We start from the raw sequence: 62,813 nt of genomic DNA, 5'->3' as shown, positions 1-62,813 counted from the left end.
TTGTGCTCCCCCTCACAAAGACAATCAATATCAACCTTTAACACATTTCTCCCCCTCATGATGAACATGTTTAATATGTTCATCATGTAATAGTGATTGATTGCCCAAAAGGTGAATGAAAAGGTACAATTATGAAGTAGCGTCTCAATTAAACATGTTCTGAACGGGTTGTACACTGAAATGTGTACAAGCCAAATCACAACCACCTACTTGAATCCAGAAGTTGGGACCCATGTGAGGGTGGGTCCAACTGGATATTTGAAGAGAGAAGTAGGAGATTATGCATAGTCAAGCACTTTTTGCACACGAGGGTGAATGATTCGTGGTGCAAACTTAAATAACTCAGAGAGAGAGTACTTGATGAGAGTGCTTTTAGGTTTTGGGTTGGGTTTACTATGAGAAAACCAGCCATATCAATCTTTATAGCGAATGATTCCAGTGGTGGAATCCTTGTATCTCTGGCAATGGCTATTTATATGCTTGAGGGGAGATCCGGTCTTGCAAGGTGTGTAATATGGGTTCATTTGTTTGAAAGTAGAATGGGGTTTAGTTGGAATGGTTTTTGTTTTGATGAGATGAGGTTCTTTTGAGTAGTTAGGAGTTGTATGAGCTGGTTTGGAAGATGGTTGTGGGTGTTTAGTGTTTTGGTGAGATGTTTTGGTATTATAAGAATTTGTTTTGGTTTAGTGTTAGGTGTTTTGGTTTTTTCTTGGTATTGTTTGATAATTTTGGGTGTGTGTGGTTTGATTGGGTATTTGAAGGAGTGGATTTTATTTTAGTTGGAGATGAAGTGGTTTGGTTTAGAAGATGTGATTCTAGAGCACAAGTTGAAGTATGATTCATTGGATATGACTTTGTTGCAAGTTGAGTTTCCAATGGTAAGGAATGAGCTTGAAGTTGTTGGATTAACTTCAAACTTGTTTGCTCATTATTCCTCGAAGAAATGGATTTGTTTTGCAATTCACGATTGAGCTTCGAAAATTGTTGTTGCAGAACAAGTTCTTTAACTTGGGTTTCGAGTTTGGTTTCAATGAGCTCTTTGTGAGAAATATCCAACTCATTGGTTAAATTGAGAATCTTTAACTGCAAATGATCATTGTCTTTTCGAAGACTTTCCATGTTTGACAAAATGAGATCATTAGCAGATTTGAGCTCTTTGTTCTCAGATTTGATTTGGTCAACTTCAGATTGAAGACTTTTCATTGCAGACAAATGGAGATTATTAACAGATTTGAGCTCTTTGTTCTCAGATTTGAGTTGGTCACGTGTAGATTTACGACTTTTATCATATGTGTGAAGAAGGTTTCTCATTTTCTTGGTCATCTCTAAGAGTTATTCTCCCTGTTGAGAGTTTACAAGATCACAATTTGAACTGTCTTTTTGAAAACATGAACACCTTTGATTTTTATGTAGTGAATATGACTCCATGTTTGGTTTAAACTCGAACTCTTCGGTTGACATTTTGAAAATGAAACTTGATGACAACTTAGTGAAAGAACAACCACACAACAAATCTCAAAAAGAAATCGATTTTTCACAATAGTTGTACTAATACCGGTTTTCGTGTTGGAAGAACAAAAACCGGTTTTCAACTAAAGGGAAGAGCAGAATTTCGGCTTAACAAATGTTCAATAGAGGAACAAATACCGGTTTTGGTGGAAACCAGGTATTAAAGCATACAAACACATCCACACAGCAATCCTTTACAAATACCGGTAATCAGTGAAATATTCACTAATACCGGTTTTCGTTGAAAACCTTGAAAATTATAACGGGTTAGAAAATTTGGAGAAAAGGAGAACAAATACCGGTTTTGGGGTAAACCAGGTATTATAATAGCCAAAACAAGAAATTATGAACTAATACTGGTTCCTCCCAAAAGTAATGTTTAATTTCCGAAAAGAACTTCTTCCTTTGTTGAGAACTCCATCCCTTGGGCAAAATTCCTGCACATAAATAATTAGCAATATCGGCATACCAAGGTGCCTCTTCGTCCTCAACCTGCATCAAAAACTCATCGGGGAAAGAATCGTTAATCTCATGCCCCTTCAACTCCTCAAGGTGAGGGTTTTCGAGCCTACTTAAATGGTCGGCGGCAACATTTTCAGCCCCACTTTTGTCTTTGATTTCGATATCAAATTCTTGCAAAAGCAAGACCCAACGAAGCAAGCGGGGTTTGGCATCTTGCTTGTTGAACAAATACTTCAAGGCCGAATGATCGGTGAACACAACGGTCTTATTCAAAACCAAGTAAGGTCTAAACTTATCAAAGGCATAAACCACCGCCAATAATTCCTTCTCGGTTACGGTGTAGTGTTGTTGGGCGGGGTTTAGGGTCTTGCTAGCAAAGTAGATTGGACGAAAATGCTTCTCATCCCTTTGGCCAAGAACGGCCCCCAAAGCATAATCACTAGCATCGCACATAAGTTCAAAGGGTAAAGACCAATTCGGTGAAGTCATTATTGGAGCATTTGTCAATTTGTCTTTCAAAAGAGAAAAAGCGTTTAGACATTCATCATTAAACTCAAAATCAACATCTTTTTCCAACAATCTAGTCATAGGCCTTGTGATTTTCAAAAAATCTTTGATAAACCGCCGGTAAAACCCGGCATGACCTAGAAAACTTCTTACCGACTTCACATTGGTGGGTGGAGGCAATTTAGTCATGACATCAATTTTGGCTTTGTCAACCTCAAGTCCCGCCCTTGACACCTTGTGACCCAAAACTATACCCTCTTTGACCATAAAATGACATTTTTCCCAATTAAGCACCAAGTGTGCTTTTTCACACCTATCAAGCATTTTATCTAAATTGGCCAAACAACTATCAAAGGACTCACCAAATACCGAAAAATCATCCATGAAGACCTCCATGGAAGTTTCTATCATATCTTGAAAAATGGCCAACATGCATCTTTGAAAAGTACCCGGTGCATTGCATAAACCAAAAGGCATGCGACTATAGGCATAGGTCCCAAAAGGACAAGTAAAAATGGTTTTCTCTTGATCATTCGGATCAATTGGGATTTGAAAATAACCAGAAAAACCATCTAGAAAACAAAAGTACTCATTACCCGCCAACCTTTCAAGCATTTGGTCCATAAAGGGTAAAGGAAAATGGTCCTCTTTGGTGGCCTCATTCAACCTACGATAGTCAATGCAAACTCTCCAACCGGTGACCGTTCTAGTTGGAACCAACTCATTTTTCTCATTAGTAACCACGGTCATACCTCCCTTCTTTGGTACACAATGTACCGGGCTAACCCATGGACTATCCGATATAGGAAAAATGATACCCGCATCAAGAAGTTTAACAATTTCCCTTTTTACTACATCTTTCATGTTTGGGTTAAGCCTTCTTTGCCTTTGAATCTCCGGTTTTACATTTTCAAACAAATTTATCTTGTGTTTGCAAAAATCGGGACTAATTCCGGGTATATCGGAAGTCTTCCAAGCAAAGGCCTTTTTATGGGCCTTTAGAATGGTCATGAGTTTGGTCTTTTCCTCATCCGAAAGTGATGAGGAAATAACAACGGGGAGTAGAGATGTACCTTCCAAGTAAGCGTATTCTAAATGATCGGGCAATGGCTTGAGTTCCAAATCCGTTGGAGGATAATCAAGCGAAGTAGGTTGCTTACCACTTGGGATTTCCTCAATTTCTTCAAACTCCTCATTATCCAATGGAGTTTCATCCATGCTAAGAGCCAAGATCTCCTCAATCTCTTCAACTTGGTCACTAGCAACATTCCCTTCACCAATGCTAGCCCATCTATCATCGCTTGCGTCATCTTCAACACCTACAAGCTCCAATTTTTCCAACTCGACTGCATCATCTATAACATCAATTCTAAAACAAGTGTCATCGGAAGAATAAGAATGTTTCAAAGCCTTTTCAATTTTAAACACAATACGGTCTTCCCCGACACCCAAGGAAATTTCCTTGTCCTTTACCCGGATGATAGCATCCGCGGTGTACAAAAATGGTCGGCCCAAAATGAGGGGCACCTTGGTGTCCTCCATTTCTAAAATCACGAAATCAACAAGAAAAACAAATTTGCCTACTTGCACTTGTAAGTTTTCGGCCACCCCTATTGGGTATTGAAAGGAATGATCCGCAAGGCGGATGCTCATCTTAGTGGGCCTTAATTTCCCCAATGAAAGCTTGGTAAAAACTGAATATGGCATCAAATTGATGCTAGCCCCAAGATCGGCTAAAGCTTTACAAGACAATTTAGTACCAAATGAACAAGCAATGAGAAAACTCCCTGGATCGGCAAGCTTTGGTGGAAGCTTGTTTTTGACTACTGCCGATCATTCTTCATTCAAAAAGGTTGCCTTTGCTTCATCTAGCTTCTTCTTGTCCGTCACTAGCTCCTTGATGAATTTGGCATAATTAGGCATGCCCGAAATAAGGTCAACTAGTGGGACATTGATCGTCACCATTTTGATCATGTCAAAGAACTTGTTGTATTGTACTTGAAGCTTTTCCTTCCTCAAGCGTTGAGGAAAGGGAAGCTTTGGCTTGTATGGCTTGACTTCGGGTTCCTTGATTGGTGTAGCTTTAGGAACCGAAGTAGTCACCACCGGTGGTGACTCCATTTCAACTTCATCATCGAACTCTTCATCAAAATTTTCTGCACTAGGAGAAACATTAGAAACAAAAGAGTTATCCTTAGGAGGAGTGATTACCTTACCGGACCGTGTAGTTATTGCATTTACGGTCTCGTTCCGGTGTTGGGGTCCTTTGTACTTGTCATCCCCATGTCTCCACGACCCTCCTTGGCCTTGATTTGGGTTTTGTTAGGTGTCACTTGGAAGTGTACCCGGATGCCTTTTAGAGTTCCCCATCCTATCCAACCTCTTTTCCAAATTAGATATCAAAGCATGGTTGTTCCGGTTGCTCTCATCGATCTTTATATGCAAACCCCCAATCTTATCATTCAAAAGCTTTGAATAGTTCTCCATTGAAGCATTCCGCTTCTCTTGAGCCTCCTCCCTTTTTTCTTGCTTATCCAAGAACTTGGCCATCATGGCCATGAGGGGTGATCCTTCCTCCCCATTGTCATCTTGCTTTGGAGGTGATGGTGGTTGTTGTTGTTGAGGCGGCCCTTGGTTGTCATCCTTTTGCCACCTATATTGAAAGTTGCCACCACGATTGTTAGAAAAAGAATTAGAAGAGTTTGAAGAGTTACCTTGGTGACGACCTTGGTAGTTGCTACCACGTTGGAAAAGCGGTTGATATTGACCGGTTCTTTGGTTGTGCACATAATTCACGTCTTCTCTAACCATTTGATCACATTCATCGGCATCATGTGGTCCACCACAATGAACACACCCCCCGACCATGATATTAACATCACGCTCTAATCCTCCAAAATTGTTTTCCACCATGGAAAACCTTTCATCCATGTGCTTCGAGAGCGCTCTAATCTCATTAACCACCTCGGATGTCTCTCCCCCATCAACCCGGGCTACTACTCTACATGTCCTTCTATCCCTACGATCCCTACTAGGAGACCTAGAAACTTGAGCCTTAGCCATATCCTCAAACATCTTCCAAATCTCACTAGAAGTCTTATAAGTAGTACTACCCCCACAAGTCATGACCATCTTCTCATAACTTTCCATGTTCATTCCATCCAAGAATATACCAACAATCTCGGTATCACTCACCCCATGCCCGGGGCATTCCCACAAAAGATCTTTCATTCTCAACCAAGCTTCAACAATGGACTCATCCTCATCTTGCCTAAAAGAACGGATTATAAGCCTAAGTTCTCTTTCCTGATTTGCCGGAAAGAACCTTTCAATCAAAGCTTCTCTAACCGCCTCCCATGTAGTCAAACTATTTGGCGCCAACCCTTTTAACCATTTGTGAGCTTCCCCCGCTAGAGACATAGGAAAAAGCTTCATCTTGACATTGTTAGCTTGGTTCTCCCCATAGTTGAACAAGTTGCAAGTCATCTCAAACTTGTCGAGATGTTCATGAGGATCCCTCTTGTTTCTCCCATCAAAACATAAATCCTTAACCATTTGCAAGTGGTTGCCTTTCACGGTGAAAGTGTCAATTGCGGGGCTAACGATGGCGGATTGGCGAGAGGTTGGTATGGTTCGAGGTAGGTCCTCGATTTTGGTGTTAAAAAGATCGGGTGGATTATTTTGTTGTCCGGCCATGTTGATGTTCGGTTTCGGTGATTCAGGTGGAGTAGGTGTTTTATCGGAAGTAGATCCTTCTTTTTCAGAATAGTAACCCCACTCGGTACTTCCCGACTCGTAATAAGTCTCGTAAAGTATGTGGTCGGGTCTAGGTCTAGGAGTGGTGTCTATGTAAATGGGTGTGGATGATGACGGTTGTGATGTTTGTGGCTTGGTGCGCTTTTTGAGTTTGTCAGGGTTAGATGTGGCCTTCACTAACGGTTTCCCAGAAGCTCGAGTGCTCATCCACTACCTGAGAATAATCTGCGATCACAACACAACAAATGGAAACCTTAATAGCACCTGAGGTACAATGAAGCAAACTAAAAATAAAATAAAGCAATTAACTTTCCCATGCAAAGCACGAAAAAGGATCGATTCACAAAATTTCAACCACAAGTACGTAAAATCAGTCCCCGGCAGCGGCGCCAAAAACTTGATGTGTGAAATCGAGTTTAATAATTTATAACAAGATCTACCGCTTACTGACTACCACACACTTACGGGCAGTGTACCCGTTCGTATGTAATATAGTTAATTGGTAAGACCAGGATCGAACACAAAGATTGAATGTTGTACTTAAGGTTGTAAAAATGTAAATCAAGAGAAAGTTTGGTTTGTGACCGAGTTGTCACTTTGTGTTTCAGAAAGCTAATTAATCGACAAGTAAAATAAATGAAATACTCAACCGGTGTCAATCGAGAGTATGCGAAAATAGTTTGAGTTGTAACAAATAATTAAAAAGCCATCTATGTCGAATCCGCTACACAAGAAGTTTAGGTTGCATATGGTTTAAGCTCAAAATTCAATAATGTTGGTGACAATAATCGTGACAAGTTCAAAACACAAACGGGTGCACAACATTTGTAAAGTTCACTCAATCACCTAATTAACCCAATTTCTTGCAACAAGTGGTACCACCAACCCTATTATAATTCTTTGAACTAACTAGTTTGTTTGATTATCTAAATAACAATTTTATCTTTGTGAAAGAAACGTGGTACCACCAACCGTTAAATTCACTTAACAAAGTAATTTCTATTAAACTTATATTCTTTACTATCATACCATGACCTAACAAAAGTTGTTAATAGACAAACAATTAAAATAATACTTGCATTCAACTAGTACCACTATTGAAGAACACAAATATCACCAAGAACACAAATTTAAGTAGAAGAAATCACTTCATTAAGATCTCAACAAAATGTTAAGTAAAACCAACTTGAATTCAAAATACTATGCAACCATAACTAATTGTTTCACTTCATCTTCATAGATGTATAAGGATTTAGCTACTCATAATGTTAAAAGCTAAAGATTGAAGTAGAAAGGAAGACATAATGTACCAAATATAGAGGACAAATCCAATCCGAAGTTACAATCGAGCTACAATGAGTAACAATAGCTAAAATTAATCTTCAAGTCTTCCAATGATGTTGGAGTAGTGAAAAACTCTTGAAAACCTTGGAAAAACGGCTGAAGTATAAGTGTGTGAGCTAAAGTGTCCACGACTAGGGTTTGGGTGGAATGGTGGATGGTATTTATACCCCAGGAGAGAGAAAATGGTTATGTCAGATCGATCTCGCGCCGCTAGAGGTGTCCTTGAGCATTTCTGCCCGAAAAGCAGCAAAAATCGCGCCGCTAGGGGTCCTCCTCACGCCGCTACTGGGTTGAACACACTGGATCGCGCCGCTATCTTCCTACCTCGCGCCGCTATCTCCTACAGGTTAGTTCTGTCTTAAAGTTCCTCAACTAGCGCCGCTAGGGCACTCTCCTTGCGCCGCGAGGTCTGCCTGGAGTTGCCGATTCAGCTTCGTTCTTCTTCCGTTATTGCACATGGACGACTTCGGAGCTATTTTCTACCATTTGGGAGCAATATACCTGTTGTAGGCCTGAAACCACTAGCAAATACCATAAGGCACCACAAAACAAGTATAAACGGCTATAGAACTAGTACAAAACGTCCAATTCGGTGTAGGGAAACATGTACAATTTGAGGCTTATCACCAGGTATTGAAAGTAAAAGAACAATGAAAATTTCGACGGAAAAACGGTACGATTTCCGGTATAAATCCCGGTATTAGAACAATGGAACACACTGAGGAAAACCGGTATTAGACCTACGAAACAAGAAATCTGTAAACCGGTATGAAACCCGATATTCAGAACAGAAAGTTTGTTTTTCGATTTCAAGACATTGTGAGTTGAGTTAGGATTTGAAACTTTATGGGTGATGTTTTAGGAAGGTAAGGAGTGGATTAATGCGAGAAATTCGATTACTTTAACATGTTTAGAGGATAAAGAACAAAGCTTTCGATTTTGGGATAAAAACATAAAATAGCACACAAAATGAACAAAATCAATCCATCGATCTTTCACAAGTTGTGATTTTGTTCTGATACCAAGTGTAATGTATGCTAATTGTGTAGTGAACCTTTAGATGGAATAAAGGAAAGTAGGTATTGGAGGGAATGTAGGTACTATAACTATGATTAATATTGTGCAAAAATGTTACAAAATGATGGATGGTGGAGGGTTTATATAGACATTACACTTACACTTAGCACCCTCATTAGTTTACAAAACAAGCCCTTGATCAATTACAAACTAACCCTCCATCCATAACAAGATTAAATATAAGGACAACATAATTGTTAAATATCAAAACTAGCACTAATCTACTTTAAAGCTAACAAGTATAACTAGTTTAATGCTTTATATCATATTTCTAGTAGACTGCAAAGGCATACAACCACCTCTCCGAGCAATGATGAAAAGGAAAGCTTACGAGATAGGAAATTAGGATTTTCTTCTTCCGAAGGAACCCATACAATGGTTAGTTTCAATGAATAAGTTTTTTGTATGCCCAACGGCCCAAGTTATGATGAAAATGACAGTTAAAAGTAGGAAAGTATAAATTTTGGTAAGGAAGCCAATAGAGCTGTTGATGTCAAAGTGAGAAACGTATTAGTGTGTGGCTGTCACAATGTTTGCTTATTTGATCATGTTGCAGATGGCTCATGGGTGAGTATGGCAGCATTTGTTAGAACTGGTCCGGCATAAGCGAATATATTTCAACCTCAGATCTGGACTAGTTTAAGGCATTGGTTCTGGTTAGGCTGTTATATAAAATAAGCTTCATCTGTCTGAATGGTTGATTTCTAGTGTTTTGAAACCGAATAATATGTTTATGTTTATCATATAAATTAGCTTGTATACTCTTACTAGTCGAGTATTTGGCATGGTTGAGGGAAGCAGAGGGATGCCACTAGGGCTAGCGAGGGAAGGCGAGGGGGAAGACCAATAGACCATCCAGCTACCAATCAAAATCACACAAACTCTGCAATAAGTCCTAATGCGTAGTATCTCGATTATCTATCTAATATCTATACTATTATTATCTATATCTATATCTATACTTCTATATCTATACTATATTATAAAACAGATCTACCATGTCTACATTTTAAGTTTCAATATTTACTTTCTCAAAATGCCCATATATCAATTCTATATTTACCTAACACCTTTTCTCTCCTCAAATCTCAACAAATCATTTTTTTCTCTCTCCTCCATAAATCATTTATTCCTCCAATTCATTGAAAATCTTTTATCTCAAAAACCGTACATCGATAAATTATAAAAATTATATGGGTGTTCTTAAAATTTCATGCTCTTTCATTAGAGATGTCATTCGATATACTTTTGATGAATTTTTAAATCTAAAGGCGAACGGCTAAGGTATTTGGCTATCACACTCTATGACCTATCACCTTCTATGACCAATCACACTCTCACGCCACTAACTCGACGGCTGCCGCAACGCGCGGATACCATTCTCGTTATCTATACTATCTTATAATAATTATCACTTTCTCTCTCATAAAAGTGTTAGATGGAAAATTACCATTTTACCCTTTATAAACTAATTTACATCATTAATCATTTATCTTCTAAATTATATCTAATATCACTTTACATAAATTATATTTACACAAATTACTTATAGAGTTGCACCCACCATGAACAACACCACCACGGCCACCGTCACCACCGCCAATCGTCGTCACCACCAAACCGCCGCCGCATCGCGCGAGTACAATGCTAGAATTATAAAACAAATCTCCCATTTCTACATTTTAAGTTTCAACATTTACTTTCCCAAAATGCCCATATATCAATTCTATATTTACCTAACACCCTTTTTCTCTCATCAAATCTCAACCAATCATTTTTTTTCTCTTCTCTATAAATCATTTATTCCTCAAATTCATTCAAAATCTTTTATCTCAAAAATCGTACATCGATAAATTATAAAAATTATATGGGTGTTCTTAAAAGTTTATGCTCTTTCATTAGAAATGTCATTCGATATACTTTCGACAAATTTTTAAATCCAACGGCGGAACCCGTACGGCTATCACTCTCCATGACCTATCACACTTTATGACCTATCACCTCCACCATCTCACCGTCGTAACGCGCGGGTACTTCCTTTCGTATAATTAATATCTGAAAGCTGGTCATGGATTTACACATCGTATGAATTTGTTAAATTCTTTAGTAGTTTGAGATCTCTACATGGAAGATATCAAGACTTGGTTTTGACAGTAAAGGGCTAGGCCTTGTTTTTGAATCTCTGTTTGAGTCGGGGATAATTGAACTGTTACATAAGCCCTTTTCTAAGCAAACAACTTTAGCTCAATGGTTGAAAGACCAACCCTTTGCATGAGGCCTTGTGTTCAAACCTTAGGAAGGACATATGAGTTAAGTATCAAGGCTTGACTTGGATATATCTAGGTTTAAGTTTGAGGGGACAAAGTTTACCCCTATTAATCGTTATGCCTTCGGGTGGATTAGTAGGGGGTTTTCTCCCATTGGGTATTTGAAATATGCATTTCTACTTACAGGAAGCTCTCTAGCACGGACCCGATTAAGACAACGTATGCTAGACCTCTCATTGTCGAATCGCGACATGAAGTTTCTAACGAAATTTACCTTTCAAAATAAAGAATTTACAAAAAGTATACAAGCAGAATGTCAACAATACTCAAACCCCACAGCCAAGAGCAGAGTTTGGGGAGTGTAAGAGATGTTACTATCTTTTCATTACTGTGTCTATATGTGGTAACTTTCTGTAAGTTCTCAATAACTTTGTTATTTAGAATCAATAGCGTTTGTTGCTTAATGCTTATGATCTTAGGTTCTTTTAGAGATGTTGAATCTGAGTCCCCTATTAGTTTATCCAGTGAATTATCACTCTACAGGGTGGGCACATACGATCACTTCTTTTTTGATTTGCATACTTTTGGGTATAAATTGACTGGTTCTAGGAATACATATTGTTTATTTATGCTTTCAATTAGGTTAAGCTGGCGGCGAGGCTTGCTTAACCGGATACACGGAACTGGAATCTCTATCACATGCAAATATTGGCAGAGAATATTTTAATTACGTCTTGTATTTGGTAATATGTAGCAATTGCCATAAAGTTCTTTTTTGACATCAAGGGGATTATATGAACCACTTGGAAGTGCTATCCAAGGAGGACGATAAGAACCGTTACAGGTTTATAGAGCCATAGAGGCAAGGATAGAAATAAGCTAAACGATAATAGCCGATACAGCTTCTATAAACCGATACAGGTTTTCTGGCATCATTTTCATTTTATTTGCATGTTTCATGTTTTTTAACCTATTCATTTCTAGATTTTTAGTACTTAAAAATCAATTCTTTATTAAAAAGATGGAAAAATATAACTTAACAATAATCTTGATACAACATGATCAAATAGGCAAATTAAGTAACCGGTTCAATTGTACTTGGTAACCAAACATGATCATAGAACGTAACGACACATTCCATTTTTTTTTTTTTAAACGGCCAACAAATAGCTTATTTTCATATTAACTCATCAAAGTACAATGATTCATAGTTGTACTGCATATCAGCACCCCAAACTATACAACGCCAAGTACATTTATAAAACAAACTCAAACTCAAATTACATAGATCAAAAGACTTTCATTGCTCCTATAATAATGAAGTAAACTTTGCCCGGTTCTTTATCCATAAATGACACATTCCATTAACTTACAAAGTGCAATACCTTATCCATTACATTTTTTTTACCATGTCATTCTCAAAGTCATAATGAGACAAGCGTTCATTTCCCAAATTCATGTTAATGCACCTCACCCATGTTTATATCCAAATAATAAATATATGCGTTACTTCAAATTATGTGCAAGTAGATCTTCAACGAAACGGTAAATGATAGTTATCTAAGAGCAACAGATGCATTTACAGTACATACTGCAATGGGTAATAATAATAATTAATAAAAAGAATTACGTAAGAAAGCCCAACGATAACCCTAACATGGGCTTTTATTATTGTTAGCCAACAACCCTCTTGTGCTGAAGAAAGCCCAAAAGGAGCTCGAAATCCATGTGGGAAGAGATAGAATTAAGGAAGAGTCGGATTTGAAACACTTAGTATATCTTCAAGCCATTATGAAAGAAACAATGCGGCTTAAAGAGACTCACGAGTCCACAGAAGACTACTGCATCGTTAGTGGTTACTATGTTCCTACACTGACTTTTAATTAACGCTTGGAAGATACAACATGATCCTAACATATGGAGCGATCCTTTTGAATTCCAACTTGAGAGATTGTTAAGTTGACAACCAAAAAGGATATTGATGTAAAGGACCAACACTATGAGCTAATTCCTTATGGCAATGGCCGAAGAAGCTGCATAGGAATCTCCTTTGCTCTTCAAGCCATGCACTTGATACTAGCTAGCATAATACACGGATTTGAGTTTCAAAATCCATCAAATGATCGAGAAAATTGACATGACCGAAAGCAATGCCTTAACAAATCTCAAAGTCACTCCACTTGAACTCCTTGTTGCTCCGCGATTATCACCAAATTTATACCAAGGCTTAGAATAGCTGTTCTCTTGTCACCTACAATAACTTATATGTGACAACCGTCAAAAATTCATGTCAAACTCTTTGACTTAACTAGTACTGCTTAAGTTAAACTCCAAGATTTGTTAAGAAACATTGATGGCATTAAAACGTTAACTAAATAAACTAGTATCCATGGATTAAACCTTAACAATATTTAAACCTAAATTGTAAGTCAATTAAGTTAGCACGAGAATAATCAAGCATGACAAACTACAATGTTGATACAATGAAAAGACCAACACAACCTTCCCTCCTAGCTCCCTTGGTAGAAATCTGTCCAAACAAGACAAAAGTCAAGGTACTTACAAGCACCTTAATCATCAGCTTGCAACTACCTTTACTTAATATTCACGTTAACATTCTATATCATGACACGTACATAAGCCATTCATCACCAACATTATCTTTAATTGATACAAACTTGACACCTCTTCTTGGTTAGCTTGAAGCTCACGACTTTTAGACATTTCCATTGATCACCTTTTGCTATAAATAGGATCTCATTCTTTCCTTTCCAAATCATCCCAACTTTCTATCTATCTTTCTCTGAAGTTCTAAAGATCAGGTTTCAACCAAGGAAGAAGATGTTCTTGCAAAATGTTATAAGGAGTGGTTTTCATGAAGACATCAGTTCCATCTTATTTAATCTTCAATCACCATGTGTTCTTCAAGCCAATGTGTTTTTGTATTAAACTTCAAGATATCTCATGTTGGAAATCAGGCCCCAACTCTTTGTGTGTTACTCACTATATCTATGCTTTGTGTATTGGAATATGAAAGAAATATAAAAATGACTTTGCAGAGAAAGTAATATGGTGAAAGTGATATCTCATTCAATAAAGCAGATGGCTTTATATAGCCATGTAGAAACAAACGTGGGTACATACTTGACTAATTAAAATACTAGACTTCCTAAAGAAAAGGTCTAGAGACTGACCCACTCCTCCTAACGTCTTCTTTGCATAAAACTCGGTCACCTCATCTAACCAATTCTTTTTATTTTACCACATGCACTAAATAACTAAATACTAACTTAAATAAAAGCAACATTAAAACTAGATATTATGACCAAGTCAAGATTAAATCCCACAATCTCAGCCCTCATAACAAGATCTTCAAGGATTTTCAAGCAAAACATAGGAAATTCTAGGCTACGGGTGTCGGCGTTCTGACTATGAAGGTTACTTTGATCGATAGTATGATTTTCTCACAGCAGGAGGCTGGGAAATCAGCCTCACGACAGCCACAAAATACCACCTAAAAACTCCATTTCAACTCATGGTTTCATTCTCTTAAAGGCTCATCACTTCAGAATCTAAAAGAGCAACAAAAAGCCCTTGATTTTGCTGCCTTTAAGAGCTGCAAAAACTGCCCCTGGAACAGCACAACATCACCAGAGTTGCTGAATATTTTGAGACCTTTCGGGATCGTTGCGAGTCCATTCATAGCTTTTTCAGTTTACTTGTCTTCTGGTGCCGTCATAAAGGAGAACTCCAAATCAATGGCTTTGTCGTTAGGAAAGATGGCTGCTGCTGCTCCTTCTCGTCCTCTCATATTCATGAATAGAACTCTATACCAACACCTGCTCGTCTTACCTTCTATTTTTCCTTGTGTGTGCGGCTGTACATTCTCAAGGAACAACAGCAAGTTGCTTCCACCTTATTTTGGTCATAAAGCAAGATAGGTCCTCCAACTAGTTCTAGTATCTTAAAGTGTCTCGTTTGGGCTTGCTTCTAATTAGTCTCTACATTTTTTTCCTGCTCGTGAGACATGGTTAGGACAATTTGTACCCGAGGCTAGTCTCATTTTGCCCGTCGTATATGAGGTGAGTTCATAGTCCCACTTTAAACTCTTTTGAACTATTTTGGGATGAGAATACATGTCTTGTCATTTTACAAAATTATTGTGTTTCATTATAAAAATATGTTTTATTACTCTATTATGATATAGTAAATATTATGAACAACGAGCTGCATGAATTATCTGTTGAACTATTTGGGTTACTCTTACATTGGACACAAGTGACAAATAGTTTGTGTATGTCTATGTACACGATCGCTCATGAAATCCCCTTGTTAAGTTAAGCCGTGAAACAAACGCGCGAATATTATGGATAGTACTATTGGGTTGACACCCCTGTCCGGGCTAGTCATGCTAGCTGGGTTAAACGGGCATATAATATGTGAAACGATGGTGTTTTGAGCGAAACACTACTGAAGGGGTAACAATGGTTAAGGCATCAACACTCAAGGCATAGCATACAAAACTACTACTAAACTATGTGTTACATCATGAGTGAAACCTTGTGGTCCATGGAAATCTCTAAAGGGAATCATGTGCTCGGTTTTTCTTAGGAAACATGTTGTGATATACTCTTTTACAAATCATTTATACTATTTTATGGACACAAGACAAGCTCTTTTACATATTGCCTATGTATAATCTTTTAAGGATTGATATCTTGGAAACATCATAACAATTATACACAGGGCAATGACAAAACTCTTTAAGTGTTTTTAAACTACTTATGACACTATGGTAAACAATGGTCTTGTGGTCTACATAAATGTTTATCGAAAACCTATGAACTCACCAACTTTATGTTGACGTATTTTAGTGTATTCTCAGGGAACAAATTACTCGGAGCATAAGTAGAAGAACCATGCTTTTTGGGAGTCACATATGCATTCACTAAAGAACAAAGATTTTCAAGAGCTTTTCCACTAAGTTATTCATGTTGTAGAATCTCTAGTATAAGTTTATTACATTTAATGTAAGATCCTGGTTTTTATATAAATAATATTTCAAAACGTCTCATTTAGAGATCGTTTGTTATAATTTGTGATTGTGATCTCAAGAAGTTACCCTCCGCTAGGGCCACCCTGGGCGGGGTGTGACATTATACCTAATGTATATCTTTATCCTGATGTATATTTGAGAGCCGGCTTTCTTTTGTATGAACCAGTTTCAAAATATATAAAAAACTGAAAACATCACAAAGCTATCATGAAGAAGATCATCAGTGGTAGACATTACAACTTTAGTCTTGGTTATCATCATAAATATGGCTAAATTGTCAAAATTGGTTAAAAATCAAATCTACTGGATCTCTATATCAAGGAAGGATAAATCTTGACTTATTTGATTATAAGGCCTCTTCTTATAAGAAAAGAAGTCCTCAGGAGTCCTGAATGTCACGTCAGCAGGATTCCCCCTGCCTATAAAACACGTTTTTTCAGGACTTCTTCACCACATCATCAATTAATTTATCTTTTTTTTTTTTAAATACATTTAACCAAACTATATTTCTAACATTAAAACACACACATTTATTTAAAAAAAACACATTAAATTAAAGAAAACACACAACATTTGTTTTTTTTTAAAAAAAGATTACAACACAATTAAGATAACATTAACTTCCTAATACAATAAAACATAACAAAAACTTATTGAAAACACACAAACCAACACAAAACACAACTAAAACAAACTACTCGTTGCCTTCATCATCACTGCCTTCACCCATCGCTAGAAAGTCTTCCCCAAACTGATCCATCAAAGACTTATGATAATTTAGAAGCGCTTTGAGCTCCCTTCTAGGCAAATAAGTGGGAACCGGGTTTTGAAGAAACGTAAACGCGTCCATAACTTCCCTCCTGTGACGAGAAGCTTTCCTTGCCTTTCGATCCTCTTCAAACTTCAGCCGATCTTTATCTGATTTCTGTATCGATTCCTTCTGCAACTTGAGCATTTCGTCGAGCTTAAGAAGCGCCTCTGACTCGGTGGATGATCTACTCAAACCTACATCAAAACTTTGGGACAACTTTCGGCTAACATTACGCCCCGGTGCTCTCCTAATCGGGTCATCTCCAAACAACTGGTCAACAACCGGGTTTTGCTGTTGACCAAGCGGCTGTGATGGCTCACCATCGTCATCCAAATCCACCATATCCACCCACGGCTGTTTTTTTTCTGTGTCGTGGTCGTTCCAAAAGGTTGGAAAACCTTTAAGGATTTCCTAACACTTCTCGAATGCAAAGCGAGACGGCCCATACTGTTCCTTGGATTGCTCATGGACATCATCAAAAATATGCTTCTCGTCGGCGTCGCTTTGTCGTCCTTCGTCGTTAAACCTTTTAAACACAGCCCCAAAGTTCTTACACCCGACTTTGATTTTGTTCCATTTTCCATGAAGTTGACTCACATTACGATCACCATCTTTTGATGCCTTGTTAAACAACGTCTCAATCTTTGTCCAAAACACGCTTTCCGTTTGACCATTCCCCTTGATCACGTCCTCGGTAGCATGCACCCAACACCTAGTCAAAATCACAGATTCATCTTCGGTCCATTTCCTCTTTTCTGCCATCTCCTTTCCTCTTTTTGTCATTCTTTTTGGCAGTTGGACTGCCTCTACTTCATCGTCCACAGGAGTGGCAGAAGCAACACTAGTTCCTGCGCGTTGATTGTTCGTTTCATCTGCCACATTAATCGGTTGTGGTGGTGGTGTCGCACCCACGGCTGTTGCTTGTTGATACATCTGTGCCGCCTGCAATTGTTGCAATAAGAGAAGGTTGTTTGCGTTATTTATGCCGTCAATCGGGTTATAACCCATACTGTTATAAAACGAAGTGGAGGCATCGATGGCGACGGCATATAGTTGAGTGGGAATTGAGAGTTGGTAGATTGAACTTGTGGGTTAGACAACGACAACGCCTGTGATGGCGGTGGAGGAAAGTCGAGAAGGTTTTAAAGCATATCGTCTCCAACATTTTGGTTGGTTTTCTTGTTTTGGTTTTGGTTGTTTTTCTTAGGCATGATGTGTGTTTGATTGTAAGAATTAGGACGGATAACGTCGGGAGTCCTGGCCTTTGAGGACTACACAATGACTACATTATAAGCATGGGCCTAAATAGTTCTCTTAGGCAATTTGTCAAACATCTTGCCTACATGAAATTTCATATTATTAAAAATAGTTCATTTATATATAAAACTTACCTATAATCTAAAGAAGATAGTAAACATAATTACAACATCTTCAAAATCATAAAATTAACTAAATCATGTGTGTCACTTACTATTAACAAAATTCATTCTAAAGAATAAATATTCTTCATTAGTAACCACTAAATATTAGTTATACCTTTCTAGATATGGATTGGTGTAATCATTTAGCACTTCTAGGAAATAATATCAACCCCCTTGATCAATTTATTTAAATTTTCATCCCTTAATTGAAATAATAAAAATCCTTTTATAGTGACAACAACAACGGCAACAACTGTACCTAATCCTGCCAAAAGAGGATATAGGGAGGTATGATGTAGAGAGTCTGGTAAGGTGGAAGAGGAAATGGAAGAGAGAGGTGGGGTCAGGTAAAGTTTGTGTGTGTTTTTTAGAGAGAGAAATATTAAGAAAGATTTGAGAAAAATGTGTTATTGCTAATGGGTGTGGAAGAGATGTTTTTGGAGAGAAAAAAATTGATAGTGAGGAATAGCACTCTATTAAGAGAGGCCTAAATACCTTTAACGATCATGATCAACAAGAATAATATTGTAGACCATTACGAATGAGAAATGAATGTATGCTATATTGCTATGGATGAATAATTGTCATTGATCAATAACATTAAGAAACAAAAATACTAATTGACATACATATATAAAATTAGTGTTCTGATGTGAAATTATAATTGAAATGAATGCAAGACACTTTCAAATCATATCCACCAGAGAACAAAGTGATGAAGAAAACATCACTAGCTAGCCGGATCGAGTTTCGACCACACCACCATATTTTATGTCCTTTGTGGTTGCATTGGCTACGCGGCTTGTGGAAACGATGCACCAGGATATATACTTTCTCACTGGTTTGGTTTCTATGAACCCTTTTGGCAAATTGACTTTGCGGTTAAATGCAATGCACCTAAAGGGCGGTTTTGCTATGTTAATTAAATGCACATGGTTTATGTTTGAAGTTGACTTAGCCAGCCGTCTAACAAGTTAAAACAAACATTAAAAGTTAGTTGATTTTGTTATTAATTAAACAAATTAAAAGCCTTCAAACAAAAAAATAGAGTCTAAATGGACGAAAAAGCCCCTAAGTGTTAAAACTTGATTTTTCTTGTATAAAGAATTAACCTAACAATGAGTTCTTGTTCCATTCTTCTTCTTTTTCTTTTTTTTTTTTTTCAAATTCCAAAAAGTATAAAATTTTCAAGCTACAGTATATATGCATAATGCATCAACTTATAACTCCAGCAAATTAAACGAGCTTCAACTCTTACATTGAGTTATGTATTATCAAAGTTATTAAATGAGAAATTAATGATCTGTACGTATTCCTATGATTTGAATCTACAAATTTTACTAAGTTGTAACATATGCTAAGCTTAAAGGATGATATATATAAGGTGTGAGAAATGGGTATTGACACATGTCATGAAAATGTATAACATAATCAAAATGTTAGGTTGATATAACTTAACATTACTCGTAATTAAATATGCATGCGACCTGTAGCATACGTTCGACTTCGTGATCAAATGACAAGATTAGGATACACAGGCAAAAGAAATAAACAAACAGGGGATGGAAATGGGAAGCAGGTTAATTAAATACGGGTCTCAAATGGATGGCGTAAAATAATATTAATATAATAGCTATTAGCAAACAGGGACGGGGCCAGAATTTTTTTTGTGAGGGGACAAATTTAAAAGCCTTTTATTATATTTATTAGAGTCATCTTTAAGTGGAAAAATATTTTTAAACAAAAGTTAACTCTCACCAGATAATTAGAAAAAATGGACCCTTAAAATAATTTCGTCTGGGTGCCAGTTATAAAAACATCTATCTTAAACTTGAACATTGGTCTTTGCAATTTTAGAGCATGTGATAATGGAGGAGTTACGTTATATTAAACAACATAAATAAGTACATCGAAATCACTGATTTACAATTTAGCCTCTACATAAATTTTGACCTGACTATTATGATTACTACTATACAATAACTTGAAAATAAAATAACATTTTCACATACAACTATACTAAGATTGAAAAGGAGATTTAATAAAATGCATATGCCATTGTTTTATAGTTCTAGGAGAATTATTAAGATAAAAATATATATCATTTTACAAATTATGTTTAACACTTATACATTATACACATCCAATTAAAAGATACAATACTATAATCCTCATATTCTGTATTAATACTTTATTGATCAATACTCTAAGCTTTCAAAGACATTAGAGTATCTTGCAGGTTGCAGCTACATTCTAAGATTGAAAAATATAACTTTATTTATCCGTAAAGGATATGTAACTGTGTTTTTTATATAAGTTAAGTTATATGGTTTAATTTTTGGTTAATTATTAAGATTTGTAATGAGTTAAGTTGATTATATATATATATATATATATATATATATATATATATATATATATATATATTTATAGGGGTGAGATAATTTGAGACCACCTCTTATTTTAGGACTAACTAGGACCATTGATTTTTGTACACCATCATGATCTACTACGATATACAAGAATTTTTTGTAAAAACACTAAGACTTTCCGGCGATGGATCCATAGAAAAATCATGTGTAAGTTACTTACACATGTGTAACTTACACATGTGTAAGTGTGTAAGTTAACTTACACATGATTTTTCTGTGGGTCCGTCGCTTGAAAGTCTTAGTGTTTTTACAAAAAAGTCTTGTATATCATAGTAGATCATGATGGTGGTGTGTAACTTACGAAAATCAATGGTCCTTTTTTGGACTTTTTTTAGTTGGTCTCAAATTATCTTTTTCATATATACACTAAAAAAATAAAATAAATTGGGCCCCTAAAAAATCGGGCCTCGGGCCGTCGTCCACTTTGTCCCACCCTATCATCGGTCATGCTGTGACGTCGAATATTGACTAACTGTTAAAAAAAATATAATAGCTATTGTTTTACCATTGGTTATAAATATTCTTGCTTTCCACGAATTATCATACATCATTTCAACTTTATGCGCATATGATCCATTGCATTTGTGCACCAAAACACAATTGTCATGGATTTAATTGTTTCTCTTGTAACTTTGATAGCTAGCATATTTTGCATTATGCTGTTTAGCAGGATAAACAAAGGACCTAGAAAAACAGCACCTGAAGTTGGAGGATCATGGCCGATTATTGGTCACTTGCATCTTTTAACCGGTTCTAAAGTTCCTCCTCACAAATTGTTCGGCTCTATGGCTGACAAGTTTGGACCAATTTTCACTATCAAATTTGGCGTTCATCGAACTCTGGTTGTTAGTAACTCAGAGGTGGCTAAAGAATGTTTAACCACCAACGACAGAGTATTTTCTAGCCGCTCAAAAGCCATGGCAACAGAGGTGATGGGCCACAACTCTGCTATGTTCGCCTTTGCACCAAGTGGACCATACTGGCGTGAGATTCGCAAGTTGATTGTACTTGAAATGGGGTCTCCTCGTCGTCTCAGGATGCTAGAACAGATCCGAGTCTCTGAATTGAAGTCATCCATAAGAGATATGTATGCAAAATGGAAAGAGAACAAAGGGCCAGTTAACACGGTAATGATTGAAATGAAAGAATGGTTTGGAGATCTAACCGAGAATATGATTATGAAGATGATGTTTGGGAACCAAATTTCTCGTGGAGAACAGATTAAGGAAGATCAGTTCAGGAAATGTGTTCATCGGTTAACGGAACTAATGGTTGCTAATGTGCCATCTGATGTCATTCCTGGCTTGAGATGGTTAGATATCGGAGGTTATGAGAAGAAGATGAAGGAGACGGCGAAAGAAATGGATGATATATTCCACTCATGGTTAGAAGATCACAAAAATAAGATGAGTTCTACACAAAATGCAAAAGAAGATGAGGGCAAAGACCAAGTTTTATTAGCGGCATTGTTATCGCGTGTTAATGAGCTAAAAGAGGACTTTTATGGCTATAGCCATGACACTATTGTAAAAGCCTCATGCCAGGTATGTGTTTTTGTTACCATTATGCTAATGCCACAAAATGTTTATGGACAAACTTATGAATTCAATTTGTTGCATATTTCAGTCAATTATAATAGGGGCAAGTGACACGACGACGATAACCTTAACGTGGGCTTTATCATTGTTAGTCAATAACCCTGAGGTGTTGAAGAAAGCCCAAGAAGAGCTTGAAATCCATGTGGGAAGAGATAGAATTGTAGAAGAGTCGGATTTGAAGAGCTTAGTCTATCTTCAAGCCATTATCAAAGAAACTATGCGGCTTTATCCTGCAGGACCACTTTTGCTTCCTCATGAGTCCACAGAAGACTGCATCGTTAGTGGTTACTACGTTCCTAAAGGAACACGTCTTTTAATTAACGCTTGGAAGATACAACATGATCCTGACGTATGGAGCGATCCTTTTGAATTCCAACCCGAGAGATTCTTGACAACCAAAAAGGATATCGATGTGAAGGGCCAACACTATGAGCTGATTCCTTTTGGCAGTGGTCGAAGAAGCTGCATAGGAATCTCCTTTGCTCTTCAAGCCATCAGCTTGATACTAGCTAGCATAATACACGGATTTGAGTTTCAAAAGCCATCAGATGAGAAAATTGACATGACCGAAAGTAATGCATTAACAAATCTCAAAGTCACTCCACTTGAACTTCTTGTTGCTCCGCGTCTATCACCAGAGTTATATCAAGGTTCAACATAGGCCGTTGTCACCTACAACAACTTATGCCCGATGTATATATATTATATATTTCAGAGCTTGCTTTCTTTTGTATGAATAATGTTGCCGTCCCCTGTTTTGCACCACTACTCTATGATGATAATAGATGTTATTTTTAATATAAGAAACTATAAGGTGTGAGCAGTGGATGAGCTATGTGGTGGCCACGGGTGGCCATGTCGACCCAACAATTTTTATAAAACTCTATATTTTTAGTACTATTTCTAAGTATTTAATCAATTTTAAGGTAATTGGCAATCCCGAGTAATTGAATTTTGTAGTTTAATTTTACACTTATTAGTATGATGAAAGCTGTTCGGCGATCCCAGAATAAAAATCCGGCCTGGCTCCACCACTGGGTGTGAGTATCGATTCTACGAGCACTAATCATCTAAAAAATGTTGCTAAAAATGAGAATGGAAATCTCAGATTTCAAGTGGAACCAGTTTCAAAAAGTATAAAAAAAAAACCTTAAAACATCACAAAGCTAGCATCATGAAGAAGCACAGCAGCCCTAGATCCTAGATTGAATAATCTTTATCTCTATATCAAGGACATATCTTGACTTTTTGAACTATAAATAGTTTTTTTAGGCAATTTGTCAAACATCTTGCATGAAATTTCATATTATTAAGAATACCTAATTCAAATATAAAACTTGTCCATAATTTAAATAAGTAAACATAATTATATAAATCATAAAACTAACTAAAAACATGTGTGTCACTTGCCATTAACAAAATCCATTTAAATAATAATAGTTAGTGTGTTATTATTATTCGTATTATTTTAATATTATGAAAAAGAGGAATGCTAGATCTATAAAAAAAATTTACAAACAAATGATTTCAAAGACATATGGTGTGGACCAATCAACAAAAAGAGAAAAAAAAGAAAAAAATAAAATAACTTAATTTGATTGGTTGAATATTTATTTGTAAATTATTTGTCAACTTAACATTTCTCAGAAAAAAAACCTAAACAGACCAACTTTTTTGAACTATCCTTTTAGAAGGTAGTTTTAGATTCATTAAATTTTTTTCTACGTACTCTAATTTTATTTTAACTAGCTAATCAAACCCGGGTAATACTCGGATAGATCGAAAATATATATTTAGAGTTCATGATCGACGATAGAAAAAAGTTGATATCATCAGCTGAGTACAAGTGCATAAGGTGATTGATCCCTTTATATTTCTCCTTCTTTTCTTTTGACCTTTTTTTTAATAAAATTTTTGGGTTTTTTTCCATTCGATATAGCTGCTGGTGTTAGGTTATTTATTTATTTTGTTTTCTTATCGATCGAAGGGTAAAATCATTCTCTCAATTTTGAAACCACAACAAAATCTGGAAAAAAAAAAAATTAGTTGAACCGAGCTTTGGCCCATTCGATCTGGGGCTGAGTTGAACTTGTTTGCAGCCTCGATTCCCAAAAAAATACCAAATTGAACTTGGTATTGAACCTTTTACCAACCAAGTACCCATGAAAAGAAACAACCATAAATTTCAGGGGTTTATCCGGACTGAAGAAACGTATAGTACGTTTTTTTGAATGGCAAGTAGTCCAAACATATATAATTTTTTTTTTGTTTAAACGTGTATTACTTTTCTTCCGCGACCTCTTAATTGATGGTCATCTTACATACTCCGGCCTGCTAGACCCTTTGGTGACGAAACGCATAGCATATTAGCTCAAAATGAAACTTTCCCTTTTGAAAATTTACCAGCTTTTTCCTAGTTTGATATTATTTAGTTCTAGTGCTAGCTAGATTGGATTTTTTTGTACGGATGCGACATTTTTCGAAGCATATGGTGCAACTACGAACTTTTGGTTTAGAAATTGTAAAACTATGAAGACCGGTGTCTTAGACACCGGTTTTAAGGTTTTAGGTGCAAAGCCGTTGTCTTAGATACCAGGCTTGGGGTACGTGGCATGCTTTCTGACAAAGCCGGTGTTTTAGACACGGTCTTCACTTCTCACAAATTACAAGCCGGTGTCTTAGAGTACGTCTTTTTGGGTGAGCAGTACTTCTGTCATAACCGGTGTCTTTGGGGCTTTTGATGTCATGGGAACATTGAGAATGAAGGAGGAGGAAGGAGATTTATTTAAAAAGATGAATGTTTACTTTGGGGCTATTGATCTGTAATGATATACTCCAAGAAAAACGAGCATGAAATTACTAAAGTAGTAGCGAGTAAACAATTTAATAAAGATATTGAAGTGGATCCATTTGATGCAAAACGAGATATGTGAAGAACTCCACTTTTCTTTTTCTTTAAAGTTAAACTCCTAATAAATATTTGCTTCTTTCAAAATAACAAAATAAATAGATTTGCAGATTTACAATGACCAGAGTGTGAAACCCAATAGGTTTTTTGTTTTTTAGCAAATGGATGGCCATACATAATATACAATGGAAGCTGTAAACACTATTTATGTTTTAGTTCCCAATGTATAATTTCACATACTAATTTATTCCTGCTTAAAACTTTAAATAAAAAAAGGATACACTTTGATCCATGTAAAAAGATAAGACACTAACATGTTATGTAAAAAGACAATTAACTCCCTATTTATCTATCCAATGTTCTATACTTTCATCTATATCTATCTATATGTTGTATTTAATATTCAATAGGGATTCAATATATAGATACATATACATACATCTTTGTTTTTTCCATTTCTACTTTCTATTTCACATCAACTAGTGGGAACAATCAAATTTTACAAGTGTGCAAATATACTTGATGTTCTTTGCTATAATAATACTTGCAACCAAGCTTGCGTAAATCATCAGTACTCATGAGTTTCTTTTAAAAATGGAAGTCAAACTCATCAGTTTCTTTTTTAAAAAATAGTGTTTAAAACCCCACCTCTTAGATACCGGTTTTGTGTGTAAAGATGGAGGACCGGTGTCTAAGACACTTGCTTTGCCAGAAAGTGTGCCACGTAGATGGAGGACCGACACCGGCTTTGTCAAAAAGCATTCCATGTACCCTAAGACCGGTGTCTAAGACACCGATCTTCGTAACTTTACAAATTCTAAACCAAAATTTCGTAGTTGCACCATATGCCTCGAAAAATGTCATATCCGTACAAAAAATTCAGCTAGATTGTGTATGCTTTTTATCTTTTCTTTTCTTTCTTTTTTTATTTTTTTCCATACAATACATATGCGAATTAACATCTAAATGCGTACATATGATAAAGTTGATAGAACAACAAGATACAGTGACAGCATACACCACCATTATTAGACGGAAATAAAACAACAGATGACCCTAGACATCTAGCAAATTAGACTTAAAAGAAAACAGGAACTTGCCGCGAAGAATAAAGACTTTCTAAGGAGCTCATGCATCTGACTTAGCTTGTTGCTTTATGTAATGCTCCTTTCTGCAGGCTAACTATCGGTCAAGACATTGACTGTACACAAAAAACGTAATTGGGATGAGCTACGGTATCCTACCATTGTTTTCATCTCAACTATATATAAATTTGGGCAATTCTGTTTTCTTTTATCTCTTGTTCACATTGTTTATTGTAATTGTAGTTAATTTGATCCGAGAGTCATATACTATGTATCGATTCAACTGAGTGATTAACATACTCTTCTATAAAAATATATGTTCAGGAAACATGAATGAATGCATCATCTTCTTCCTTCACCTTCTCGGAAGGACTTGCAGAAATATTAGAGGGCAACAAAGTGTACGGATAATACACACATCATGTATCTACTTAATGTAATGCATGAGCTATTAATGTCAATCTTCTCGGAAGGTCTCTTTGCAGAGATTTGGATGCATTACAACCTAGATACTCATAGATGTCTTTCAAAATGGTTACTTGACTTGATGACTAACAAATATACGTTGTGTTTTAACATACTGCAAATTGTTTGCAAATTTTGTATAGGAATTCTATTTATTAGTTAATGATTGACATTGTTTTTTCCCGACAGCTTAGTCGAAATTATATTGAGCCAACCTGTGGTTTTTTATCTCCAGTGTGTTATCTTTTGTTTTTTACTTCGGTTTCGTTCTAGTTAATTGTAGCGATTGGCAGGACAATCTGCCCTAGACCATCTTTCATAACTAGCGTCGCTAAGCTTAGTGAATTTGAGCATCATGGAGATGACTCATCAAGGTATTAAACTCGGAAAATATAGTGAATTTGCATATCTTCCAATATAGAGCCTTTATGGGGGTGTTTCTTAGTTTTAGATTCATCTCCAAATGTCCACAACATAATTAAACCGTGAAATGAGCTTGGAAATATATTTCGTACCGCCATAGCAATGGCAGAATGGCTGCATGCCTATATGAAATAATCACTATATTTTCACGTTCGATCACCAACGCATTCTTTAAGTTTAGACAAAAACCATGTCCAACTTTCACTAGACTCTCCTTTGCACATACCATAGGCAATAGGAAGAATTCGATTGTTCCCGTCTGTCCATGCTTACCGCCAACAAATTTGTTCCTAGGAATTTTTCATTCAAATTTGCGCCATCAACTATAATCAACGGTAACACATAATTCTGCAAAGCTTCTTATATGTAAAATTAATCCAAACTTAATTATGACTAACTCATTTGGTAATAAGTTGGGAAAAAAAGGTAGAATTTGGTTACGGATGCTCGAATGGCGACAAATAGCATATCAAACATGTTGCAATCGATATTGATATGAGTTATTGTGCCGGGATTTGTTAACTTCAAATTATGAAGATAGTATGTTAGCTTGAAAAACGATTCCTCATCAGATCCCATCAACATGTTTGCTCGCCAAGCTTGTTGGTATGATATATTAATTTTGTAATTCAAGTTAATATCACGTTGTATCTCTTTTCCCCTGTAGATACGTCTACTATCTTGTAGCTGGTCTTTAATGATACTACCCAAAACCTCTTTGTTGGCATTGCGATGATTTGGGTTGACCATGGTTCTTGAACACGTGTGAACATCATTCATCGTGCCGATTACTTTAAAGATAAGTACAATGTTTCTTTGAAGATATAAATTTCGTACCTTTTAGAGTTTCCTTCAAGATATATCCAGAACCAAGATCAACCATGCAATACATCAAAAATTCAAATTTCACATGGTATAGGGTTTTTCCAGAAAAAGTAAAGAATAAAGAGATTGACACAATCTAAATCCGTGTTAAATGTTGTTCTTTTACTGGGTTTGATGATTGTTTGAAAAAAAAATGGTGGATTTAAATGGGTATTTTCTTTGAATGTGCAAAAAGTGGTGAAACTGGTGTTTGAGGGAAGAGAGAGGGAAGAAAAAGAGAATATGAAGGGTCAGCGGCCGAGAACAACCGAGTGTACATAGAGAAGACACGTGGTGAGCTTTCATTGTAGACAAATTCCGTAGGTCGTATACTTAAAAGGTCACGTATATAATTTTTAAAGGGTATTTGTTTTTGTTTATTTAGGTAATAATCTCTTATTATACTAATAACAAAACATTAGATTAAAATCCACATTATCATTTGAAAAAACTTGGTATGAGCATTCATGGATGGTTAATGCATTTACCTAGTATGAAAACATTAATGTCGTCAACTTGTATTTTTAATTACCTGTATTCACCTACCATAATAAAGATGACATTTATGTCATCTACTTGTATTTAATCTTTACCTGTATTTACCTACCTAGATGGCATAAATTTCATCTACTTGCATTTATTATTTACTTGTCTTGCCGCCGCGATTAAGTTTCTGGCTTCTAATTCGGCTATGTAAGTCCGGTCTTGTTGCGTTATTAAAATATATAAACAGACTTATCCTAATTTGAAATTTTGTACTTTTTCTTTTTATTATTCCGTAGGCCGTATACTTAAAAGGTCACATGTATAATTTTTAAATTGGTAACTTTTAAAAAAGGTGTCTAATTCTTAAAATAGAATATTTTGTTTTTGTTTATTTAGGTAATAATCCCTTATTATACTAATAACAAAACATTAAGTTAAAATCCACATTATCATTTGAAAAGAAAATTGGTATGAGCATTCATGGATGGTTAATGCATGTACCTAGTAAGAAGACATTAATGTCATCAACTTCTGTATTTATAATTACTTGTATTCACCTACCACAATAAAGATGACATTAATGTCATCTACTTTGTATTTAATCTTTACCTGTATTTACCTACCAAGATGACATATTTCATCTACTTACATTTATTATTTACTTGTCTTGCCTCTGCGATGAAGTTTTCGGCTTCTAATTCAGCTATGTAAGCCGGGCCTTGTTGCTTTATTAAAATATATAAAGAGACTCATCATAATTTGAAATTTTGTACCATTTTTTTTTATCATTCCGTAGGCCGTATACTTAAAAGGTCACAAGTATGATTTTTAAATTGGTAACTTTTAAAAAAGGTGTCTAATTCATAAAATAGGGTATTTGTTTTTGTTTATTTAGGTAATAATTGTGACATCCGTCACCAAAACTGGTAATTTATTATAGCCTCTAACTTACATTCCAAATTTCTTGACTAGTCAATATGCCTATATAGTATAATAAGCATAGAAATGTGGTGATCATTTCCAATATGGGATTTCTATTACTTGGATTTCAATAGTTTAGAAATTAGATATTTGATCTTCCTAAACGTAGATGACTATAACTATCAATATTTATTTCTAGACATTGATAAATTAGTATACGCTGTTTAGTGGTGAACAAAATCAATAATTATAAAAATAATATATAATCAGTATAAGTAGTAAGATGGTAATAGTAATAGTAAAATATCATATGTTTAGTAAAAAAAAAATTTTGGTCATATATATATTTTAACAATTTATGGTGAGCAAGGAATTTTAATTCCACTAGAATTCTTATGATGCATTAAGTCTAATCATAAACTAACTAAAACACTTATCTCCATATATATATATAATAACTATACCCTAAATAAATAAATAAAAAAAAAACAAAACCCTTTTTGATTCTTTTTTTCTCTTTTGTCGATCAACAACCAAAACATCACAACATCAAATATTTTTTTTTATTATTATTAATCATCTCATTGTCAAAACAAACTTTGGTAAGTTTAATTATAATTCTATTGAATCTTGATTTAAATTACAATTAATAATAAAATTCTTAAAGATTATATTCTATTCTTTTTTTAAGGTATCTAAAAATAAGATCATCAATCTTGGGGTAAAATCACTTCTCTTCTCTTTTCATATATAGTAGTCTTTTTATTTAATATATATATATATATATATATATATATATATATATATATATAAGCATATCTTTTTATTTATTAATATTTATTTATAAGTAATCTATTTGATGAATATATATTATGGCAAATTTATAATAATGAATGAAAGAGTTTTTTTAGGGTTAAATCAAAAGCTTGAAGTATAAATCATATTAATGTTAAAAGTTTTTGTATTTATTGTATCATAATAATTAATGTAATTAGAGAAAATTCAATTATGAAGGCATGAAAGTCATAATAACAGATGTAAATAGGTGTTCGAAAGCTTTGAAAGTTTATATATGAATATTAGTTGTAGTAGTCTTTAAAACAGTAAGTTTGGGTTATTTCTGAATCTGGACAGATTCAGTTTGTTAACTTTGAAAGGTCATATCTTGGTCATGGAAGATGTTTAAGTCATGTTTTTGGTGTCTAAAATTAAGCTCAGGAAGTCTACTTTCTGGTGGAAGTGGTTTCGTGTCAAAATATGAAGGTTAAGTTTGTCAAACGAATTTTATAACAAAACTGCGCAAAGCTGGGTTTTCCGAACAGATTTTGGTCGACTTCAAATAGTCATATCTTGGTAGATTTTATGAACTGCAAAATTATTTTTCTCCAGAAACGTTTTTGAAATGTTAAGATTGTACAGTAAAAAAATTGGATTTTTTTGAAGCTTCGAAGGCCCTTAACTTTTATAAAACTTTTTTGTGCGCAAACAGTAATTTTTCTGACTAGTCTGTAATTATTGAATTTTTAAAAATAGTTAACGTGCCAAATAAATTATGTAAAAATTCATGTAAGTATATAACCCTCTAAGGTAACAGTAGTTAAGATTTGGAATCTTGAATCGTTCGTTTCATCCTAATAAAAAATAGATAAAGTTACCAAAAATTTCAGTGAATATGAACTTGTAGAATTTAATCTTAAATCATTAAAACAAATACCATATATTAAGTTATGTGACTTGTAGCTTAATAATATATGACAAAACAGTTGTGAATATTATGAAAGTAGCCATATGTGTATTACATCAAATACGGGTTACAATGGACGGTTCTTGACCATGTCCATAATTGTAACTTGTTCATATTTATATGTTGTGTAGATTCTAGCGACCTTGTTGGATTTGCATAACTACTTGCTTGTTGAGGTGAGTTTCGTGGCCCCTTTTTATATTATTTCTTTGGGGGAAAATGATGCTCAAAACACTTTTCATTTCTTTACTAGCTGTGTCAAAAACTTGTTTGTTTTCATGGACAAATACGTGTAATTATGAAATGTGTATGCTAGCTTACTTGTATTGATTTCTTTGATGCAATAGATGTCTTTTGATATCTATTGAAGACTATTGGAAAACTATCGACCAACTTTATACTCCAGCTGGTAGTTGTTGGTATTTAAAGCATGATTGAGTTGTTGGCAGGAGTGATGGGGATTGTGTTGTTGGATAACTATGATGGCATTGATCAGTATTTAGTATGCTACTACATGTTTATATTTACACTATTGTCCAAACTTGATATATCATGCACAGCAAACTCATTGTATTCCTTTAAACCTACGAACTCACCAATGTTATGTTGACATTTTCGAGCATTCATTTTCAGGTAATAACAATGCTTAAGAAGATTGAGCTTATGGACTTTAGGAAGACCAATAAAAAGATCCTTCATGGACTCCTAGATTGCATGTGAAACATTGAACACTATTTGCAATTGTTACTTCTTTGCTATTTGAGGCGTGTTGCCTAGACATTCGGTTTGTGAAAATTACATTTATTTTAATTTCATTTAGTTTGACTCTATTATAAAGTCCATGTGCAATAACTATATCTTTTCGTCATATCCTACGATTCCGCCTAAGGTGGAGTGTGACAATAATCCCTTTCCCTTATTATATTAATAACAAAACATTAAATTAAAATCTACATTATCATTTGAAAAAAGTTGGTATAAGCATTCATGGATGGTTAATGCATTTACCTAGTAAAAAGGCATTAATGTCATCAACTTGCGTATTTGTAATTACTTGTATTTAATCTTTACACGTATTTACCACCAAGATGACAAGATAACATAAATTTCATCTACTTGCATTTATTATTTACTTGTCTTGCCGAAGCTTATGGCTTCTAATTCGGCTATGTAAGTCGGGCCTTGTTTCGTAATTAAGATATCTCTACTCCCTTATAAAACAAATCTCCCCTATTAAATAATTATATCTTTGAAATACCTTATTTGCCCTTGGATATTTTTTATTCCGTAACTACCCTTAATAAATGTTTTCCCCTTTCCGTCAAAGTCAATTAGTTAAAGTCAGACAGTCAAAGTCAATCAGTCAACCAATCAGTCAAAGTCAAACATATTCAAAACTTTTTATATTTATCTTACAAATTCATGTATAAATATCATCTCAAATGTAACAGAAAATCATAACAAAATTCATATTCATCTTTTCTATCTCTTTAATCTCTCTAATATTTAACATGTATAAATATTATATTAATTTGTTTTTTGCTTTATCATATTAGTGTGTCATCCGAAAAGGCAGTTATGAAATTCCGCTGCAACGTGCAGGTACTATGCTCGTATAAAGAGACTCATCCTAATTTGAAATTTTGTACTTTTTCTTTTTATTTTTAAAACCCGCGTGAAATAATACAATAAAGTTAGCTTTACATTGACGCTTGTTATTAACCAAGTTCATGTTGATATAAATATTATATATAGACACTCATACATACAGATACAAGATTTATTTTCTTTGTATCAGTGTTCCGATCTTCAACTCTGTTTACATTCTTTGAAATTAGGGTTTTTTTATAAAAAAAAGTAATCGCATTTAGGGTTTTTATTCTACATATTGGTTTCTTCAAAAGCTGTTTGTAATCAATATGAGGTTTTCATGTTTTAGGGCTTTTTTTGTTCACATTGTCCTTGTTCAGTCTTCACTCACACATTCTTTATATATATATATATAGATATATATGTGTATATATAAACCATCAACAATGTGAAGCAGCACAGACGTCTTCAGATATCTTGAAATATATGGAGGTATTTTTCTTTCTTTCTTTCTTTCTTTGTTTAAATAAAAAATAATAATTGACCCTTTTGTGACAAAAGTTTTGTCAGTATTGTTTTTGATGGAATTTATGGACCCTAAGTTTTCGGGTTTAAATTACGGATTCTTTCATTCGGTATGTTTTCCAAGGTAACTATGGATCCTTTCCATTGTATGCTTTTTGATGTAACTATGGACCCTTTCAGTCGGTATGCATTTTGATGTAACAACGGACCCTTGCTGTCGGTAAGCTTTCCGGTGTAACTAAGGGCCTTTTCCGTCGGTATGCTTTCTGATGTGACTATGACCCTTCCTGTCGGTGTACATTACGATGTAATTATAGACCCTTCCTGTCGGTATGCTTGCTATGGACCCTTCCTGTTTGTCGTTATGCTTCTCGATGTAACTACGGCCCCTTTCTGTCGGTATGCTTGCTATGGACCCTTCCTGTTTGTCGTTATGCTTCTCAATGTATATACGGCCCCTTTCTGTCGGTATGCTTTACGATGCAACTATGGACCCTTCCTTGTCGGTGTATGGTATTTGTTTTGAACCTAAACTATGACGTGAGGTGTAAACATTCACCTCCTTCGGTTAGTATGCTTTATGATGTAAACAGTTGTTCCTTTTGCTGGTATGCTTCATGCTGTTAAAATTGAATCTAATGGTCATAGAAATGTATATTTTATGGTCTTCACATCTAGTAATTAGCCCCTTTGTCTAGTATGCTTTAATACGTAAACGATTGTCCCTTTTTGTCGGTATGCTTCAAGATCTGATAATGGACATTCTATGTCAAGGATCTAATCAATGGTCTTTAGATCATAGTTGATGTAACTATAGACCCTTTGCATCAGTATGTTTTCCGATGTAGTTATGGCCCATGGACCCTTCTGTCATTCAGATGTAACTATGGACCCTACTGAAAATTTGATCTTTGTGTCTTTCTGGCCAGTATGCTTTTTAATGCAAGAATTGACCCTTTTTGTCAGACGTTTGATTGTCTTTACACTGTGAACTTGTAATTTCATGATGATTTACCTTACACTAATCGATGATATGGTATTTGTTTGGTATCTCTGCTATGACATGTAAACAATCAGCCCCTTCAATAAGTATATGTTTTTATTAAAACTATATCGACCCTTTTTCCTTGATTTGTGAGTTGGTAATCATGTTTACAAACTATTATGGACCCTTTCATTCGGTATGTTTTCCGATATAACTATGGTCCTTTTCGTCATTATGCGTTACGATGTAGTTGTGGACCCTTTTCGTCATTATGCTTTATGATGTAGCTATGGACCCTTCTGTCCCGATTTATCCACAGACCCTTCTGTACCGATTTATCCATAGACCCTTCTGTCCCGATGTAACTATGGACACTTATTTCCTGATGTTAATGTGGACCTTTATGTCCTGATGTAACTATGAATATTTCTGTCCCGATGTAACTATGGATCCTTTCTGGATTCGATGTTTATGTCCCTTTCTGCCAATATGCTTCATGATGCAAGAATTGTCCCTTTTTGTTAGACATTTGATTGGCTTTACCCTATGAACTTGTAATCGCATGATGATGTTATGTTATATATAAACCATCAACAATGTGCGGAAGCGAGAGCACCCACACAGTCGCCCTAAATCTCATAGCTTATAATAGTTGATTGGTTTTCTTGAAATAAATGGGGTTATCCTTTTTTTATTGACCCTTTTTGAGCAGCAAGTATATGCTTCGATTTAAAAAAAAAATTGAACGGATGCTTCGATTTAAAATTAATGACCCTTTTTCCTTGACCCTTCCGTCACCATGCTTTCTGAATTCCAATGTAACAAAGGACCCTTTGCATCAATATGTTTTCCGATGTAGTTATGGCCCATGGACCCTTCTGTCATTCAGATGTAACTATGGACCCTTCTGGAAATTTGATCTTTGTGTCCTTTTGGCCAGTATGCTTTTGAATGCAAGAATTGAACCTTTTTGTCATACGTTTAATTTTCTTTACACTGTGAACTTGTAATTTCGTGATGATTTACCTTATACTGATCGATGGTGGGGTATTTGTTTGGTATATCTGCTATGACATGAAAACAATCAGCCCTTTCAATAAGTATATGCTTTTATTTAAAATTTATGGACCCGTTTTCCTTGATCTATGAGCTGGTAATCATGCTTATAAAATATCATGGACCCTTTCATTTAGTATGCTTTCTGGAAATTCGATGTTTGTGTCCATTTTTTCCAGTATGCTTCATGGTGCAAGAATTGATCCATATGCTTTCCAATGTAGCTATAGACCCTTTTGTCTCAATGTAACTATGTAACTATGGATGCTTAGGTCCCGATGTAACTATTGACCCTTATGTCTCAATGTAACTATGGAACCTTTCTGGAAATTAGATGTTTGTGTCCCTTTTTGCCAGTATCATTCATGGTGCAAGAATTGATCTATATGCTTTCAAATGTAGCTATGGACCCTTCTATCCCGATGTAACTATGGATGCTTATGTCCCGATGTAACTATGGACCTTTCTGTCTCTATGTCACCCTTTATGGAAATTTGATGTTGTGTCCCTTTTTGGCAGTGCTTCTTAGTGCAGAATGGGACCCCTTTTATTAGACATTTAATTATCTTCACACTAATTATAAATTTGTAATCATATGATGTACCTTGTATCGATGGATGGATTGGTATTTGTTTCAAACCTCTACTACGACGTGAGGTGTAAACAACCCCCCCCCCCTCGTTTAGTATGCTGTATGATGTAAACAAATGTTCCTTTACATCATAGTATGGTTTAAGATGTAAACGGTCGTCTCTTTTTGCTGGTATGCTTTTTGATCTGATAATCGAAAGCTTATGTCAAAGATCTATTCAATGGTCTTTAGATCATAGTAATTACTTTGATGATTGCCATATCATATTAATCTAGTTTTCATGATTTAGGGCATTTTTAGTTCTTAATTTTCTTTTCACTCACCATTTATGTTATATATAAACCATCAACAGTGTGCGAAGCGAGAGTACCAACGCAGTCGCCTTTAAATCTCATAGCTTTCAATAGTTGCTTGGATTTCTTGAAATACCCTTTTTGAGAAACAAGTATATGCTTTGATTTAAAATTAATGATCCTTTTTCCTTGACCCGTGACTTAGTAACCACGCTAATGAACTTTGGACCCTTCCGTCACTATGCTTTCCGAATTCCGATGTATTTATGGACCCTTTGCATCAGTATGTTTTCAGATGTAGTTATGGCCCATGGACTCTTCTGTCATTCAAATGTAACTATGGACCTTTCTGGAATTTGATCTTTGTGTCCTTCGGCCAGTATGCCTTTTAATGCAAGAATTGACCCTTTTTGTCAGACATTTGATTGTCTTTACACTGTGAACTTGTAAATTCATGATGATTTACCTTATACTGATCGATGGTATGGTATTTGTTTGGAATCTCAGCTATGACATGTAAACAATCAGCCCCTTTAATAAGTATTTGCTTTTATTAAAATATTATCGACCCTTATTCCTTCATCTATGAGCTGGTAATCATGTTTATAAACTATTATGGACCCTTTCATTCAGTATGCTTTCCGATGTAACTATGGGCTTTTTCGACATTATGCTTTACGATGTAGCTATGGACCATTTTCGTCATTATGCTTTACGATGTAGCTATGGACCCTTCTATCCCGATTTATCCATAGACTCTTCTGTCCCAATGTAACTATGGACCCTTATGTCCCGATGTTACTGTGGACCTTTATGTCCTGATGTAACTATGGATATTTTGTCCCGATGTAACTATGGACCCATTTTGGAAATTTGATGTTTGTGTCCCCTTTTGCTAATATGCTTCATGATGCAAGAATTGTCCCTTTTTGTTAGACGTTTGATTTCCTTTAGACTATGAACTTGTAATCGCATGATGATGCACCTTGTATTGATTGATGGTGTGGTTATTTTTCGTATCTTTGTCTCCGACGTGCCGAGTAAACATAGGCCCCTAAGTTAGTAGCCCCTTTTGTCTAGTATGCTTAAAGATGGAAACGAAGTATGCTTCATGATCTGAGAATCGACCGTTTCTGTCAAGGAGTTAATCAGTTCTCTCTAGATCATAGCAATCTCTTTGATGTTTGTCATGTCATATTAATCTAGTTTTCATGATTTAGCCCCTTTTAGTTCAATGTGCGACAGCAGGAGCACCAACATAGTCATTTTTAAATCTCATAGCTTTCATTAGTTGATTGGTTTTCTTTAAGTGAATGCGGTTTTTTTATTTATTTTTATTTTATCAGCCCTTTATGATCAGTAAGTATGTACTTTTTATTTTTTTTTTTATCGGCCCTTTTTAATATTTAGACATGCTAATGACCTATGATGGACTCTTTCTATCAATATATTTTCCAATGTAATTATGAACCCTTTTCGTCAGTATGCTTTCTGATGCAACTATGGCCTATGGACCCTTGTGTCTTTCGATGTAACTATGAACACTTTTCTGGAATTCTGATGCTTGTGTCCCTTTTTGCAAGTATGTTCTTGATGCAAGAATTGACCCTTTTTTTCAATGTTTGTTTGTCTTTACACTGTGAACTTGTAATTGCATGACGATGTACCTTAACCTTATATTGATCGATGGTATGGAATTTGTTTGGTAGCCCCTTCGGTTAGTATGCTTTATGATGTAAGAATGGACCCTTTCTGTTAGAGAAATAGATATTTTACGATGTTACATATCTGGTAATGAGCTCCCTTGTCTAGTATTGTTTAAGATGTAAACGATCTTCCCTTTCCGTCAATATGATTTTCGATGTAACTACAAACCCTTTTCGTCACTATGCTTTCTGATGTACCTATGGCCTATTGACCCTTCTGTCATTCTGATGTAACAATGGACCCTTTCTGGAAATCAGATGTTTGTTTCCCTTTTTACTAGTATGATTCTTGATGCAAGAATCGACCCTTTTTTTCAAATGTTTGATTGTCTTTAAACTGTGAACTTATGGTATCTGTTTCTTATCTCTTCTATGACATCTAAACAATCAACCCCTTTTTAAGTGAATGCGGTTTTTTTTTTATTTCTTTCTATTTTATCAGCCCTTTATAATCAATAAGTATGTGCTTTTTTTATTTCTTATTGCATGATGATGTACCTTACCCTTATATTGATCGATGGTATGGAATTTGTTTCATAGCCCTTTCAGTTAGTATGCTTTATGGTGACAATGGACCCTTTCTGTGAGAAAAACAAATATTTTACAGTCTTACATATATGGTAATGAGCACCTTTGTCTAGTATGCTTTAAGATGTAAACGATCTTCCCTTTCCGTCAATATGATTTCTGATGTAACTATAGACCCTTTTCGTCAGTATGCTTTCTGACGCCTATGGCCTATTGACCCTTCTGTCATTCTGATGTAACTATGGACCTTTTCTGGAAATCAGATGTTTGTTTCCCTTTTTACTAGTATGCTTTGTGATGCAAGAATCGACCCTTTTTGTCAAATGTTTGATTGTCTTTAAACTGTGAACTTATGGTATCTGTTTCTTATCTCTTCTATCAATCAACCCCTTCAGTTAGTATGCTTTATGATATAAGAATCGACCCTTAATGTCAGAGAATCATATATTTTATGGTCTTCACATCCGGTAATGAGCACCTTTTGGCTAGTATGCTGTAAGATGTAATCATCGTTTTTTTTTTTTTTGCCATTTAAGTTTCATGATCTAAGAATTGACCGTTTTAATCAATGGTCTTTACATCATAGTAATCACTTTGATGATTTTGTATAGCATATTAACCGATGGTAGTTGTGTCAAAGTTGTCTTATTGTAAATGTTTGACTTGTAAACGATCAGCCTCCTACAAGTATGCTTTATACAGGTGTCCGTTTTTTCCTGGTGAGAGAATCGAAACGTTAGTCTGCTGCTAGGTATAATGATATGGTATCGAATTCTTTTTATGTGATTATTGTTGGTTGCTGCTACTGAATGCAAAGGAGATGGTGACGAACCTCTTAATGATGTTCTCAAGGAGGTCACAACTTCCAATGGACAAGTCCTTATTGACTAGATTCATACACTAGTTGGCGTAGGCCATCATTTATTTATTTTTTCTTTTTATTTTCTGTTTCCTTGCTCATTTCATAATAAAATCATTTATTGAGTGTACCGGAGGTTCTGGAGGGATACGTGCTGGAATTCTAGGAGAGCTTCAATGTTTTGGAACAACCACATTAAATGTATATAAGAGAAAATCCTGCTCCAGAGAGTATGTTTCGACCAGTATTCTGTGATCAGCCGTCTGGCTTCACTGGGGCAGTTTGAACTTCATTATGGGATCAAAATATCTAATGATGCCCTTGACTCTTGTGTCTGCAGCTGTTTTTTCTGACCGATACATGACAGAACGATTATTTTATCCTAATAAAGATTAGACTGTCTGAAACCATTTATGCCTTAGTTTATATATTTTTTTCTTTTCTGGATATGATATATAGAATATTTAATGTAAGTGGGTTTTAATTGGAAATCTGACATCACTTGGATCAAAATCACATTGGAGTCAACTTAATAATTGAGATAAATCAAGCATGATACTTTGATCATCCTTAATCACCAACTAGAAGAAGCTGAGATAAATCTTTCTCATACAACTTGTTTGTTCATCGGCATATGGCTGAAATATGTAAATTGCTCCATACCCGACTGAAGAGCTAGATTAAGAAGTTCATAGTTCATACCCATTTGAATTCTCATTCCATTGAACCTGCCCTGTTATCAAAACCATCAATTGGTCCTGACTTAAACTACGCACCAACTTGTCTGATAGTGTTTGGTATGTTTGTTCATGGGTATGTGGCTTATACTTAAGAATATGTAAAATACTCTATACCTGCATAAAGAGATGGATTAAGTTTATACCCATTTGCATTCTCATTCCATTGAACCCACCCTGTTATTAATAACATCAGTTAGTCCTGACTTCAAACTACACGCCACTTAGAAAGAATAGTTGACTGCTAAGTATTTAGCATAAGAAAGAGAAGTTCCCATTTACTTACTGTCCTGTTATTTCGTTATGAAGGATAGAAATGGTAACCCTGGCCAGGGATACTTCATAACATGTTAGTAGATCCCATACCTCTACATTTAATGTTATCACCAAAAGGTTAGTTACGTGGCATATTCTTTCTTCTTGTGTATCCGACAGTTGTATAGTCAACATCTATGATGAAGGGGATTGCATTCTGCCTCTTATTGACACTCATGACTTTCTTCGCCCATTTTGCACCGTTTACTTTCTTAGTGAGTGCAAAATTGTATTTGGAACAAATTTGAAAATAGAGGGTCCTATAGAGTCTTCACGTTCCTTTCAAATTCCTTTACCAATGGGGCTAGGATGTTTCATGTTTCACTTGTTTTTTTATAACTTATTTGACTTTGATTTAGATGTAACTCATTCGTTCACTCCATTATTTTCCTCCAGGTCCGTTCATGTTGGAATGGCGGTGATGTAGATGTAACACATTCATTCACTCCATTATTTTCCTCTAGGTCCGTTCATGTTGGAATGGTGGTGATGTGGCCAAATACCGTGTGCCGACAATTCCTACTAGAAGGTGTTAATTCTCACTCTTCTTGAAGTTATTGATTGCTAAGAAAAATTTGGTTTATATGTGATGTGTCTTTTGTTACTGTTTCAAAATATTAGAGGTGGCAAAATTGATGGATCATTGGGTTGGGTAATGGGTATAAACGATTGAGTTGGGTTGGGCCTACCAAAACATATGTAATTATTAAATAATATGAGTGCTCCAGTAAAGTGATTAGCAGGTTTTTATACTTTCAACCCATTTGACATGTGATACAAATTTGCTTTTCTTATAACTGTTGATAAGAGACTGATTCGAGATGGTCAATCTCCCAAGAACATAAAAAGAAACAAGAAACTGAACTCCACTTTTTTCTTATTGCTTACTTCAAATGAGAATTACGCTATTTATACGAAATGAATAAGAGCTGGTTACTAATTTCTTATTGAAACAAAAACTTGTACTTGTGCGGCATTTTCTTACGATTAGTAAAAAGTTTACAGAAACATTTTGAAAATAAAATTTCAAGCCAAAAAAATTACAAAAAGAATACCGGCTAAAGGCCCATTGGGCCACTACATGAAACTCAAGTATATTGTGAAGCTAAAAGCATAAAGTGCCGTGAAAAAAAAAATTGGTCACGGGATTCGATCCATCATATGAGCTGCGGAAGGTGAGGGAGAACCAAATGTTCCAAACTTCCAACTCAAACTTTTGTTAGTAAATGCTTTTAGGTGCTATATATAGTATTTTTAAATTCGAAAATAATTAGAAAAAGCTAGCACGCAGTCCCGTATTTTCATTTTTATTATTATGTATAATGTAATTTGCAAAAGAGACAACTTTTACATAATTCTAAATATTTAAATTAATAATTTTTTATTTTCATTATGTTAACTAATATTTCACTAGTTTTTTTTTAAAGGTGAATTTCGCTTTGGAACTTCGTGTCGCGATTCGACAACGGGAGGTCTAACATACGTTGTCTTAACCGGGTCCGCGTTAGAAAGCTCCCTCGAAGTAGAAATGTCTATTTCAAATACCCGATGGGGGGAAAACTCCCTACTAATCCGTCCGAAGACACGACGATCAATATGGGTAAACCCTTCCTCCTCAGACTTGAACCTGGGTATACCCAAGTCAAGCCTTCATATCGATTAATAGTTGCATTAATTATGCTCATGTAAATAATTGTTATTATTTTTTTTTTTTACCAAAAGTTGATTTTAGTTACAACGTCCAGTTTTTAAATAAAGACAGTTGTACGTTGTGATACTTAGATTTATATCGAAAAGTATCTTAAAGTGATGATAAGAGACAAATGCCAGATTAAAAAATATAAAAAATATTGTCTATAATAAGTATTACAAAAGTTTAAATACACTATACACGTGTAATGTTTTAGAATTATAATTTTTACAAAGACTTTTTTTATGTTTGAATTTACATATTTAACAATATATCGCATTTTGAAAATGTCATAAACAACTAGTGTATTGACGCAGACAAAAATCTAATAGTAGTGTAAAACTTGAAGAAAAAAAATTTACAATAAATCAAAAGCTAACTTTGAATGGATAATTTAAAAAAAAAAATTGGTTGTTGGTGTTATCTTATAACATCAACTAGATTAAACATGTACGTTGTACGGGGTTAACTAAAAACGTATATAAAAAGTAATTGATAGTTATAGTATTATACATAGTTTAAAATAAGATAAAAGAATTATATATTATAGAAAAGATTTTTATGATTAATTAATATTGTATTTCATTAGTCATGCAAATAATAAGATTATGATTTCTGAATGTAAAATGTCAAATATGTTAAAGTATAATTAATAAAACATACTATTTATAAATAATAAGAATAATCTTCATTATAATCTATATATATTAAGTATTAGTCCTAATACCCGTATGATGTACGGTAGCTATATATATTGTATCATAAATAACCTCGAATATGCCTTATACATGATTCGTGAGTATGAAATAAATTGTTGTTAAAGTAATCGATAATCGAAGTTATATTATAATACATAGTAATGATAAATATAATATATGTATAGTTAAAATTTTGGATTTACCTTGAATATTTAGAGCCACATCAAAATTGAAACTTGTAAATATAGTGGATGATGACAAATAGCCTTGTGATTCCAGATTGTAAACTCAAATTTTTGAAGTATTCATGTTAATAACTTATTTATTAATATAAGTAATGGGGGTTGAATAATTGAGTAAGAAAAAGGAACATTTTTTTTTTGTAAAGTTAGTTTTGATTCAGATGTGCCGGAGTTAATTTTAACCAACAAATCACTGGACCTCCAACCCCTTCCTCAGGGAAAATACCTTGAGATGAGAAACCCAAGACTCGAACCCGAGACCTTGGGGAAAACTCACCTCTGGGGCCCACATAGTGGTTTTAGAAGATACCCCTAACTAAAGAAAAATGAACAATTTATCAATGAGAAAAACGATCAATCAAATAAGGTTATAATGTATTTTGTATAAATAAGACAAGAGTTAGAGTTTAATCATAAATCTAATAAGGAAATTGAATTTATGCACAACTAAAAAAGCTAATTTAACAAAGTAAATAAATTCAAAGGACACGTGTCGATTAAGGATTACACCACGTGTCGTTTCAACAATATGTCAATCTTGTTTTAGTTTATTGGTAGATAATATATAGTAAATAATCTCATTTTATATTAATACAAATTATTTGGTTATATGTATATGAATCTTTGTCTATTGTTTAATTAATAAATAATATATGGGGGTAACAAATATGCTGCTAGCAGCAGCATACTTCTATCATTTTTAGGAGTAGGGGAGATTTATATTCACACACGTGAAAAAAAGGGGGGGGGGGAGTTTGTGAGGGGAAAATTTAGCAGCATGCTTCTAGCTGCATTCTTGTTTTTCCCATAATATATACGTATATGTCTGTTTTTCCCATAAATATCTTTTAAAAAATCGTGACTTACTTATTAATATCAGTAACATGAAATATTAATTACATATTATTTAATTACTACTAATTATTAAAGATTTAATAAAATAAAATAAAACTTTTAAAATAGCCAAAATTAACAAAAATTTGATAAGTAAGCAAAAATTCTATTTATCATCTAAATAAAAATGCCACATAGTTTTTTTTATTTTCTTTCTTAGTTATAAAGTGAAAATAGTATAAAATATAAATTGAAAATAAACTATCAAAAAGGATTTCTTTTTAAACAAGTAAACAATCATAAAAAGGTTTTGTTTTTTCACTTTAAGAATGATAATTGTAAAATATGTCAAGATGAAATATGAAAATTGTTAGATTAAGTTTGAGATTTTGTCTTAATTCTTTCCCTTAAAAAGTTAAAAGAGATAAAAAAAAATGAACTTATTAACAATTTAAGAGTTAAAAAGTTATCCTCACCCGAATAGTTTAATTTTTTCCTCACAACAAACCTAATATATATCTAATTAATCACCAAGTAAAATCCTCATGTTGTTTTCTTTATTAAATTCGGCTATAGCATAAAATCCTGGATAGAGATCCTTTAAAGTTATTATCAAGTTTATAGGTAAAATTAGATCAACTTACATTTAGATTAAAATTAACAATTAGAAAAATTTCAAATTTAAATCTTAACAATTTTAATCCAAAGATTAATGATAATCAAATTTTACCTATAAAAAAGGGTTTTTCTAAACATTCCCACCAAGGCAATGGATTAAAATTTTATTTTTGGATAATATTTCTCATTTAATATTTAAAATCTCAATATGTGAACATTTTTTATTTATAATATATTTAAGGTTTTTTTTTTTTGAAAAGTAACTTTTGTATTCATATATACCCCGGCAAGACACCGGCGGTCTAATATACAACTATTTACAAGAGTATGAAATTACACCAATTACTCCAAGAGATACATTTGTTTTTCGTTCTACTTTTATACTACAAAAAACCGAGTGATCTTATGTTCTGAATAATTCCCACCGTGCTCGTTCTAATGTTCTCAAATTTTCTTTCGTTTCTCGCTTTCCAAATGCACCAACAACTAATCATGATCAATCCCTTCAGAGCTTCCTTTTCTTTTTTATTCTTTCTTGAAGTAGTGTGAAATTCCAATATGTCTTTGATGTCGAAAATGAAAAAAGGTGCGGTTTTTCTAAACATTGCCTCCAAGACAATGGATTAAAATTCTATTTTTGGATATTATTTCTCATTTGATATCCAAAATCTCAATATGTGGAAAATTTTTATTTATAATATATTTTAACATTAAATGCATCATTTATTTATCCATTAAGATGATGTTTAATAGTCAATCAATCAAATCATTGTTGTAATGTCAATTATGACACATTTGCTTTTCATAGTGCATTTTCGAATGAACACATATTGAAAGAAAACGCCATATTTATATTTCAAATAGAACATTCACTTTTATTTTAATGAAATGAAATTACTTGCAAGAATATTTGAAAATTAAATTTTTTTTGAAAACTAAAATACTACCCAAACATATTGTGATCTGAATTTAATACAATGTATTTTTAATTAATTTTTTTTAGCAAACATAATGTGTTTATACTGTGTAATCTAAAAACACATTGTTTTAAGTTTTAAATCACAGTGTGTTTTTGATAACGCGTGAAAATCAGAAATTTGTTCAAACACACTGTGATATGAACTTAACAAAATGTGTTTTCTAAAAAAAAATTAAAAACACATTGTGTTAAATTCGGATCATAGTGTGTTTTGGCCAATTTTTTAGTTTTCATGAAATTTTAGTTTTCAAATGATCACAATCCTCACAAAATATAGTTTTAATTAGAGTTAGATTTTTGAGTTTTTCTACTTCATGGTAATTATTCACATTATGTTTACCTATTATTTTTACAACTTTAGTATATTATGCTTTTTAATTTTAGCTCAATGTCTCTGCTGTTTAACTTACGAATGCCCCAAGTAAATTGATACTTGAAATTAGTGTCATTTTCTTTGGTAAATTAATAATAGTATATATTAATGTGTAAATATTTGGCATTTCAATTGATGAATCAATTACCATTCAAAGATAAGAATAAGATTTAATGTATCAATTGTTAATTAAAGCTAGAGTTAGTTAAAATCAAGTCTCTGAAATTATATCCAAAAATAGAATTTTAGAGTAATGTTTAGAAAAACCAAAAAAAAATGGGGTTTGCTAAATACAGCCCTTAGGGCTGTGTTTAAGATGCATAAATTGTTTGTATATTTACCATGAAAATCAGGAGGCGGACTTTTAATATGGAAAGTACAAGTTTTTTTTATGCACGTTAAATACAAACGGTTGTATTTAGCATTTTCCTAAAAAAAATCCCACCAAAACCCCTGATACAAACTTGATCTTATTTTCTAATTTTGAGGCGCCTGTGGTTCAAATGTTCTAGACACTCTAATCAAAAGCTTAATTCTTTATGCATGGTGGCCGGATTTTAGCTCGGCTATTTCAAGAAAAATCAAGTTTTAACACTTTGGGGTTGTTTCGTCGATCTAGACGTCTAGATTTTGTTTGAAGGCTTTTAATTCATCAAAATATTATACGTGGTCTCCCATTATGCACCAACACCAACTCCTTATGGCCACCTTAAACGAAACGCCATCCACCCATCTTGCCACCAGTCTCTTTGCTCTTTCCGGCCACCAAAAGCTGTCGCTCACCTTCCCTAGATTTCAGTTGTGAAAACAACTCAAAATAGACTATTAAAGTCAAGTCAAAAGATTGTAACTAAAGTCGCATCCAGGGAGCTGTAATAATATTAACCACATCTTTTCTTTGTCGGTCTCAACACGACATTCTATATCAAGTATAAAATTCGTCGCCATATATGTGGTTATAGATATTCTAGCTCGCCTTTTGCATATATATATCATCACTCATCAGTTTGTGCATATAATCCAATATATGATACAACATATATATATATATATATATATTATATAATTTGTCATGGATTCACTCATAGTAACTTCCATAGCTTTCATAAGTTTCATTGTGCTGTTTAGATATCTTACTACTAGCAAAAAAACACCTAGAAAGATCAGAGTGCCTGAAGCTTCAGGATCATGGCCGATTATCGGCCACTTGCATCTTTTAGCTGGGTCTAAAGTTCCTCTTCATAAATTGTTTGGCTCAATGGCTGACAAATTTGGACCCATTTTCACTATCAAACTTGGGGTTCATCGAACTCTAATTGTTAGTAATTCCGAGGTGGCTAAAGAATGTTTAACAACCAATGACAGAGTATTTTCTAGCCGCCCAAAAGCTATGGCAAGTGAGGTCATGGGCCATAATTATGCAAATTTTGCCCTTGCACCAAGTGGACCATATTGGCGTGATGTTCGCAAGTTAATTGTTCTTGAATTGGGGTCTCAACGTTGTCTTAAGATGCTAGAAAACATTCGGGCCTCTGAAGTAAAGTCATCTATAAAAGATATGTATACAAAATGGGATATAAATAAAGGGTCGTCTAAAACTGTAATGATTGAAATGAAAGAATGGTTTGGAGATCTAACTGTGAAAATACTTATAAGGATGATGTTTGGGAATCAATTTTCGCGTGGAGAACAGATTAACGAAGATCAGTTGAGGAAATTGATTAGGCAGTTAATGGAACTAATGGCAGCGAGTGTGGTATCAGATGCCATTCCAGGCTTACGATGGTTAGACATCGGAGGGTATGAGAGGAAGATGAAGAAGACAGCAAAAGATATGGACGACGTGTTCCAGGCGTGGTTAGAAGGGCACAAAAAGAAGATTATGGATTCTACGCTACAAGATGAAAGTGAAGACGAAGCTTTTATGGCCGCGTTGTTATCGCGTGTTAAAGAGCTAAAAGAGGATCTTTATGGGTTTAGCCATGAAACGATTGTAAAAGCTTCATGCCAGGTACGGTTTTTGTTATTCAAACCACCTTTAATTAGCAAAATGTTCATAGACATTTATGAGTTAATTATTATATATTTGTATTGCATTTTCAGGACATTTTATTAGGGGCAATTGACGAGACAGCGATAGTTCTAACGTGGGCTTTATCATTGTTAGCCAACAACCCTGTTGTGTTCAAGAAAGCCCAAGAAGAGCTTGATACCCATGTGGGAAAGAATAGAAATGTGGAAGAGTCAGACTTGAAGAACTTAGTCTATCTTCAAGCCATCATCAAAGAAACGATGCGACTTTATCCTTCTGTACCGCTTTTGCTTCCTCATGAGTCCACAGAAGACTGCATCGTTAGTGGGTACTACGTTCCTAAAGGCACACGCCTTTTAGTTAACGCTTGGAAGATTCAACGTGATCCTAACATATGGAGCGATCCTTTTGAATTCCAACCTGAGAGATTCTTGACAAGCAAAAAGGATATCGACTTGAAGGGCCAACACTACGAGTTAATTCCTTTTGGCAGTGGCCGAAGAATTTGCATAGGAGTCTCTTTTGCTCTTCAAGCCTTGCCGTTGATACTAGCTAGCATAATACATGGATTTGAGTTTCAAAAGCCATCAAATGAGCAGATTGACATGACCGAAAGCAATGCCTTAACAAATCTCAAAGACACTCCACTTAAACTCCTTGTTGCTCCGCGACTCTCACCAGAGTTATATCAAGGCTTAGTATAGACCGTTGCCACCTACAATAACTTTCAGAGCTTTTACTTATCTTCGTATGACATCATCTCAGTCTTATCATCGCAGTGCCCTTCATGTTTTCTTTTGTATGAATAATGCAATTTTCCCCTGTTCTATACCACTCACTGTTCTAATAATACAACATATGATAATAAAATGTTATATTGAAATTGAATATAATAAGCTATTACAATTCTAAGATGAGATGTCTGCACATAAACATACAGTATAAGGAATTTAAATGTAGACATTCAGACAACATATGTAAATAAAAACGACTACTTTGAGGCCCCAACCCAAGGCCCTTCATATTTTTCAAATAACATCATCAGAAAGATCTATGGACTAAGAGGATCGAAAGCAGGAATCGAAAACAATACCTGTTAAAAGAATAATTAACGTAGTTGACATAAGTAGGAAACTCTCACATAGCAAATAAAAAATCCCGGTGAAAACTTGTGCGAAAATGGGTTTAAGATAAGCTAAAGAGTAGATCCGAGGAGACCAAAACAGTTTGTTAACTTTGTTAGACAAGTCAACAAATAGAGGACTTATTTTGCACATTTGCACCATTCACTTCCTTACTCGGATCACTAGTTTTTGTGTATCACATCCAGCTAAACCTGAATCCTTATCCACCACTGTCACCATCTCAATTGTCGCCGCCTAAAACCACTGGTCAATCATCATCAATTGGCTTCAATTATCAATTTTGACATAGTAACATTGCTTCTATGCGAGAAGTACAATAAACGGAACGTATAACTTTTTGACATGGACAAATTTGTGAAGCCTAATTTTTCCCCAAAACATGTGATAGGATCATTTTTGCTTCACATATAATAGGGAAAAAAGGTTGATCAATATGTGGATTCCAACACATAAGATCCACCTAGGTTCGAGTCTCGCTTCTTACATTTATGGGGCCATGGGGGTGGAATAATAGAGGGTTTTTTGAGAGTCATGGGTTTCATCCCAGACATTCGTGTAATGTAGGAGTAGGAATAGAATAATATGCCGCTCAAAAAAAGGTTTAACGCAAATCCATAATCCCCTAACTTTCAACTCCGAATGGGGTCAGATGTAGAAGAGAAGAGACAACTCATTCTTGATCATATTTGGACATGTATAACTCTAGACCGGAAACTACAGATAATACTACAGCACAAAGCCACAGGCACACAAAAAAATTAACAACTTAACAATTTAACATGATGTTCTTCACATAGGCATTTTATCAAACACCATAAGTGCATATTGTAAACTAGAATCAACCAATTTTGAGAGTTAATAACTATACAACATAATCTAAACACATATTCTAGCCGGTAAACTCTACAATATAAAACTTCATATATTAAATACTTACAAAAAATCAAAATTGGATGAAAAGGGATAAGAAAGTCGAAGGTTAGCTTTCTTAATCAGTTTACAACTATATTCTTAATAAATACCAATAAAACTAGTCACATATTAATATTTTTATAAAAGCCCTAAAAAGGCTTAAAAGGAAAACTTCACATGTAAAAAGACTCAAATTTTCATTTTCTAATTTTCAAATTTTCATGTAAAATACTTTTCTTAGTTTTTTTTTCCATCCATTCGCTACCCATCCTATTCCCTTTCACTTTCAATTACCTTTTTCCTTTCCTTTCTAATGTATATACTGTATATAGACTGCAAAAGTCAACTTAAAATAAAGTCTTAAAGTCAAATCCGGAGAGCTGGAATAATAATAATAACAATTTTATCCTTGTCGGTCATTTTTTTTGAAAAGTAAATTTCCCTGGAAATTTCGTATCGAGATTTATCAGCGATAGGTCATCTAATACGTTGTTTTAACCAGTTCTTTGTTAGATGGCTCCCTCAAAGTAGAAATGCCTATTTCAAATAATCGATGGGGAAACCCCCCTACTAATAAGACCGAAAGCACAACAATTAATAGGGGTAAACCTTGCACCCTCAGACTTGAACCTGGGTAAACCCAAGTTAAGTCCTTATAAAGGGACTTCCTATGTTTTCCACAAGGCTTAAACACAAGATATCTTGAACGAGGATGACTTTTCAACTATTTAGCATTGCTCAATGACAATTTTTTTTCCTTGCCGGTCTTGATGCATGAATTCAAATGCTTAGGTTGAGAAGAAAATTCCTGATCTCTAAGGTCGCGTTTGTTTCACAGAATTTGATGAAATTTAAATTGAATTACATTCCTTAGTGCGTTTGGTTTTTCAAAGAAGGAAAAATCTCATTCCCTAGGAATGTAAACATTCCATCATTTGATGGAATCTCCATTCCATGGGGATGGAGGGAAGGAATTCCATTCCTTCCGTTACTTGAATTCTCAAAAAATCAAAAACATTCCGTCAAATTCCATTCCTTCAGATTCTAATTCCTTCGAAAGATTCCATTCATTCCAAAAACATTCTGTGAACCAAACACGCCCTAAGGATTTCAAATAGATAATCAAATTTTTTTAAAAGTAATATACGAAATATATACTATAGCAATTACTAACCAACCAATAAGGCAATAATTCATGAATTAGTAAAAGCTTTTGTGTAATACGGACATACGGCTATAAATATTCTCGCCTTCCACATGCAAAACATCATATACTCTATGATCTTTTCTTGTGCATATAATACATATATAGTTTGTCATGGATACACTCATAGTAACTTCCGTAGCTTTCATAAGTTTCATTCTACTGTTTAGCTATTTTAGTAGCAACAACAAAAGAGCTGGAAAGATCAGAGTTCCTGAAGCTTCGGGCTCATGGCCTATCATCGGTCACTTGCATCTTTTAGCTGGTTCTAAAGTTCCTCCACACAAATTGTTTGGCTCAATGGCTGACAAATTTGGGCCCATTTTCACTATCAAACTTGGTGTGCATCGAACTCTAATTGTCAGTAATTCCGAGGTGGCTAAAGAATGTTTAACAACCAATGACAGAGTATTTTCTAGCCGCCCAAAAGCCATGGCAAGCGAGGTCATGGGCCATAATTATGCAAATTTCGCCCTTGCACCAAGCGGACAATATTGGCGTGACATTCGCAAGTTAATTGTTCTTGAATTGGGGTCTCAACGTCGTCTTAAGATGCTTGAAAGTATTCGGGCCTCTGAAGTGAAGTCATCCATAAAAGATATGTATACACAATGGGATAAAAATAAAGGGTCATCAAAATACGCAATGATTGAAATGAAAGAATGGTTTGGAGATTTGACAGTGAACATACTTATAAGGATGATGTTTGGGAATGGTTATTCGCGTGGAGAACAGATTAATGAAGATCAGTTGAGGAAATCGATAAGGCGGTTAATGGAACTAATGGCAGCTAATGTGGTATCTGATTGGTTACCAGGTTTTAGATGGTTAGATATTGGAGGTTATGAGAAGAAAATGAAGAAGACGGCTAAAGAGATGGACGATGTGTTCCAAGCGTGGTTAGAAGGGCACAAAGAGAAGATTATGGATTCTATGCAACAAAAGCAAGGAGATGATCCCGACGACCAAGTTTTTATGGCGGCATTTCTATCGCGTGTTAAAGAGCTAAAACAGGATCTTTATGGATTTAGCCATGAAACGATTGTGAAAGCTTCATGCCAGGTATGGTCTTTGTAATTTATGCATGGGGGCAGTGTAGAAAGCTACACTGCTCCATCCTAATTTTAGTACACAGTTATTATTATTATTTTTTTATCGTAATTATATAAGGATATATTTGGAATCGTGTCTAAATATAGTGAATTCGTAAGACTATCATTCTAAGTTTGCCCACTCGAAATAAATTTTGTGCATCTATCCCTGAATCCAAGCTACTTTAGCAAATGTTCATAGACATCCATGAATTGATTCTGTTGTAATTTCAGGATATTTTGTTAGGGGCAACAGACACGACAGCGATAATACTAACGTGGGCTTTATCATTGTTAGCCAACAACCCTGTTGTGTTCAAGAAAGCCCAAGAAGAGCTCGATACCCATGTGGGAAAGAATAGAAATGTGGAAGAGTCGGACTTGAAGAACTTGGTCTATCTTCAAGCCATCATCAAAGAAACGATGCGGCTTTATCCATCAGTTCCTCTTTTGCTTCCTCACGAGTCCACAGAAGATTGCGTCATTAGTGGTTACGCAATCCCTAGAGGGACGCGTCTTTTGGTTAACGCTTGGAAGATACAACATGATCCAAACGTATGGAGCGATCCTTTTGAATTCCAACCCGAGAGATTCTTGACAAGCAAAAAGGATGTCGATGTGAAGGGCCAACACTACGAATTAATTCCTTTTGGCAGTGGACGAAGAATTTGCGTAGGAATTTCGTTTGCTCTTCAAGCCATGCCGTTGATACTAGCGAGCATATTACATGGATTTGAGTTTCAAAAGCCATCAAATGAGGAGATTGATATGACCGAAAGCATTGCGTTAACAAATCTCAAAGACACTCCACTTGAACTCCTTGTTGCCCCTCGATTATCACCAGAATTATACCATATATAGTTAGCATATACTATATAAAAAAAAAAAGGAGTTTATGTATGAGTAATAATGTTGTTATCCCCTGTTCTATACCGCTCTCTGTTTTAATACAACAAATATGATAATAAAACTCATGTGTCCATATTCATTCACGAGTATATAAGAAGTTAAGTCCAAGCACCTTTCTTAAAGCGGAAAAACTATATATTTGCTTAGCTGATTTTTTTTTGTCGTGCATCTGCATTTGCAATTTTCCAAATGAACCATTAACAAAGATATATACATGTCCGAACAAAAACTCAAGATGACGTATATGATTTGTTCCAATCATTAATCGGGGCCTTCCACATTAAGTTCTGGTCGGCCAGCATTAATTAATTAGATGATAAATGGGTATCTCAAAGTTATGGATCCAAATGGACATTGATCTCATTTCTATCGACTTTGAAGTGTTTTCCTTGGTAATCCCTTTTGTCAAATGATTCACTAAAATCTAACTCTATCGTAAGAAGTTCATACACTTCATAATCAATCAATCAACTAATTGACAAGTCTAAACCAAGTCCAATTTGGAGGCTTAGCTTACTTCTAATTGGATTTATCAAATTGGACATCTTAATTATACATCTACCAAATTCCGACACACAAATCAATGTTGAGTTTAATATGTTGTTGTCAAAAACTATAATATAACAATATAAAAAGAATTATAATCAAATTAAAAAATAATAATATTTCAAATAGTTAAAAACAATATCTTTGAGGTGGGTATTTATTTTCAACGGAAATGATCTTTACATTATCAAGTAATAGATGTACATCATTCAGTGTGTTATCATAGCATTATATTATATAACACTATTAATCATATTTGGTGATATATTGTTAAAATCTGATGATGCAGATCACTATGCATTTTGAATATTTCAATATTGTTTATCTAGATCAAAAATTCAAAATGTGTACGTCATAAACACTGAGTGTGTAAAATTCCAATAAGTTGTGAAGTGAATGTCTATTTCTACCTTTTTTTAGAATCACCTTTTAAATGTGTACAGTTGTATGTAATGCGTCAAAAATTTGTACAGTGAAAGGCATATTTAGTATAAAAGGTCTGGAAATAGTCTTTTTTACGAATGCATCATATTTTTTTTTTTATCACAATTCAACTTGCATCAATATATCCTTATAATGCTTCAGGATTTCCATTGTGAACTAAACCTTAATTAATCCATGACATTAGTTTTTGAGTAATGTATTTATAGATAATTAAAATGCATGCTTGATCTTTTCATGATTTATGTAACATTCGTTTTAGTTTAGGTCGTAATAATCCAAAATCAAACTAATACCAAAACTTTTATCATAGTCATCTTCAATAATATCAAATAGGTCACAGGTACTGATAGTCAAAAGCATGATTTCACACGCGTGGCATCTAAATTCAACCATTTCCACGTCAGCGCTCAGTCGAGAAAAGTATTTGGCATCTATATTTAACATGTGCCCACGCTATCGCTAAAGTCTAGGAAAGTATACAGACATTTATCAACATTTGTCCACATCACCGCTAGAGTCAAAAGGAAACTATATGCCATTCATTATCAAACATATTTCTTGCACGAAATAGAACATGACCAAAAAAGAGTTACTCCGTACTTGTCATCAGATGGGTATAAAAAAAAAATTGTAGAGACAAAATTAAAAGATTTGTGAAATATAAATATAAAAGATGTCAAAATGTTAAAAACTTATAAGAAATTTTTTAAAAATCGATGAAAAATATGAAAATACATATGGTAGTGCCCTCCTTTACCCTCCCTCCATGTGGGTCATTTGCCCTCCTTTACCCTCCATGTGATACTGCCCTTGCGTGTCATAATTTGTACTATATGGTTATGCTTGAAATATTTTGAGAAAAATAAGTATAAGGCTGTTATGAACTCAACTTAACTGAAAAACCCCTCATATAGCAATATTTTAATATTTTAAATAAATGTTTGCCCCCATAATCTTTATGATTTAAAAAACGATATGTGAAGAGTTTTTCACCTAACTTTAATGTCTAACAACCTCATATTCAATTTCCCAAATATTTTACTACCCGTCATTGATTGATACTATGTTAAATATGTGAATGATAATAAAAGGGCTTTCAAAGGCTTTGTCAGTTTCAAAATCACACGCATTACTTAAAAGTGACACTATATATTAAGATTGATAACCAATAAAATTAGTTTAGTTAGCATAAATTTAATGTCATAGATAAATATATGTTAAAAAAAATACAATATGAAAAATATTAAAAAATATAATTAAAATGAATAATATTAAAAAGTAATTTACCTATGAAGTTAGAATAAGGAACCTATCTAAGCACAATAAATGAATTTTGTAGATGTTTTTGTTTTTATATTTTTTAAATATTATTTAAGTAACAATTCATTTGTAATTATGGATATAAATATAAATAGTCTTCATTTTTGGTTAGTATATGATTTAATATAAGATTAGATAATTTTCTATACTTTATTTCTTAATATATAGTTAAAATTAATTGGAACTAAACTTTTGTTGTCAAATCTTTTAAGATCTATCTATTTTTATTTATTTATGTATTATAAATATTATAAAAAAACATGGAGATGCCACGTAAGCTAAAATCCTATGTGGCAATATTTGAACATAGTTTTGGTTTTGAGGAGTGCTTTAGAAATCTTGGTTAACTACTCTTTTAATATATATATAGATATATATATATTGAAAAGTTATTTTGAGAACACTTTTTTTGCGAGAACTTTTGAGAACTTTTCAAATCAAGTCCAACAAATGATTATTCTTTACATGAAAATTATTTTTTGATTGTTTTCTGAATAACTTATGTGTAATTTTGAAGTTTATAATTGTGTGGAGGCATGGATTATCATCCGTTATACAATTATGTGGAGATTTGGATTCTTGATCACATGTGCACGAATATTGCTATGATTACATGTGATCGACTTGCATACATGTGATCATAGCAATATTCGTACAGATGTGATCAAGAATCCAAATCTCCACATAATTGTATAACGGATGATAATCCATGCCTCCACACAATTATAAACTTCAAAATTACACATAAGTTATTCAGAAAACAATCAAAAAACGATTTTCATGTAAAGAACAATCATCGGTTGAGCTTGATTGGAAAAGTTCTCAAAGGTTCTCGCAAAAAAAAGGTTCTCAAAATAACTTTACCCTATATATATATAGTGAAAAGTTATTTTGAGAACCTCTAAAATGTCAAGAACTTTTAAGAACTTTTTAAAATCAAGCTTAATCCTTAATTATTGTTTACATGATAATTGGTTTTTGATTGTTTTTGAATTGTTTAAATGAAATTTTATATTTTACAATTATGTAGAAACACAAATTATCATCCATTATGCAATTTTTGGAGACATGAATTTTATGATCACATATGCACGAATAACGTTATGATCACATGTATGCAGGTCGATCATATGTATGCAAGTATTTTTGTAAAGTAATATTTTCATGAGATTGGTGATGATCAAATGTATATAGATGGTTATATAAATATTTTTAAGCAATTATATAGCCATTTGAACATGTGTAAGCAATCATATAGTGAATAATTTGAATTTAAAAAGGGTTTTTAAAGGTTTTTGTCTTTTAAAATAACCTTATCCTATATATATATATAGAGAGAGAGAGAGTGTTTCACCCAAATCCATTACTCCGTATTTCTTAAGCCAGGCTAACAAGGGTTACGTACAAATTAACTCTCAAATTCTCATGTGTCATATTATAATTATATCATTTTTCATTTCAGAATTTACTTACAATTTCACCTTACCAAAATGATACCACCATTCTCACCGAATTCTCAATTTTTCATTGTCACCTTATCCTAACATATTTTCCACTTTCATAATTAAAAGTTAAAACAACATTATATTTAATTAAAATATATACCATTAAATAAATATGAAATACCATGAACATAAAATAAACATTATACAACTACTAAAACTACTAGAACATTATGATAAAAAGTAAAATACGTTAATAGCTACGATGGTCTTCCAAAAGGTTCCAAATATGTTCAATTATACTCGTAGCTTGCTTTAGTTGATAGTGGACACGTCTGTCAGAATTCCCCGTCAATCGACATTGTTACTTTCATCCCATGAACGTCGGCCTCTACCATGGAGGTTAGCTACATCGGCCATTAATTTCTTGCATGTAATGCTCCTCCGACATTCTAGTAGAGTGTAGTTGAATTGTGTATATGTTTACTTGTGTGTGTTGAAGAGTAGTGTATATATGTATATTTATTGTGGTTAAAAAAATAAAAGCATGCAAAAAATTAAGAAACAAATTAAACGGCCTAAAATTATGAAAGTACCGACCATTAGCTAAAGTCCAAGCACGTGGGTCCACACAAAGTGTCGTTCTCGCCATCTTATTCAAGACACCAGGCCACGATTTGGCTATATATTAGCACCGGCCTTAGGGGAGTGTATCCAACGTTCTTTTTCATCTTTTTTTTTCTTCTTACAAGAAGTACTCCTTTTTCAAAATTAGTAGCCATTGAAAAACAAGAAGTGAGAGAGAAAGAGAGCTAGATACCAAGCACAAGACCATACAAACTCCCTCCGATCTTGCGTGATACCGTATAAGAAGGCGGTGTTCCGTTGCGGTACCTCTTCGATCTCTCCTGCATGCACTCTATCTACCATTATGAGCGAGCTTGCAAATTTCTAGTTATGATCAAAGACAAAATTTAACATGCATCGTCTAGCAAATCATTGATTCATAGCAATCCTAAACCATATATGTATATATATATATACATGCACTAAATGCATACCAAAAAAATTTAATTATCGTTTTTTTAAAGGGAACTAAAGATAAAAAGTTTGAAATCCAATTTATAACTTTTTAAGTAAAGTCTTACATGTTTTCATAAATTAATATGTTTTAATGTTTATATGCATATATATATATATATAAGACAAGTATTAAAGTAAAACAAATAAGACAAGATCTTGACCTTTAGATTATGGTTAAGTTGATGCACAAATATTCACGAGGCAATTGATGCACGTTGATTTTCATAATGCACAATGATTTTCAATGAAAAGAAAGTTATTGTTTTATTTATTTTACTTTAATTAATACTTTTTTATTTTACCTAAAACATACATATATAATATATGACAATCAAATAAGAACAACCTTAAAATAAGAACACGGTGTGAACACTTAAAAACTACATTTTGATGCATTAAAAGTCCATAAAACTAACATAGTGTATAACTAATTATCATTACTTAAGTGTTTAACAACACATTGGTCTGTCAAAATCGAGAAAATCACGTTTTTTGTTTTGTGCATCCATCTTGGATGCATATTCATCAAAATGATGCATCCAACAAAAAACGTGTTTTTTTTCGATTTTGACATATCAATGTGTTGTTAAACACTTAAATAATGATAATTAGTTATGCACTATGTTTGTTTTGTTGACTTTTAATGCATAAAAATGATGTTTTTAAGTATTCTCACCATTTTTATTTTAAAAGTGTTTTTAACTGGAGTGTTTCTATATATATATATATATACAAAAGTTATATTGAGAACCCTTAAAATTGCAAAAACTTTTAAGAACTTTTTTTCCATTAATATAGATAATGAGAATGGGGCGTATGGATTAGTGTAATATAGAGTATAAGCTATTATATATAATTCAATTATTTTAAACATATCGGGTTGGTTGGTCGACCTGACAACCCAACCCACGAAAAATCAAGTTGATGGATTGATGGGTTGACGATTTGGTGGGTCAAAAATACTTAACCCTAACCTGGTTTTTTCGGGTTGGGTCAAAATTGACCTCCCTTTAAATATGTTAGGTAATGTATGGCTCGATAGTGTACAGATTAACACCCTTCACAAATGGTATAATTTATTAATCTAAAATCTTTTTATTTTATCATTATTTAATTTAACTAATCTCTTAACAAAACAATGAATTAATTATACAAAGTTTTCCAATCAGGATAAGCTCAACTTGGAATAGAGATGTAATAGTCTTCTAATCTGGTCAAAAGTCTATGTTCCAATCTTAATCACAATAATAACATATACTATAAGGCATATTATATTATATAAGTGATCTACAAGACTACAACTACAAGCAATAAATTATTCATATCTTTTTCCTACTAACAAATTCATACTACGACTATGGAGGATTTAGATGGGCATCCCTTATACAGCTGCAACCGGTGCCGAAATCCCATTGCACTTCGCCATAACCTTCTTTCTAAATCTTTCAAGGTAACGTATACATATCAGTTTTATGATAAGTATAATGTAAGTCGATCAAATTAGTTTTGTAATTTTATGTGACTAACTTTTGGTTTTTGTCTTTGAATTATATAAATATTTGGAACCGCTAATTAGGCCAAATCGGGGCAAGCATATATGTTTTCAGAGGTGATGAACGTTGTGGTAGGGGGTAAGAGAGAGCAACAACTAATGACCGGACGGTTTGTGGTGGCGGATGTGGCGTGTAACAAGTGTGGAGAAGTCTTGGGGTGGAAGTACTTGAAATCTTTCGAAGATTCACAAAGATATAAACTTGGAAGATTCATCATCGAAAAATCCAAGATTCTCAAAGAATACTCATGAACGCATGATCTTAATGTTAATGTTTTCAAATATGTATATCATGTATCAATAATAAATTTGGAATCGAAAAGGAGTTACTATATTATATTGGCATTTCAATAACATGGAGTTTTCCCCTCCATGAGACAAAAGATCAAGCCCATCAAGTGGTAACTTATAGATTGCAAAAAAGGGAATACGGGCCATGGGCTTAACTAATACAATGAGAGCCCAAAACACATGTAATACGCAAAAAGATCAAAACACATATATAATCTTACTAATAGGCTAATAGCCATATTTCATAGGCTAACACACAAAACAAAAACAAACAAAAAAAAAAAAGACTCTATAATTAAAAAATAACCCTATTTAGACTAACCAGCTTAATCAAACTTTAAAATTTAAAGCTCGAGCTCATTACTATAGGAATCCTAAGTTTTGGCTCCAACTAGTTTGAGCGCGGCTCGTTTCAAGATTTTATTGAGTCGAGCTCTAGTAGTTGTCGAGTGGCTCAACTTGTTCACATCGACAAATGGCATATTCCCACAACTAAATCTGTGATAAATTTGTGAGCAACGAGTTTCCCACGATTTTCGTTTGTTGTTAAAGAGCCATAGAGGACGTGGAGAATATTTTTCTTACGTATTTTCCCATGGCCATAAAATGCGTTTCCAAAAGATTTTTCGCTCATGTGATTTCATCCGAAAAGTATCCCGCATATTTTAGTTCCCGACAAGTTTTCCACATATTGTTTTCCACGACTTTATTCCAGATTTTACACAATTTTAGTTTCCCATCGCTACTAGAATACTGGTGTTTTAATTTTTTTAATGGTCAAATGAGTCGGAAAATCTCTATTCTAACAAATTTCCAAAAAAAAAACCTCTTTGAAAATGCACGTTTACACATATAACTCAGAAAAGAATATTGTTTTACCAATAATACTATTTTGTTACATGTGTTATTTATTACTAGTTTTAATACCCATACGCGATGCACGGTTTGTGTTAATATGCATCTTTTTAGTACTTTGATTGGTTTTTTAAAAACTCGAGTACATAAAATGCATACAAACACGGTGACACCAGTAAAAAAAAACCTCAATATAATAGGTTAAAAATACACCAATTTTTTTTATAAAAAAGAGTAGGAGAACAAATACAGTATGTGAGAAAATTAAGAATTACCTGAAAGCAATAAAGAAAAAACCAGATGCTAGATGCCTAGATGGGATGAAAATATCACAGTTTACCTTATGTCCTTATTAGTAAATTAAAGTCAATATATGTATGTAATTTCGCAATTTATACTTATGAACAATTGCCGTAATTTGGATGATTGTACATCTCATCTTATATGTAAGATAGTAAAACATAATGAACATTAAAAAAACATCCATAAACAACAATGGGAAGTTAAAAAAGACAAAGTTAAACATATATCCATAAAAACTAAATCACAACATGAAAAAATCATATAAATTGCACCTAAAATTTATGATTACCAGGAAAGAACATCGTTTGGAATAGGATCATAGGCGAAAGTAAGAATATGGAATACGCAAAGAATGTCTAAAATAATTATGATATTTATCTCATGGAATACGCAAAGAAATAATAGATATACCACAATGTACAAATTTCACAACATATTGTACAAACATGTAATTTACAATTGTGGTAGATGTATTGATTGTTGTGGTAAGAATATCATCTCTTATATACAAAAGGTGTATAAAGAGATAGTCTTGCTCTTGATCTTGTTTAAATATGTGATATATTTATATTAGAAACAATTAGTATTGAAGTAGTCAATAAGAAATCGAATTTAATAAAGTATCTTGTAATTTTATTTTATTTATTTAAAATATCTATATATTAAGAGTTAAATTAGATTTAAACTAAATATGACACATGTCATTCAAAGAGTTAAATTAGATTTAAACTAATTATGACACATGTCATTCAAAGAATGTGTCATGTATTGTTTAAAGAAAATCTCAATTCTGTTTTAGTTTATTGGTATAGCTAGATAGATGTCAATTATATTTATTCCACGAGCATTAAAAATTACATTTTGAATCAAATTCTTATTCCATTAACCACACATCAATATGAGAAAATAAAGAGACTGTCTATATACATACAGTAAGACAAGTACATAAATCAATAACCCTTTTAGTTAAGTACAAGATTAGCACTTAGCAGCAAACAATACTCGAGCTAATAATTAACTGTACTTAGATAGAAGTGTATTAAAAAAGGCTTTTCTATAATTAGTTTACATAAATGTTTGTATCAAATAATAAAACAATTTCTAAACTAAATAAAAAATTCTTAAAAAAAATGAAAGAATAAAATATTATGGCAACTATCAATTAGTATGTGCACGTCAAATCGTCAATGGCCTGGACCTCTTTTGCTCGGACCAGAAGCTAATGTTGTCATTCTTGACCGTAACCTAGCACTCTTTGTTTTGCTACTTGAAGAAACACTGGTTACATGATCAACTTGTTTGCTTGTGGCCGTTGCCACAGACGAGGTGCCGACATTGAGTCTTGCAGGCTGTAGGACCCTACAGTCGACGACGTCGAGTTGGCTTGTGATTAATAGCAAGATCACACCAATGACATAACATAAAATCTTCATAAAACTTTTTGGGCTACATTGTCTCATTGCCATTTTTAATTTTGGGTACGTTTGATTTGTTTGTATGAATGAGAAGATTGGTATTATACGAAGAGAAATAAATATGTTAGTAGTTTGCAACTCTTTTTATATTGAAAGGAGACGGTGTGCGGACGGTGAACAAATTTTCAATTTGGGTCCCAAATGAATAGTTATTGACTTATTTCCATAAGCACCTCCCAACTAACTATAATTTTGTTTTACATCCCTTTGACTTTTGATGAGCTCTGATCTTTTGTTGATTAAAATTTGTATTCTATGAGAGTAACTACTGCAAATCATGTTAATGAAACACATTTATTTAGTATAACTTTGAGTTAATAAATAAGGATTATGATGAATGTAGCTAACTAATTCAAAATGTCTATATAATGTAACGATCTTGAAAAGTTACACTCACACCGACCTAATAAATATTTACTTTGTGTAGGTTTCGTTTTCTTTTATGCTACTATG

At 33.9% G+C, this 62,813-nt stretch overlaps 5 protein-coding genes across 5 annotated transcripts; 4 read left to right on the top strand and 1 right to left on the bottom strand.

Annotated features, from left to right (window-relative positions):
• Positions 1 to 4,311: 4,311 nt before the first annotated feature.
• LOC122610586 lies at positions 4,312 to 6,441 on the bottom strand. The gene is made up of 2 exons (XM_043783562.1): positions 4,824 to 6,441; positions 4,312 to 4,634 (listed from the first exon to the last, which is right to left on the bottom strand). The coding sequence occupies exons 1-2, from the start codon at positions 6,439 to 6,441 to the stop codon at positions 4,312 to 4,314; spliced, it is 1,941 nt and encodes a 646-aa protein (XP_043639497.1).
• A 14,770-nt stretch (positions 6,442 to 21,211) lies between these two features.
• On the top strand, positions 21,212 to 23,140 carry LOC122579820 (demethylepipodophyllotoxin synthase-like). The gene is made up of 2 exons (XM_043752055.1): positions 21,212 to 22,186; positions 22,269 to 23,140. The coding sequence occupies exons 1-2, from the start codon at positions 21,248 to 21,250 to the stop codon at positions 22,899 to 22,901; spliced, it is 1,572 nt and encodes a 523-aa protein (XP_043607990.1). The 5' UTR covers positions 21,212 to 21,247; the 3' UTR covers positions 22,902 to 23,140.
• Positions 23,141 to 46,771: 23,631 nt separating this feature from the next.
• On the top strand, positions 46,772 to 48,619 carry LOC122580497 (demethylepipodophyllotoxin synthase-like). The gene is made up of 2 exons (XM_043752776.1): positions 46,772 to 47,767; positions 47,860 to 48,619. The coding sequence occupies exons 1-2, from the start codon at positions 46,829 to 46,831 to the stop codon at positions 48,490 to 48,492; spliced, it is 1,572 nt and encodes a 523-aa protein (XP_043608711.1). The 5' UTR covers positions 46,772 to 46,828; the 3' UTR covers positions 48,493 to 48,619.
• A 2,515-nt stretch (positions 48,620 to 51,134) lies between these two features.
• On the top strand, positions 51,135 to 53,171 carry LOC122580223 (demethylepipodophyllotoxin synthase-like). The gene is made up of 2 exons (XM_043752499.1): positions 51,135 to 52,111; positions 52,375 to 53,171. The coding sequence occupies exons 1-2, from the start codon at positions 51,164 to 51,166 to the stop codon at positions 52,999 to 53,001; spliced, it is 1,575 nt and encodes a 524-aa protein (XP_043608434.1). The 5' UTR covers positions 51,135 to 51,163; the 3' UTR covers positions 53,002 to 53,171.
• A 6,020-nt stretch (positions 53,172 to 59,191) lies between these two features.
• LOC122580372 (protein yippee-like At4g27740) lies at positions 59,192 to 59,770 on the top strand. Its single transcript, XM_043752644.1, has 2 exons — positions 59,192 to 59,334; positions 59,461 to 59,770. Exons 1-2 carry the CDS (start codon positions 59,242 to 59,244, stop codon positions 59,686 to 59,688), a joined length of 321 nt encoding a protein of 106 aa, XP_043608579.1. The 5' UTR covers positions 59,192 to 59,241; the 3' UTR covers positions 59,689 to 59,770.
• Positions 59,771 to 62,813: the final 3,043 nt, after the last annotated feature.

The sequence above is a fragment of the Erigeron canadensis genome, chromosome 8 (assembly GCF_010389155.1).
Source record: "Erigeron canadensis isolate Cc75 chromosome 8, C_canadensis_v1, whole genome shotgun sequence".
In the NCBI taxonomy this organism is placed as follows: domain Eukaryota; kingdom Viridiplantae; phylum Streptophyta; class Magnoliopsida; order Asterales; family Asteraceae; genus Erigeron; species Erigeron canadensis.
Note: the sequence above shows the minus strand (reverse complement) of the source record. Positions and strands in the feature narration are given on the sequence as shown.

Excerpts from the sequence above, each read along its gene's own strand:
- LOC122579820 (XM_043752055.1), top strand. The coding sequence starts at position 21,248 with ATGGATTTAATTGTTTCTCTTGTAACTTTGATAGCTAGCATATTTTGC. Across the intron at positions 22,187-22,268 it reads TTGTAAAAGCCTCATGCCAG|TCAATTATAATAGGGGCAAG; the intron begins GTATGTGTTTTT and ends TGCATATTTCAG.
- LOC122580372 (XM_043752644.1), top strand. The coding sequence starts at position 59,242 with ATGGAGGATTTAGATGGGCATCCCTTATACAGCTGCAACCGGTGCCGA. Across the intron at positions 59,335-59,460 it reads TTCTTTCTAAATCTTTCAAG|GCCAAATCGGGGCAAGCATA; the intron begins GTAACGTATACA and ends ACCGCTAATTAG.
- LOC122580497 (XM_043752776.1), top strand. The coding sequence starts at position 46,829 with ATGGATTCACTCATAGTAACTTCCATAGCTTTCATAAGTTTCATTGTG. Across the intron at positions 47,768-47,859 it reads TTGTAAAAGCTTCATGCCAG|GACATTTTATTAGGGGCAAT; the intron begins GTACGGTTTTTG and ends TTGCATTTTCAG.
- LOC122580223 (XM_043752499.1), top strand. The coding sequence starts at position 51,164 with ATGGATACACTCATAGTAACTTCCGTAGCTTTCATAAGTTTCATTCTA. Across the intron at positions 52,112-52,374 it reads TTGTGAAAGCTTCATGCCAG|GATATTTTGTTAGGGGCAAC; the intron begins GTATGGTCTTTG and ends TTGTAATTTCAG.
- LOC122610586 (XM_043783562.1), bottom strand. The coding sequence starts at position 6,441 with ATGAGCACTCGAGCTTCTGGGAAACCGTTAGTGAAGGCCACATCTAAC. Across the intron at positions 4,635-4,823 it reads GAACTCTAAAAGGCATCCGG|AAAATTTTGATGAAGAGTTC; the intron begins GTACACTTCCAA and ends CTCCTAGTGCAG.